At 38.1% G+C, this 57,945-nt stretch overlaps 1 protein-coding gene across 2 annotated transcripts; it reads right to left on the bottom strand.

Moving 5' to 3' along the window:
• Positions 1-4,970: 4,970 nt before the first annotated feature.
• SMC5 (structural maintenance of chromosomes 5) lies at positions 4,971-57,193 on the bottom strand. 2 transcript variants are annotated; one of them, XM_063295142.1, is made up of 24 exons: positions 56,988-57,193; positions 55,121-55,262; positions 53,344-53,396; positions 53,012-53,174; positions 51,931-52,065; positions 49,621-49,761; positions 47,552-47,713; positions 39,880-39,951; positions 38,199-38,454; positions 37,386-37,540; positions 36,390-36,503; positions 33,296-33,390; positions 32,685-32,817; positions 32,251-32,424; positions 28,769-28,938; positions 25,348-25,471; positions 23,182-23,304; positions 20,443-20,568; positions 18,645-18,740; positions 17,837-17,941; positions 15,945-16,064; positions 8,013-8,192; positions 7,831-7,926; positions 4,971-5,856 (listed from the first exon to the last, which is right to left on the bottom strand). In XM_063295142.1, exons 1-24 carry the CDS (start codon positions 57,161-57,163, stop codon positions 5,728-5,730), a joined length of 3,240 nt encoding a protein of 1,079 aa, XP_063151212.1. In that variant the 5' UTR covers positions 57,164-57,193; the 3' UTR covers positions 4,971-5,727. The 2 variants fall into 2 exon arrangements, with proteins under 2 accessions (XP_063151212.1, XP_063151213.1); XM_063295143.1 differs by lacking the exon at positions 47,552-47,713.
• Between the last annotated feature and the right edge of the window lie 752 nt (positions 57,194-57,945).

The raw sequence follows: 57,945 nt of genomic DNA, 5'->3' as shown, positions 1-57,945 counted from the left end.
ATCCAAGAGCCTCAGTTGGTCAAAATACTATACAGGTATAGCAGCATCTGTTACCAAAGTCAAGGTAGGTGTATCTGTTACCTAAGTCAAGGTGGGGACCTTCACACAGCCCCCCACCCCCCAGCCTCCCCTCCCACACAACTCAATCCTTAAGGGAGAGAAACTAGTCCAGAACCAACCCTGGCTTCAGAGTTGCATTTGTAAAATTCAGCATGCATTTTGATTGTGTTAAATGTGAAATGGTGTTGGTTTGTTCCTTCCCATTTTCTCTGATGTGCTCGCTGTTCTGTCTGACACAAAAAAAGGAATGTGGGCCAAGATGAGTCATTTATTTTTTAGTCTTGATTCAGCTCTTATTTTTCAGGGGTTCCTCATGCAAGTTTGCAACAACAGGAGGCTGCTTCAATAGGGCAGAAACTGCCATAGTTGCACTTCAAATTTCAAGGCCAGATTTAAGAACTATCTTCTCCCCCAAATCACAACCTGATCATTAAGAAAAGGTGCAACGTTTGTTTCCTGTGTCATCATCCTGTGCTATTTTATTTCACCCTGTTGTCCACTTTGAGTTTCCTATGGGTACAAAGGGAAGTTATACATTAAAGAAATAACCAAGTTTAGCAATAATTTTATTCCATGTACTGTACGTAAAGAGCTATTGTGACATATTGTGCTTTGATTATATTACTTTCCATCTGCGCGTACCAAGGAAAATTGCAAAGTCAATGCTCCAAATGTAGTGCCTTCCAGCAGTGTTACCCCAACTCCCACAGTTCCCTAGCCAGCAACCGGCATGACCTTTGGGAGACATGAGAAATGGCCATGGTGGGTGGCAGAGGGAAGGGGGGAAGAGCAGGAGATTTTGGGTGATCCTGTGTTGTTAGGCTGGGGACATATTTTTTTTGGCCATTTTGGCATTTATTTGGGATTAGGATTAAGGGAAAGAATAAGTGTATTTTGCCTTAGGCTAGGAGCACCCATTCACTTATTTATACTAAAAATCAGCATTCAAAAATTGGTCCTATGTGGTTATAGATCATGCAAGTGAAATCTAACATATCTGGTAAATGCTAGGTTGAGAAAGATAGCTGCAAAGCAATGAAAAACCTTTATTTGAAGAACTAAGACTGGGCTTTGCTTTACAAGTACAGCTAGAAGATTACAAAATAATGATTCAAACTGGGCATGGTGGGCTCTCCTGTTTAAGCTCTGTTTTACTATACCCTTAGAATTCTCAAAATATTGGGTGAGAATTCTGTATATTTTTAAAGTACATCTATTTATGATCAAAGATCAAACACAAAACAACAAATTCATCCAATCTACCTGGGTACTCCAGCAACAGAGGGCTAATATATATTTCACCCAAGGCCTTTAAAAGGAATAGCGTAATAAAGTGTTATGTCTTTAATGTAACATTTTATTATAGATTCTCCTGGATTCACATGGGCAAGTTCTCTTATCCAGGAATGTTTGGGTGTATTTACCTTTTAGAAATGCAGATGGAAAAACATTCTATCTGGACCTTAAAAACTCTCTTCCTGGCTTTGAAAAGGTGAACATAGTTAAATTGCTGGTTCCCAGGTGAAATATTTAACTCAAACCTTAATATTCTGTGGTACCCAATTCATTCTAGTATTTGGTATCTTTAACTCTTTGCAGGAGAATTTGATTACCTCTCTAGGATATGACCAGGCTAAAGAACTCTGCTTACAGCCTATAAGATAACAACTTCTTATCAACTGCAGCTTTCCACTTCAATAAGTGTGTGTCTACCAGAACAAACAGGACTAAGCCTGAAGGAAAAAACTGGATATTAAGCCAATAGACTTTTAAGTCAATATTATATTACTTAACTTTGTAGAATCTGGTTTCAGTACTAGCAACACCTGAACATTCATCCTTGCTTGCAAGTCAGAGAACAATGAACGGTCCATGAAGATTGCCATAAAAACTTAAAAAATAATCCTAGCCACAAATAAAATAAAGGAGCAAGAATCTTAACAACTGAGCAGCTAGAAAGCCAACAGGACAATATGCAGATGTCAGCACCCCTTTGAGCCTTACAGTAATCCTGTGGATATTTACTCAGAAGTAAGCTTTATTGAATTAAATGAGTCTACTCACATTAACTCTTTATAATATCAAATTTATTTATTTAAAGAATTTCTATGGCCTCCCAACTTGAACACTGCAAATTCAGACAATGTACAAAGGTTCTAGATGATACCAAGTTGCCTACCCCTAAAATCTAGCTTGCTTAATTCATATATATGTTTATTAATATATTAGTATAATTTGAAATGTAAACTTGTGGGTGTTAAGACTGTAACAAGAACTCCTTGATTTTGGGGTACAGGTGCATCCAGCCAGAATATCTTTTTGTTTACAATTGCAAGAAAACAGAGATGCAAAGATTTGCTGGGGGAAACACAGAAAAAGATTGCACAAGAGGATGTCACTCTTTCATAACTTCAGCTCCTCCAAATATTTTAGACTTGTTACCTGAGAATTATTGTTGCATATGAAGTTGGGAACTTAGATAATACATACTAAGTAGACCATCACAGGAAATCATAAGCTTGGGCCATGCAACCTTGGTGTTGCCTGGACGGTGCTGAACTCCAACTCCCTGCAATTCCAGCCAGTATGCTCAATGGTAAAGGATTATGGGAATTATACTTCAACAACACCTGGATGGCAAAATATTGCCCAGCATTGCAAAGGCGAATTAGAGTTATTTTTAGACTATCATATAGATACCTTGAATCCGTTACCTGCAATCCTATCTGCAACTCCTCCCATCCAAATGGCCTAGAACTCCATTCTTTCTCTAAGTTGTAGTCAAGTAGAACATTCATTATTTATCTATTTCAAGCAGAAAGATAACTCTGTCTTCCCAAAAGTTTCAAAGAGTTGATGGAAGCCAGCGTCTCTCTTATCTGCAATTTAGCAATCCCTCATGACATTACTATCTCCACAGGACCAGTGTTTACTTCCTTTTTCTTTTTCTTTCCCGGCTCAGATTTCCAGAACTGGCCACATCAGTGTAACTTTTCTACATTCACCAGAGCTGACAAACTTGCTGTAGAGAAGTGCAGTCCAAAATAGTTTTCACTTGGAACAGAGGCCTTCCTTTCATTCTGAAAGTTGAGGGCATTTATCCCCCCTTCCTTTTAGCTTCCCAGCTCACATGGCAAAAGAGATATACAGCAGTTGGTATTAGAGTGGCCTCTGGTGGTAAACTAGAATCAGTTTGGTATTAAAGAAAACCCACACATTTAGAATTCAAAAATTCTGGGCATAGCAATTTGTTTTGAGTAACAGAACTGAAATGAACCTAATACAAATTCCTCCCCTGCCCCCCAAAAAACTGCTCTTGGTTGCAGTTCTTAGTTTTTGCAATATAATTTTAAATGAACATGGGGTCCCTCATTGCTATTATAAACAACTGGGTCAGTAATCCTTATCAATCTAACTGTCCAGATGATCTAACTATCCAGACTGTACTCTTACAGTTACACTGCCTCCTTTCCACTCTTGTTAGGTGACTTGGCTGGAGTTTCATTCTCATTGTTAACTCCTCCCAACAGATGCGTTATTTAGCTGCATGATGAAAGAACACTGTAGCTAATCCATGTTGCAATGGCACACATTATGCTACACAAAGAAACATTGTGTCTCTGTGTAAAGATGGGAGTAATAAGCTCTCTAGAGTTCCAGGAAAAGGAAGTGATGAAAGCAAACAGAAAGGTTCTCAGCATCAGAGGACAATGGAGAAACGTATGAGCTCTACATCTGCCTGCTCCCAAAGCCCAAAATTAAACTGCTTGGGTTTTATAATGACAATCAACTGACTAGAAAGGGCAATACTTGCTATTTAACTCTTCAGGAGAGAAGGGATAGTTTTCATTTCCTATAAATGAAATATTTATTTTTCATTTCCTATAAATAATTATCTTATTTTTGTCTGTATATCTACTTGTATAATACTTTTATCAGTTGCATAAAGCCAGAGTTAAATCAATGAGGAACATTAACGCTCCCTGTGCCCCTAGCATCTCAGTATGGAATTATTGCACTAAGAGGTATAATAAAAAGCGCTTCTCTTACTATTCACATCATTATTATTTTTTTAATAGAAGAGAGCTGTTTAAGACTTCTCAGCTCATACTTAATGGCCACAGTCAGAACTGAAGCCCTGCATACGATCCCAGCCTACAGGAAAAATAAAAAATAAAAAACCCAACCACAGAAGAGCAGCTAGGGTTCACGTGTAACAAGTTTTGTGGTGTAGTTGCAAACTTCATGGCTTAAAATGTAAGCTTTCAGGGAGCAATCATATGTATCGTGGTGTGCTGGAGCCAGTTCACGACAACTGATGGTTAAATTTTCTGGAATTCTGCAAGTTGATCAGCTGTTCTGCAGCTAGTGGTGCAGCACAGCAGTAGCCATGGAGCAGGCAGAGCCAGTTCTTAAACATTTGCCAACACACCACTACATATATATATAAGTAAGGAAGTCACTTGAGAAATAACTAACTAAACCCAATGAAGTACTGACGCTTGAATACTCCTGTCCTCCGCACTGACTGCATTCTTGCATTAAACATTTATATTACAACAAACATTATATGTACTCAGAATTAAATAATCATGGCATCCAATGGGACTTAGTCTCTCATACTTTTCAAATGCAGTTTAAACAATTATTATGGACAGTACAAATTTCTTCTGTTCCTCCATAATATTCTCTACTGTAGACAAGTTTTGCTCCTTAGGTTCACAAAGACAAATTTCATGTCTCATGTTGACCAAAACAATCCCAAAGTCTTGATGCTGGAAATGTTGTTTCATAAATGATTTGAAGTCTGAGATACTTAGTGGATTTTTTTTTATTGTTGGAAGTATCTGAAAACTGAGTCAGTTTCTATTGCTATAATTAAAAGGAGTTAAAGAACTGAAAATAAAATGTTACTTCCAATATATATTTATTATATAAAAAGAGATTTGGCATTTTTCTCTATGAAAAAGACAAAAATATGGAACAAAATTTAAGTATGTCCCATGCTGTAAGAACGGTATTTTGTATAAAATTACCAGTCAAGCAAGTGGTTGCTTCTAAGATTAAGATAAAAAGACACTGCATATTTTATGTATTTCAGAAATGCCTGAAATTATTTCAGTCTGCCAGAACACAATTAAGATAATCATTTAGCAGCAATTGGAAAGACTACTTTCATAGTCCAGTATCCCACAGTTATGCAGAACAGATATTTAAACAGCTGATAGTCTCTTTTGAGTTCACAACTGGGAACAGTGATAACTGTTGAACTTCCTTGCTGAACAGATTTGGTGAAACCCTTACCAATTTACCAATTTACCAAAGCTATATTATAACATTTGTAAGATATATTAAAACAAACGTAATTATATCAAAAATTCCAAGTTGTGAACAACTGGAAGAACATTTCCTTCTCAAATTCATCTAAAACAACTGATCACTGACAATAAAATATATCCTTTCAAATTATCCCCCAAATTGGTATCTACGGTTCTTCAGAGAAAAACGAGCATAAAAGAAAAAGTTAATATTTTAGTCTTCTAAAACATTGCCTATCAATGGCTTTTACAAAAGAATAATTGTGCTTTTATGAAATAAATTCATTCTTGACTTTCTCTAATTCCTTTTCGTTTCAATTTCAAAAAGGAAAATATATTTATTGCTGAGTCACTGTTGAAATCTCCGCCTCCTTTTACAGAAAGCTTTTAAGTTCCACTTGCTTGATTCTAGCATAGATGATCCATTGTAGACCAATAATACGGTCATTTTTTCCCCATAACTGAGGTTCTGCAACAGCTGTTAAGAGGCAAAGAAAAAGTATCTTATTAAACAATCATATTATTTATTCTTCACCAAGCACACTTGGTTATTAGTTGATATACACTAAATGCTTCCCACAGCAGCTAAATTCCATTTTCCTTTTGTATTGCTATTCTATTTGGTTCAACAATATAGACAATTTTGCTAGCTAGGTAAGACAATATATCCAGAATAAATTGTGAACACATTGTCTACTGTTACTATTAATCTCTTTCAACTCCAGGGCTGGATCAATTACATAAACACTACTATATTAAGGATATTAACAGCTATAGCCAAGAGATGGTTGCTGTTGGCAGAATATATAAATAAAAGGAGAAAGGAAAAAAAAGTATATATGCACCAGCAAAGATTAATAAAGTAAAAGCAAGGCTAGGAAGAAATAGATACTACAGTATTAAGTTTTTAAAAAAGAAATTGGAGTAATACCAGTAAATATGTTTCCTAAAATTCCTGCTAGAAAACAAGGAAGCTTCAAAGTAGTTTGAAATCAATATTACTGTAAGCAAACATTCATAAGATGTTGACAGAGAGTGTGGATTCCTCCACGATAATTTGTTTCTGTTTATATATTATTCAAAACTCCCCCCCGCAATAAACAAATAATTATTGTTTATTAATGTATTTATGGGGCAGAACTGCACAGGTATACAACCACAACCGAGGCCAGCAACACATGACTGCAACCGCAGTTTTACTGCTGGCTCCTCCGTTGACTCTGCTTGTTGGAAGCCAGCTATGAAATGCACAAATGGCAATCACGTGCCCATGGGATGCTGCGACAGTCGTAAACACCCACCACTTGCGAAGTGCCTGAATCTTGATCACATGGTCACAGGGACACTGTGACAGTCATAAGTGAGAGGACCAGTCGTAAAGTTAGTTTCTCAGCACCTCTGTAACTTCAAACGGTTGCTAAACAGGGCAGTTGTTAAGCGAGAACTACCTGTACATAGTTCCCTGGGAGTTAATTTTATTGCATTCAGTGATGGCTACTTCTGATTGCTTACATTTAGTTTGTAAAACACCTGGAGCTTTAACAAACATTTTCAGTGAGCAGCCCATGGGCATCTCTTGGGGTGGTAATGATGTAATATGCATGGTGATATCATCACATAAATGTTGTAACTTGCCCATTTGGGTCAGAAAGCTTTTGCATTTACAGAATGACGTCACTCCTGTGGATGCCACTGAAACTGCCAAGCTACCTTTAGGTTTTAAAAATGTAAATAATTCTGAAAAGAAATGTGGCCCCAAACAGGTAGCATGCAGTAGGAATCATCAAAGAAAAGGAAAGAACTGTTCAGCCTCTGCTTGCCAATTTCTCATTCTCTGACTTCCTTTCTTCTAATTTGCCACCAAGGATAAATTCTGGAAGCCTCATTATCACTTGCCAAAGTAAGAAGGGACTATCAAGTATCCTGCCATTCCAGCAGATAACATTATTCCTTGTGCTATGAAAGCAAATTTCAGACTTTTGCTTGATTTGGAATCTCCCTCCATCACTGCCAACAATTTAAAGCTAAGTTTTATACGTTTTAGGCAAAGTATTAGATTGTTATCAATATTACTTATTTTTGAATAAGGAAATCCAAATTCTGAATAAGGAATAGGGATAACTTTCACTGGTCTGTAGTTTTTAACAAAGTGATCTAATTCATAATTACTAGACTAATACATAGCATTATCAGGTGGGATAAAATCAGCAGCAGCAGCAGTTCCCCAAATTAAAGTGGTTCAGTTCCAGTTTAGAAATTGCATATAAAAATATGTAAAGATTATGTATTAAAAATTAGGTTAAAGGTGAGTATGAATGTTCATACTTTTTAAGCAGCTGCAGATAGAATAAAACAGATGTATAATCTGATACGTGCAAAATTGACAAAGATAAGCTATAGACTGGTTTGTCGGTATAAAATCTACATAAGATGCAGAGTTTTCAGCACACACCTTCGGTGTAATAAAGAAGTATTGTGAGGTGCTCTTTTTGCAGGCAGTTTCTACTACCACATCAAAGACTCTCCTTTCATTAACTGGATCCATTCCCTATAAAAGAAATAAACATCAATATTTCTTCTCCTGCTGCTGAATACAGTGAAGGAAGCTTTTGTTTCCGATGCCAGGATATATACCTGATTTATTTCATCTACTACTCTGAAAGGGCATCTGATGAGTTCTTGCAAAGCCATTAAATACAGAATTGTTGAAACACTTCTCTCCCCTCCACTCTGATGGTATGGAGTCAGTTCATGAAGTTCGGTGCTGCAACGGAATTTGACTCTAATCCGGATCCCATACTTGTCATATTCTTCCTGTCAAAATAGGACAGCTATGTTCAGAGATCTGCAAATTTACATAGTCCCTGACAATAAATTAAAGAGAGAAAATGTCACATAAAACCAAGGTTTGCACTAACCCTAATTTAGAAGCCAGATCAAGCATTGAGCTTCCAAATATACAGCAAGTATGACATGATATGAACCTCAACTTTGCTTGCATTTTAATTCCCGATAATGAATCCGCCACTGCAGGCACAAAAACGTAACTATGGTTCACTATTCAGACCCTGCAGACATGATTTAAATGTCGTGTTACTGCTGGCAAATCATGATTTGTCAGTTCTGATATCACAGTTAAACTATAGTTAAGCTTCCACTAAATTCCAGTTCAGGCATTTAACCTGGGCGGGGTAGTGAAATGTGTAAGCAGCGCTGAGCCACACACAGTCATTGCCTTTTCCTACGCCACCCCCTAGTCTCTATTCTGTGCTAAGTGGCAATCCTGAAGACAGATTGTATTCACGTGAATGTGAAATAAGAATAAGATTAGGGAATCCGGTGGTGAAACTAATGTGCCCTTTACACTCATTATTGAGTAGGGCTTATATCAATGGAATGGAATGGAATGGAATGGAATGGAATGGAGTGGAGTGGAGTGGAATGGAGTGGAACGGCTGGAGATCCATGTTGAAGTTGCTTTAAATGCCTACGGGGGAAAAAGGATATAAATCCAAGTAAGATATAATTGATAATGCAATATTATCAACACATAAAATAAACACATATTTTACATATTCTTCAAATGTTTCATCAAACCAATCTTTAAAATCCTTCTGAACAATAAAAAGATTTATCTAACTATTTTGCGTAATTTTCAGAATACACACTCCCTTTATTTTTCTCTAAGTTGGTGCCTTAAGTTGTTGCTGGGGCAACAGAACGGGGAAGAAGTGCTAGTGTTTTCTTCACCTGCTGGAGAAAAAATCCAGCATGGAAAAATAATTCACCTTGCTTGTTATCAAAGCCAGGTATCTCACTGGGTATTTTCAAGCAACCCTTACGTGAGATGTTTTGTAAATTTCCTAGCACTTCTTTCAGTAAAATAAATGAAAATTATGTCAAAATACGCTATTTTTCTTTAGAAGAACAGATTGCTTATTTCCAATGGTGGTTTTCTGAATTATCATCTGTGCATTCACACATATGGATTATTTGTTTGTGCATAATCCTACAAAGGCATCTTTTATAGCTGAGGTGAAATTTGATTTACTTATTTAATAAATTTTTATCACCGCCCATCACCATCCAAGGGACGGACTCTGGGCAGTTTACAATAAAAACAAAGTTAAAATTTGATACAATTATAAAAACAATAAATATAAATATAAATTAACAATAAAAATATAAAATACGATAAAATCCAGATGGACTGAAAAATTCTGTATCAATCCATGAGTCTAAAGAGCCATTCTAGGGGGCTAGCCATCACCAGGAATAACTATTCCCCTACCCGCTTCAGGCATGCTGGCAGAACCAGGTTTTTAGTTTTTTTCATAAGTCCAGAAGCGAGGGGGCTTGTCTCACCTCTGGGGGAAGGATGTTCCAGAGGGCGGGGGCTACTGTAGAGAAGGCCCATTTCCTGGACCCTGCCAGATGGAATTCTTTTACGGATGAGGTCCGCAGTATGCCCTCTCTGCGTGACCGGGTGGGATGGGGTGATGTGATGGGGATGAGACGGTCCCTCAGGTAACCTGGCCCCAGGCCATGTAGGGCTTTAAAGGTGATAACCAACACCTTGAATTGGACCTGGAAGCAAACTGGAACTCAGTGCAGCTCGCTCAGCAAAGGTTTTACATGTGCTGACCTTGAGGCACCCAAGATGGCCCACGCGGCTGCATTCTGGACCAGTTGTAGCTTCCGGATACTCTTCAAGGGTAGTGCCATGTAGAGCGCATTATAGTAGTCTATATGGGAGATGACCAGCGCATGAGTGACTGTTCAAAGGGCTTCTCGGTCCAGGGAAGGGCATAACTGGCGCACAACAGAGTTGAGCAAAGGCCCTCCTGGTCACAACTGCCACCTGCTCTTTCAGCAGGAGTCGTGATTCCAAGAGGATCCCCAAGTTATGCATCGGGTCTGTCTGGGTCAGTGCGACCCCATCCAGCACTAAAGATGACAATTTCCCAGAACCCGAGGAGCCATTAATCCACAGCCACTCCATCTTACTAGGGTTCAGTAGAAGCCTGTTGTTCCCCATCCAGGCCCCCACAGCCTCCAGACACCTGGAGAGGGTGGTCACGGCATCACTTACTTCACCCGGGATGGAGATATATATAATTGAGTATCATCAGCATATTGATGATACCTCATCCCGTGGTGACGGATGATCTCACCCAGAGGTTTCATGTAGATGTTAAAAAGGAGTGGAGAGAGTACCGGTACCCCAGAGAAGGGGCCGCGGACTGGATCTCTCACTACCTATCAACACAGATTGGGACCAGCCCTGGAGGAAGGAGGTGAACTAGCACAGAACTACGCTGTCCACCCCCAACTCCCTGAGCTGCCCCAAAAGGATACCATGGTCAATGGTATTGAAAGCTGCTGAGAGGTCAAGAGGAGCCAGGATAGATGCACTGCCCCCATCCCACTCCCTCCAGAAATCATCCATAAGTGCGACCAATGCTGTTTCCAGCCTGAAACCTGACTGAAAGGGGTCTAGATAAACTGTTTCATCCAGAATCCTCTGGAGCTGCAATGCCACCACTTTCTCAACCATCTTCCCCAAAAAGGGGAGGTAGGATACTGGGTGAAAATTGTCCAGTACACTAGGGTCCAGCAATGGTTTCTTGAGGAGGGGGCACAGCAGTGCCTCTTTAAAGGCAGCCGGAAACACCCCCTCTCTCAAGGATGTATTTATCAGTGTCTGGACCCAACCACATGTCACCTCCCGTGCCTCCTTCACCAGCCAGGAGGGACATGGATCTAATTGGCAAGTGGTGGCATATACAGTCCAGAGGATCCTGTCCACTTCCTCAGGCCCAACAGGATCAAACGGTTCCCAGATAACTGGGTATGATCCCTGGGCATCTCCACAGATCCTGTCTCATGCTTGGAGCCCAACTTGGTATGGACCCGAGCAATTTTATCCTGCAGATGCCCAGAAAACTCCTCAGCATGGCCCTGTAGGTGGATTTCTGAATCTCCTTTCCCCAAAAGGGATTGGATGATCTTAAACAGGGCCACTGGGTGGCATTCCGCAGATGCAATAAGAGCAGAGAAATACTGACGTTCTGCTGCTCTTACCGCCACAAGGTAGGCCTTAATAGTGGGATCCTACTACATATGTATCGAGTGCTATTCTTGCCTCAGTCCCCTTAAGGCCACTACAAAGGCAACCGTAGGGTAACAGCATACTCCCACAGTACTTGAGAGGGGAAGGAGGATGGTTTAATGAATGTACAAATTACTACTTGAAGAGCAGCCTGTATATTTTCATGGTCTATATGCATCATACGTATGGATGGATAGAAAGTTTATCTAGTGATTAAGGGCAAGTAACACAATTAGTTTAATACTGCTCCTATGACCAATAAGCTTCTCACCCCTTCGCAGTAGGCCAGGTCAAAAAACAGACACAAGAACTACTGAAACTCTATAAAACAACAACAAAAACTGTTTTTCTCTGCTTCTCTTATAACAAAGAGAATCAAGGTAAGGTTATCTTGAGTTTATTTTTCATCCCCTTCTCTTTCTCAGGGCTAAGCAGGTGTTTACTGAATCACTCTTGCATTCCTTCTTCAAGGCCATCTCCACACTCCTCTATATAGCCATAGGAAACACTCCAGTCACATGGACACTAGTACCTAATGAAGTTGGTAGATTGAGACCATGACCAAAAGCTGGTTGTCTCAGAAGCATGTCACAATTTGAACAAGTTCTGACACCTACAGGTGGCAATTCCTTCAACAATTGATAAGCTAGGCAGATGGTTCTGACTATCCAATTGACAAATTACCATGATGAAACGTCTTCCCCTTTATCCATCCTAAGAAGCAGACAAAGAGGTTCTGTAATAGAAAGAATTGGGCCATGGAATGTACACCAGTTACACTGGACACCTAAAGATTGCAAAATTATTTCCAGTAGTATAGTGGGTAACAGGAAGAATGTTACCAAGAAGATTAAGTCAGAAAGAATTCAGCATCATAGGCAAAAGACAGACAGACATCTGGATTATTCAGGTATAGGGATCAGCATGAAAAGTTCACAGTTCCCAACAACAGCAACCTCATGGTGGGTTTCTGATGGTGTGATACTGTGGCATAATTTCACAAAAGTACATGACAGAGTTATAAGAACAAGAGACAAAATTTAGGATGGTACCAATAGAGGTTAAAGTGGGTTGGGATTGGAAAAGGCCTTAAGAAAGCATTCTGTGTTGGATATGAAAACACCAACAAATTCTGCATGGAGAAATGGCTGGAGTAAATGGCCATGAGATAAACTTTCACAGACAACAGGGCCAAGTTTCAGTACTCTTAGGAAAGTAGAAAACAGAAAATTAAGTCAAGCTGACAGAACTTTGGCTGTCTGTCATTGATCATGGCAAAAGAGACTGATTGAAAGACCAGTGTGATGTCTGCTCTAAAAGAACAGAGGAACCACACTGTGAGACAGAGGGAGTGGAAATTGGGTGATAAGAACTTCTTTTTGTTCTGAACCACAAAATCAGGTCTATTGGGTAAATGGGTGAATGTTCTGCAAGACAGACAGAGCAGGATTGATAATCTCAATCATCATAGTGTTATCAGGATATTAGCAGAGCCATCTGGTGGAGATGGTGGCAAGGGGGACTGGTAAAAAAGCATCGAGGGTGGAAAGGCAAGGAGCAATTGTGGAAAATCTTATATCCAGAATGATGTCCTGGTTTTTAGGTCAGAGACAAGGATCTTGTAGAGATAAAGGACTACACCCTGTTCTGAAACAGAATTGGCTCAGTTGTCATCACTGCTAGTTATATGGATCATAAAGGCATAACATCATTTAAGATGCATTAATCCTAAAAGAGAGCAGAAGGTAGAGGAAGGCATGGTATGAGCAGTAGGTGGAGAAGGGGTGGCTGAAGTAATGATGGTCCTGGTATCTTAAGGAACGTGATGCATTATCACTGAATTTGTGATATCTGGGTGAGGAGGGATTGAGAAGGTGGATATAAAAGAGAGATAAAGATTCTTTCTTTCCCTTTTTTAAGGCAGATTTAGACAACCAGCAGGAGTCCCTTAGTCTTGTGTTTCTTTGGTCCTCACAGTGCTTCAGTCAATCAACCCAATGAGTGGAGGTGCAGTGGGACTGTTAGGCCAACACAGTGGATGGTACCAAAGCTACCTGCTATGCAAGTAATGTCTGCTTTAGATCAAGAAGAATGTGCCCAGAGAATCTGAAGAGACAGACAGTACAGCTAAGAAGGCTTTTTTTCCAGAGAAGCACCATGACCACAGAAGGGCGATTGTGCTGTTGCCTGCTTAGTAAATTTTTGCTAGCGATGGCCACAGGATAGCACATGAGGCAAAGAGACTGGCTGTCTACCAGTAGGAGCTGACTTTTGCAAACTGGGCACAAGTGGAACGCAGCCCACAAGGCCACAAGATTTCAGGTAGCCTGAATGAACAATTGAAGCAGCTTGAGAAGATCCAAAATCAGAGTCCAAATTATGATAAATGCCATGAGAAAAAACATGAATGAAGCACCCAGTTTTGTACAAAGTGTATAGAAGAATCCTTCTAATATTACTACTGCAGTGCTCAAAAAGACACTGCAGAGCAGGCAACTTGTCCTAACAGCCAGGAACCATGCTGAGACAAGGAATAGGTCTCTAGTGTTTATTACTGCTACATTAGACAGAAAGTCCTAACGAACTGAAGAAGCGTGGGAAAAACCCAGACAGATAAACCCCAAAGTCAAGGCGGGTCTGATCTGTGTCTCTTTGAATGGCTGCTTAACTCCTCAGTACTACGCATGCATTTTCCCCCCTGGATAGGGGCCCCCTCCAGCTAGCCTTCAGTACTCATGACACAACTTCTAGTGTATGGTTTCTTCCAAGACTTCATCTCAGCTACAGCAGATTAAGATTCTGTGCTGGTGCATATCCCATCTGTGTGATATGATAGAGTATGAACATTTCCAGATTTTTTGGGGTCCCCAGGCTTTGATCAACACCACAATCTGCACTACTTTATTATTTTCAAGTAATTCAGAAAATTTGCTATGACAAATGAACAACTTTATTTTGCTCCCAAAATGAAATGCTTTTTAATATGACAGGGAGAATATAGCAAATGGTAGTAAGCAATCTATCACATGTATACTCATATATTCTTCCATAAGTATACTTATTCCATAAGTATTTCTGTGAGTACTTATGGATTCTCCCAAGAGAAGAGGGCCTCTTATTGCTGTAACTGGGGCTGGGGGGAAGAAATGTTCCTGGTGGAACACAAGTTTTGACTCGGTAGGCACGTCAATGTGCAGCATCTGACTTACCCCTATTTATTCACTATATTTTTATTCTAACATTTCTTTGTCAGTTCAGGGTGGCTTTATTTATTTTTCCATTCTGCCTTTATTATTTTTATAAATAACTCAAGGCAGTGAACATACCTAATACTCCTTACTCCTCCATTTTCCCCACAACAACCACCCTGTGAGGTGGGTTGGGCTGAGAGAGAGTGACTGGCCCAAGGTCACCCAGCCGGCTTCCATGCCTCAGGTGGGACTAGAACCCTCAGTCTCTGGGTTTCTAGCCCATTGCCTTAACCACTAGACCAAACTGGCATCTTGAGTTATTTATAAAAATAATAAAGGTGGGATAGAATTATATGAACAACTCCCTAATTTATTACAACCACAGTAACACAACAACCCTGTGAGAGAGGATGGGTTGACTCAGAGTCACACAGTGAGCATTGCAATCCAGTCCTCTAGTGGCTAAAAGCCTATGTGGCAGCCATTCGTTAATACAGAAGAAGGGAGGTACAATCAGGGAGGATAAACCTGCCCCCTTTGACTCCAATATTTGGGTTGACAGTGAGATTTTTCTCTTAGTTATATTCTAGACATACAAGACTATGTATGCTTCCTCCGAAGTAAGCTTCATTGTGCTTTGGGTACTAGACCCAGATACATATGTACATAGGATTGTGGCTGCATCTATTTATTTTGCTCAACAGAACTCAATCAGAGAAAGTGAGCCAGACTATATTTGGATTATCATACTTCTTTCAGCCTTGTAAGTATGCTCTGTGCACCATTACTTATGGTGAAAGCAGCTCACTTATGCCCCACAGATGTCTCAGAATGCAATTTGCATCAATCCTCCCAATACTGCCAGTGGCAAAGGATTGTGGAAACTTAATAATCCAAAACATCTGTCCCTGACTTAATGTGCTACTAGATAGGGCTCTGTCAGTTTTTAATGTAGAGTGAGTATTTAGTGCTGCAGTTGAAACCACTGCTAAAGTTGCATCATGTAAAACTTATTCACAGAACTTATTTATGGACTGCCAGGATTTAACTATGAATACGATAGCTAATTTATTTTATTCATTTTTTAAAGTTTATATATCCCAAGGAAGAAGGCTATTGCCTTTGATAATTGTTTCTGAATGACAGTACACAAACCTGTAAAATATGCACCATACTGCCCATTGTTTAATTGAAAAGCCATAATTTATGCATTTAGGAGGGATTTTCTCTCTATAAAGGAATACATCATTTTTATAATCATACCTCATTTTCTGTATGAAGATCTATCTCCCCTGCACATTGCATAGATCTAAAAAAGCTGCTGAACTTTTCATTTATTTGGTCAATCATCTGTTTCAAAGGGTTCAGCCACCTTTCCTTAACCTTAAAAAAAAAAAAAGATTTATCATACGAAGAGGGACAATAAAGATTCCACCTCTAGTACTACAGAAAATGTCAGAATGAAGTATTCAATATATTACTAATTAATTGTGGCCTTAATTACCTACCTACCTGCATAGTGGTCAGAAACTACAGATGTATCCAGTCTATGAAATACTTCCAATCTGGGGAAGAACGCAAACTAATCCATGCATTAATAGTGCTCCATAGACATAGGCTGTGTTGTCTTGCACCATGTTGACACTACACCTTCATATCGCAGTTTGGCAATCTTCATGGGCATCAAGTGATACCATCATCAGATTAAATTGGTTATCAGCGGCCACTATGTAGGTGAAACTCTCATTCCATCTTTGCTTAGACTTATTGATGTACACAAGGCCATATTGCTCAAGTTTGCTGTTCAATTGGCTGCCATCATTTTCAATCCTCACACTACCTAGTATGCATGAATGCAAGGGTGCCACATTGTGGCTGGAGTGGGCTGCAGTTCTGCACATACCTAGATCCTGCTTTCTAGTTGATTATCCTAGCCTATGAATGTATATATAGTCCTTGCTATTGCTGCTGAATTGGTTTCTGGACTGTATTTATTTATGAAATTTATACACCACCTCAATCTGGTTAGATTCTAGATGACTTACAAGGATATATAATAAAATATAATAAGATAAAATAATATAATAGAAAAAATACCATATAACAACACAATCAAACTAATTTTGGAGTCAATGGCTTTGCAATCAATCCCTAAAAAGCCCTCCAGAAGAGTCAGGTCTTAACAGATTTCCAAAAGGCATTAAAAGTGGAAGTCATCCTTGCTTCAGGAGGGAAGCTGTTCTAAGAAGGGAGCCCCTACAGAGAATGCTTGCTATCAGGCCCACTCTCACTGCACCTCCTGGTAAGTGAGGACCCTTGTAGGCACTCTTTGGCCAACCAAATCCATAGGCAGCATTTATTTATGAAAGGCAGACACCCAGGCCTCGAGCCATATAGGGCTTTAAAGTTAGTGACCAGTTCCTTCACTTGCACTTAGAGACACACTGGTAACTAATGCACCTTCTGCAGCAGCAACCTAACATGGCAGTATTGAGACTGACCAGCAAGGATGCCAGCTGCTGCATTTTGGCCAGCTGAAGTTTCCAGGTAACTTCAAGGTCAGCCCCAAGTAGAGCAGATTACAGTAATGTAGGTGAGAGATGACAACACATGAGTGACTGTCTGCAGTGCATCCTGTTTCAAATAAGGCCACAACTGGCACCAGTCAAAGCTGGACAAAGGCTTTCCTGGATGCTCCACTAGCAGAAGCCATGAGTCCAGGACCACCCCAGATGCAAGCCTACTGAATCTTGGGGAGCACAAGCTCACAGAGAGACAAAGGTGGTATGGTTCTGGAACCAGTAAGCTTCTGAATTAACACCATTCCATCTTTGGTTGAATCTGAGCCTGTTTTATTTCATCCAGATCCTGACAGCCTCCAGGTATCTGGTCAGGACTTCTACTATATCTCCCATAGAGTCTGGGGTGGAGATGTACAACTGGGATTTTATTCATCTAGCTTCCAACTTGGAGTGAATACTTGGCTAGACAATTGAACTTACACTACTTGGTTCTTTTGGCCCATTTTTCCCTACATATATTTTTTATTTTGCAGCCAATAACCATTTATGCTGCATCTTACAATATAACTCCCTAATGGATATTTATTACAGCACAAAAATACTAGTGAAAGTAATAGCAATAATAATCAGTACCTCTGAAATATTTTGCCTATAGCTGTCCAGTTCCTTTTTCTTTTCCTCCAGTTCTACTGTCATCTGTGCTATTTCTTTTACTCTTTTATTATATTCTTCAACAACCTGGGAGGAAAAAGCTTATCTGGTTAAAGGCATCTTTTGAATGGACAATGCAAAAATGTTACTATCCAAATCTGAAGTAAGAATACAGAAATACTGATTACTTCCTCACACACTAAAATTATAATGAACTTGGTCATTTGTTTGCATATTATTATCTCAAGCAGGAAGAATCCAAGGCTGGGTTTTATGAGAGTCTACAACTATACATAATATTGATACGTATGTTCTAAACAGGATCTGATCTGATCAAATACAAAATGGTTGCAGCAATATATTATTATTGGAATGTATGGTTCAAAAACTAACCTCTGCCCCCACCTCTTTCGTTCTCTACAGTGTATCATAACCAAGTACCGTTTGTTTTCTTCAACAGTGGAAAGGTGTCTGTCACTCAAATATGACTGGGGGAAGATACTGTGAAGAGGCAACTCGCTTTAGAGTAAAACTGGTATCAAATAAACATATTTGCTGCCATCAGGCTAAAGTAAACTAGAGCTCTTTTTTCCCCACTTCCTCTATTTTCTTCTTTATTTTTAAAAGAAAAGCAGCATAGAACATATTGGACCTTGGGAAAATTAGAATTCTAATAGCATTCACAACACATTGCTTCTGCTGCTTAGCTGATGATGATGACAAAGACAATGATTATTGATTTCTACATAATAAACGTAATATACTATAACGTAATACTGGGAGTACATACTGAAGCATTGAGGCCTGTGAAACATGAAGCTCTTGTTTTCTTCTCATTCAGTAGAGCATCAATTTCATCTACTGTATTTGGAAGGTTCAGGAATGCCTAAAAAGATTGCATTACATTTGTGTAAAATAAGGTAATTACTTTGCACAAGCATCTATTGATATTTGTCCAGACACAGTATGTTCCTTTGTACATGCATGGGCTTTTCGTTAGCAAGGTCCTAACTGCTTACTTCAAGTTTGTGTTTCCCAAGCTCCCACCCTTGATACAGATAATCTTTCATAAACATGAGGTGGCAGAAGGGAACAACAAATATGACAGATTTTCACTACTCACTTCAAGCAAGAGAAGGGAGCAAGAGATTGATTTATTGCAGCATTCCATTACCAAAACAGCAACTTCAAACTTCCTCTATTGCTTGAAGTAGAAAGGGGGATCTTTCCCATAATTGTGTGGTGTTTCCATACAATACAACTTTAGCAACATGCCATTATCCAGTTGCAAGCTGGAGAAAAAAGTTGTGATGCTTATCATGCTCTTTAGAGAATAACGGAATATAATAGTGAGCGTGAAAAGTGACATTGTGGATTTCTGATAAGCTATTGAATATACACCTTTTTGCACAAGTTATGCTGACAGCTAAATATTTTTGGACTCCTGCTACATATACAAAAATACAATTACTCAATAGGATCATGATTATTAGAAAAATAAATGGGCACTTGTACAAGATGCAAAGAAAAATACAATTTTAGGACAAAACAGCTCTTTTGTAATAACGCTTACAATATTTCAAGGAAATCTTCAATAGCAGACAAGGAATAAAATGTTTTAGAGCAAAATGAAATTTTGTCCAAAATCTAAAATTATGGTTCCAGTGACAAATTCCATTTAATAAGGACAAGGACAGAGAAAGGTTTATGCATCATAAGTTGGGTTTTTCTCTTCATTCTTAAGAAGGACATGCTAGCTTATTAAAATCTACTCATCCACTGGAGGCTCTGTGGACAACAAGTACAAGAATCTGAGTGCAATTTGAAGAGATACTAATCGACAACATTTTTTAGAAACTTTTGAAATCTGATGGCATCAAGTTCTATTTCTCTTTTGACTTCTCAATCAGATGAGGTCATAAAAGCATTGAATTGATAACTGGAAACATTAATGATTTGAAAAACAGCCTCAAGTAACCTTTGTAACCCAGAAAGCATTACGGCAGCTACAGGTAGTCTACAAACTGTGGCATTCCTTTGGATTATTCATGTTCAATAAGAGAAAGGTCTGTCTGTGAAAACTGTGCAGAAATGACTATTCAAAATACTGTACAGCAACTAGGAGCCAGATATTAACAACACACCTAGTGGGTACTTCTGGAGCTTCATGGGCTTTTAATCTATATCTGAGCACAATCCAAACTGCTAGTCTTAATGTTTAAAATCCTATAGAGCCTGTTCTCTGAACCTGTCTGTGCATGAATATAATCTTTTGAGGTTTCCCCTGATATTCTTGTCATCTGAAGTAACACAGAGTAGGAAAAAAGGCATTCTTGATTAATAAGCCTTCTAGTGCCGACAGAATTTTATTTAATTTTTAGGCCTTTAAATTCAACTGTCTCTAATAGTTCTTGTTTTGATCTGTTTTAATTGGTTTATTCTGGAAGTTTCATTGATTTCAGGGCAATTTTGTATTTTGAGCTTATTTTATTACTTATGTAGGTTTCTCTTCCTCTATGTAGGAAACAAGGTTGAAGAGTATTGTGCATATGTGTTTGCCTACATCATCTCTTCACTGTGATATTTACCCCACAGACATCTTCTGGAAGGTTTTGACCTGGACCAAGATTACAAACTTGTTTAGCAGTTCTCAGTAAACCTTTACACTTCTCCAAAAGAAAACGCTTCTTTTCTTCCAGTTCGAAAACTTGTTGCTGGAATAAACAGAAGAGATGAGAACAAAAGGCTGGACTGTTTTTATGAAAGCTTTACTGGCTTCAAGAAAAGTCAGTCAAACATTTATCAGAGCTAAGCCTTCAGAATGTGCAATACATCTACTGATGGCTATCCAGCAGTCAAATCTGATGGCTATCAAAGTCAGTTTGTTATCTGTCTGAGACTCTAGCAGTCATGGATGACAAGCACTTGACAAGCTACAATACCCATGATACAAGAGAAGCATTTGATAAAATGGCTCATCAACTTATACAGATTTAATTCAGGCTATTCCTTAAGGTTAGCATTTAGAGATGAAGTTGCCTAAGCCAGGGCAGGCTATTTTTATTCATTTAGCCCAACATTTATCTATTGGCAGTGGTTCTCTGGGGTCAGTCTTGTTGCCTCTGCAGATAACAAGCCAGTGGTACTTTTTAAGATGCTCCATTCTCTGCTAGGAAGAGATGGACCACAAAAATATCTGAACACTTGTGTGAAGAATTTTCTTGGCATCTGATAGATAAAATCACTTGATCTGCTAGGAGCTGGACTTTGATTGGGCATGCCTAGTTAACATGAATGAATCACCGTACTGCTCAGTTATTTGGGAAGAGTTAGAACCTGTAACTCCTGAGGAAGTAGAGAGGATCTTTGTGTCTGTTAGCCTGGTCATGTGATTGTTAGATCCATGTCACCTCCCAGGGGGTGACTTGTGATGGTGGCTTCATCTCGGAGGAAAGGGTTGGCTTCATCTGTCTTAAAGGAGATGGTGATAGGCCCCTTCTCAAGAAACCATTTGTAGACCAAACAGTCCTGGACAACTTTTGCCCAGTCTCCAAGCTATGCTCTCACTAGTACACTTCAAATACCAAACAGCTGTCTCACAGATGTGCTTTCTGCCACCACAGAACAAAAGATCTGATTTAAAGGCTTATATTACAAGCAATCAGACTTGGTCAAATATTAGTTCTTAACAGTACAATCAATCTGACAATGAAACTAATACCCTGAAAGGGTTTTGAGCTCTAGTGCTGATGGTCTTCATATGGCTGATATGTTCTAGCTCTGGATTTCATGAATCAAGTAAATTCTGACAGAATTTCATTGTATAGTACAAATAGGAGCCCTCTAGTGGCAAAAGACAATAGTTCAGCTTGTTTGGTTTATCTATTACCAGTAACAGTAATAGATTTGGTTTACCTATTACCAGGCCAATCTATTTGAATCTATTCAAATCTATTATGAAGAGCTGCCAATACTAACAATTAAAAATGCCTCTATAGATGAGGATGCCAAATAATTTATTTCCAGCTTAGTTTAGGTTAGTATAGATGTAACAAAACATTATTTAACACTACATTATTAAATTATAACAAGGTTCTTTTTCTATATGTGAGGAGAAAAACCTTAAGTAGAGGTCTTTGCTCTGCTTTGCTCAAGTCACAGTATGATTTTGGACTGTTCTCTTTTACTAAACTTTAAATATAGTATTCCTGTGTATGGAAGTCATGAAGCATTTTGACTTACTTAAAACTGGAAGCAAAAATTTCCATTTGCCTTCTCATGGATACTGTCCTAACAGTCAGGAACCACGATGAGACAAGGAATAGGTCTCTAGTGTTTTATTACTGCTACATTAGACAGAAAATCCTAACAAACTGAAGAAGCGTGGGAAAAACCCAGACAGATAAACCCCAAAAGTTAAGGCGGGTCTGATCTGTGTCTCTTTGAATGGCTGCTTAACTCCTCAGTACTACGCATGCGTTTTCCCCCCTGGATAGGGGCCCCCTCCTGCTCACCATCAGTACTCATGACAGATACCAAAGATATTGTAGTTGGAAATTGAAGCAAGTAAGCCTTAGATAAATTTGATTTTTACAGCAGAAAATCATGTTTTCCTATGATTTCTGAATAGTAACATAGAGAAATAAAAAATTATCCTAATCTACAAAGGCCCAATTCTCTTATACCAACATTCATGATAGCGCAGTAATATATACATACTCTGTATGTGTATTCAGTGTATAAATGAGATGCATTAATCTGAAAAAAATAATGAGCCTGATTTTTCTATATCTGACACAAGAAAAGATAACATAAAGAACACATGGGAATCCCATAAACTATAGCATTTCTAGATAAACCGAAATATTTTGAAGTGCTATTCGACCCACATTTTACCTTCCAATAATAGTTGTGTTACTCAGACCATAAACCTAATTCTGACATTAACATTTTCCTCCACAGTAAGAATATGGTGCCATTTGCCCTGGGAGAATGGGACTGAAAAGAAAAGAAAAGCTGTGGTTCCCCATGAGAATGGTATGAACAGTGTATGGAGAAGAAAACAGCATTGACATGTTCTTAAAATAAATACTGTGATATCTATTCCAAATAATACTTGGTAGAATTTCTGTCCCAGACATGCATTATATTCCCATTATAGGAATTGTTTTTTACTTTCATATTTTTGTCCATAAAGAGGAAATGAAATGCTAACCTAGCCTTATCTAGGAACTGTAATCTATGTAACCACCTTTCCTTTAAATAACTTTGCATATATTAGGTATATTTTCAAGTTCATTTGTCAAGTAGCAAAATGGAAGCCTTACATCTACAGCTCGTAGTTGTACGGTTGCAGCTTTATATTCAGCATCAAGCCTGTTCTTCTGAAAAGCAGCTGTTGTGTTCTGTAGGACCAAATTTGTTTTGTCTTCATTAAGGGTCATACAAGTCTGCAGAAAATAAGTGTAAATACTGTTTAGAAGAGTTTGCAAATGTTTCAAGCTTTGGAAAATTAGATATTCCAGTTACGTTACTCCACTTCATAAGAAATTTGATCTAATGTAGCTTTATCTGTATTAGATATTCATGGTTGCCTATCAGCTAGAACCTACCATTTTACTGAAACAAACATAACTCTTTTTTTCTTCTCTCTTCTGAAAATGCTTGTCCCACTTAACACTTCTTTAAAAGTATTCTCCCTCTCATGAATGCATCTGAATACTCATCAAGCAAAATGTTTTCCTCCAAAATCAATGACGTGCACATCAAAAAATCTTTTTCATTTCCCGATCCCATCTCACAGTACTTTAGAAATTACACTTCTCAAGTACAAGAATGCAAATAACAGAAAACAAAGAATCAGGTCCAGGAAGAAAAACTTCCAGGAAGAAGAGTATGAGGTGTGGGTTTTGTTTCATTTTGCTTTACTTTTTGTGCCTTCAAGTCAGTCTTGACTCCTGGCAACTGTCTGGACTAATCCCTACAGTTTTCCTGGCAAGGTTTTTTTGGAAGTGGTTTGCCATTGCCTCCTTCCTAGGGCTGAGAGAGAGTGACTGGCCCAAAGTCACTCAGCGGCTTTCATGCCTAAGATGGAACTAGAACTCACAGCCTCCCAGTTTCTAGCCTGATGCCGCTACACCAAACTGGCACTTAGTTTGTATGTAGTATTTATTTATTTATTTATCAAATTTCTATCACCGCCCATCTCTCCCGAAAAGGGGATTCTGGGCGGTTATGTATGAGTTGTATGAGTTACAACAGATGCAATGTGCATTCTCTGGCAAAGCTAGAAAGCTAAGGCTCCTCTTTCTACTGAATTTGGACTAGTGTACCTTTTGGACACATTTCTAAAAGAACAAATTACATTCAGCAGGAAACGGAAGTCTAAGAATTTCCTACAAATTTAGGAATTCTTCCTTCCTCCTTATAAATCATAAGAAGAAACCATTATTTTTATTTATCATGCTAATAGTACACTGACCTTACATTATCTTCACCTGTCATACCTGAGCCCATCTTGTTTTCCTTTTTCCCCTTGTCATTCTCTTTTTAGATATAAATAACTGACTACTCCTATCCATCCAATGAAACATGTTAGGGAAAGGAGAGAGCTGAGGTTACAGTCTGTTGTTCATTAAAAAATCAATAAACTTTTAAAGAGGTTTGAAAAAGAGGCAGGAAGGCTCATTCTCTCTGTATTAATATAAAACATTCTACATTGCAAGTTGTAAGGGAGAGCCATAGCTTAGTAGTAGAGTACTTGCTACGCATGTTGAATTTCCAGCTTCTCCAGACAGGGCTGCAAAAACTATAGCCTGCTATCAGGGAAAATGGCTGTCAGAAAGTAGTGAAAATATTGGGCTAAATGGATTACGTGGCCTGGCTCATTATAAGGCAGCTTCCTATAGTTTTATCACAACGCTTGTGCTGGGCTGAAATCAGTGTTAAGAACAGAACACTGTTTTATTTGTTGAAGATACTCAGTTTATTTGCTGAAGATATTCAGCTATCTGACTTTCGGCCAGGCAAAGTAATTCTCTCTTTCAAATTTGCAAAACCACCCAAACATCACTTTGTGACACAGGTCTCAATGGGCAAATTAGTTAAATTTGGGGAACATCTGTGCTGTTGTAATACAAATACTGGGGTTCAGATCAACAGCAGGACTTAATAATTGAAGTGAATTTACCTAATGCTTATCACATGGCAATTAAAATATGATGAATCACATGTTGAATAACCATCATTAATCAAAAGCATTTATATTATTGAATGTCACTTCATGTAATACTTCTAAACGGAAAGCAGTAAGGGACAAGAAATTAAGAGATGAAATGTTAACTGTTAATATTAACAGTTAAATATTATACATGATCAATGCATGTACCAATCACCACATAAAATAGCAAATTTTGTGGTGGAGGAATGAATGTTTTTATAATACACAATTGCATTAACAGTAGTCTTTTCTTTTAAAAAAAACCAGTGTTTACCTTTATTAGCTGCATAAAATCAGTTACAAGTTTTACTTTCTGGGTGTTAAGTTTTACTATTTTAGCATTTGCTTGCTCAGATTCTTCTTCCAGATTGATGGCATCTTGTTCCATCTGTCTTAGACTGTATAAAAAAGATTTACGAGCAATGCTTTGAAAATAATTATTACATTCTCAGTTCAACATTATACAAGCATGTTTCAGGGATATTTTGGAAAACTAGAAAGCAGGATTGCTACTTTGAAAGTAGAAAATCATCATCATCAGAATATGCTGTACAGGTGAGGTGACCCTAGAAACCCCCAAATATTAGTTTAACACAATCTACAGATTGCACAACACAACTCTAATTCTCAATAATGCCTTTAACAGATCTATCCTATCACTGTTTCATCAACTAGGTGAGACTCGTTTAAAACTAATAGCACAGGTTTTTCCACCTAGACAACATAACAATATAAGACATCCTTGTCTCAATTCCTCAAACTGTACAGTATTCAGTGAACTTTTATACATGTTTAGGCTTGGATTAAGTATCACAGCAAAAACATTTTTAAAAAATAAAAAATAAAATTACATACTATATTAGCTAGAAGGTTAGTTATCCTGTCATAGTTAAAATCGCAAGGACCGTTGCTATAATGTAATGGTTCTTAAACTGTCTGCCCCAATTACCCCTTTTCCCTGTCTCAAATAATGCCATTACCCCACCCCCACCAAAAAAACCAACCCAAAACCCAGATCCTGTTGTTTTACACAAGTGTTTTGGCAGGGACAACTCCCACATTGGATCCTTGATTCACAAACAAGCAATTACAAATTGCTCCGTCACCCCTAGGATATGCCCAAATTATTCCCTTGGGGTAGGCTGACCATACGTCCCGTTCTGAACAGGACAGTCCCGTTTTTTTAACATTTCCAGACCATCCCATCGTTTTAATATAAATGTCCATTTTGTCCCGTTTTCTTAAAAACCTTACTTAAAAATTTGAAAGTTCGGGCGAACCTGTCAGAATGCAGTCTGACTTTGAGTGAAAGGAAGGGGAGCTCAGCAGAAACGGCGGGAAAAAAGCCGCAGAGCTCAACCCAGCAGGAAACCTAAAAAGAAAAAAACACAATCAGCTGATAGGTGGTGATCAAAGGAACAGCCGACTGGCTCCTGCCTTGAAATGGCAGGAAGAAAAGAACGTAAAAGAACAGCTAGAGGAGGAACGGCTTGTTGGGGACAACTGTTCACTAGACTCTCCAGCCCAGCCTTGCCTCTCGCAAATGAAGGAATCCGAAGATTCCCAGCCCAAGAAAACTGGAGAAGTTCCTGCCTGCCAATCCAGCCCGTCACCCAGCCCTGCCCCATTTTGCCATCCCAATGTCCCGTTTTTGTCTCAAGGAAATATGATCAGCCTACCTTGGGGTAATCACTGCCAGTCTAAGAATCACTGTCTTTATATATAAAGACATGCAAGTGGAATACTTTCTCTCCATTTGAGGAGCTCTTTTGGAGAATAAGAGAAATCCAGCTAAGAGCACAAATTATGAAAGGGGCTGTGGAGAGAATTTGATGGAAACTAAGGAAATTTATCTTGTATAAACAGAATTATCTTACTTAAGTGGGAATGACTGAAGCAACTACTTATCTGTAACAACTTTAAAATAACTGAAAAGATGGAAGTACTTAAATTTAGGTGACTTCTGTCCAGGTATTTTTTTCCAACATATTTTAAAGCCAATACACATATAAGATGATAAGCACCAGAGTTGTAGTAAAGCTGTTACAGAGACACAAAATGCTGAAATGGATTTTTATTACAACCATTTTATTGTCATCTACTATCCCTCATGTATTCAGACTTCCCTCCCCTATCAGATTAGCTGCAATATAACAGTAGCTGGGGCGAGAAAGTGGGGGGAGGCTGGATTTTCCCTGGAATAATGCATTTTCCCAAACTATCTCTGTTATGGGCAGCGCTGGGCTTCAGAGTTTAGCGTCCGTGGTCCAGACAACAGATTTCATGATGCTGGCAACTGTGACTGGCATCTTCTAAACCCTGAAGCCCAACACTGCCCAAAAGATACCAGCCGTAAAAGCCTACATCAGTATATCTCTGTTATCACGCAAAGCCTTTTGAGGTGGCTTAACAGGGATTAAGAACTGTAAGACCTGCCATTTACAGACATGAAAGCTGCTGGAAGTGGCTGTACTGTGTTCTTCTCTTTCTCTTTTTCATATGATCTTCCTGACCAATGCAAAAGAACAGCTGGCTCGTATACTCTTTTCTATATACTCCCTTCTCATGCCCTATTGGGCTATCTTGTCATTGTTTCTTTTCTACCATGTAAGAATTTGTATGTTTTATTTGACTGCTGTTTTAGTGTGAGGAATAAAGAAGATACTATGTTTCTGTCTGAGTTTTCTTCAAGAGTTTGTTAAATGTTATATTCACCTATCTAGTCTTGCAGCTTGTGTGCTACTGTCTTAAATTACCTGGAAGTTATTTTAGAAAATCTACAAGTACTCTACAATCCATTATAAACAGTTCAAAGTGAACAATTACTGGCCCAAGGTCATCCAGCAGCTATGCTTCAAGATACGTATCTCAAAGCAAAACTGGCAGTAACCTCTGAAACCAGTAGTACTGCCTACTACAAATTCAGCAATCACTGGCAGTGCCTGCACCATCTTTTTTGCCAGTTGGGACTCTTGTCCAATTGGACCAGACAGACCAGTCACATACTGTATCTGGATCAATGGGCCAGGGATGTGAAGCAATACATTAACCACTCTAGTGATTTTTCCCAATTCTATTCTATCACAGCCAGCTGATGGTAATAAATGGACTGTTATGCTATGTGCCATTGTTCTTTGGGCATGAGATGTATATATGTATATATACTCTTACAAATAAATATTTGTAGTGTATATATTTACTGATTAGATTTATAACCTGCATTTCCTCCTGGATGACAAACAGCCTTCATTTTATCCCCACAATAAGCACCTTGTGGGGAAGGCTGGGCGAAGAGAGAAAGACAGACCCAAAGTTGCCCATGGAGTTCCCATGGAAGGAAGTGCTTTAGCAAAAGCAAAAGCCAAACAGTGAATGGTGCTGAAGGGAAGAAGCAATCAAGGAAAAATAATTGAAGGGAATCAGTAAATCAAAGGGAAAATATGTAACTATAACCTAACTTAGTAATATTTGTATTTCAGTTTTAACAGTCTCCTTGTAAGATTTTGTTTTCCAATAAAGGAAACAGAACCACTGCTCTATCAATTCATCATCATAAAGCTGTGGCAGTCACCTCTTTTCCCAGAAGGCTTTTTTAATGGGGATAAGAACTGGATGATGTTTTGCTTTGGTTTTCCTAAATTCTACTTTTTTACCTAGATTTTTAAATAATTTTATATCATATTTAAAATGCATACCTATCATATTTCACACTAATTTTTGATTCTAATTGCTTCCTTTTGTCTTTCCGTTCCACGAGTTCCTTTTTCTGTTGACGGAGTTGATTGTCTCTGCATTCCAGGCATTTCTGCTTTTCAGAGAGTAATGCCATTTGAGAAACCAATGATTGCAATTGCCTGTTAATTTCCTGAAATAAATAGCATAGAAGAAAAATCCCATTTTACAGTGCAATCTTACTAAGGATGTTTGCACTGACTGCTTTAAATTATACATATTCTACACTCATGTTCAATAAAGTAACAATTTACTGTTTGGATTCAAGTAAACAGCTCTCTTCTTTACAGTAACAAATATATAAAAAATTCCCTTCTCACCCATATAGATGGTATGTGTCTTCCTCAACCTCAGGTCCTCTACCAGAGGCCTGGGAATTTGAGGGTTCTGCGCAGTATCTTGGCTGTTCCTAGCACTGCACTCTTCTGGACAGAGCTCTGATGTTGCTCCTGGGATCTGTTGGAGCCACTCTCCCAGCTTGGGTTTCACAGCCCCAAGTGCCCCTACCACCACTGGGACCACTTTGGCCTTCACTTTCCACATCCTCCCTAGTTCCTCCTTCAGGCCCTGGTACCTCTCCAGCTTCTCATACTCCTTCTTCCTGATGTTGCTGTCACTTGGCACCGCTACATCTATCACCACTGCTGTCTTCTGGTCCTTGTTTATTACCACAATGTTCGGTTGACTGGCCAGTACCTGCCTGTCAGGTACTGGCCAATCAACTGTAGGGATGGATGGATGGATATATAGACAGACAGACAGACAGACAGATATTGGACAGAGGCTTTTCTATTAACAATATAACTATGCAGCTAATCAAAATTAAGTTCCACTCAGTTCAGTACTCTGTAGGTATTACTCCTAAGTAAGATATAAAGAAGTGCAGCCTTAGTTTATTAACTTATTGACCTACTGAATTACCCTCCCGCATTAATCACCTTTTGGATCATATGTGTTACTTAAACTTCAGCTGCCTACCCAAAAATTTTCTCCTACATACTACCTTTCTATCAATAAAATAGATCATTCTTCAATTATTACATATTCTTGGTAATCTAAGAATTTTAGCAATCTGTTTAGTTGTGGAGTCCTTGATGCTGAGTTTGATTGCTTGCTTGCAGACATTTCCTTACTCGACTAGGTAACATCATCAACCCTGAGCTACATATATTCTTTTCTATTGGCAGATATTTAGTTATTTTACTATCAGACTACCCACATACATTGTTTTTAAAAACTAGCACTAGCTTTATAATGGATATACGCCCAGTATCTCCTCTATCTCTAGGCTCCAAGATTCTCAAGTGAAGTTCTACCCTGGCTACCATAAATAAGCTCTCAGAAATGTACTAATTGCTATACAATAAAGAGTTACAGTGAAGAACAACAAAATGGATTTAAAATCTAAAATTCATAACCCAAACAAGATTGGCAGTATATTTTCAAAACAATAGTGACTACTAGAAGCCATTAGGTTGTAATGATTTGATTCATAGTAAGGAGAAGATATTGCTAATAACTGAAAGAAAGAAAGAGTATGACAGCACTTTTCCAAATCTAAGTGTGAAAACAGAGAGAAGGGAAGTAGATCGGCACATTGATTTATTTATGAAGGAGTGATATTTGAACCTGGACAGTTTGTCAGGTCTCATTGCTATTTACAAGACAAAGGTATGACTGAACATGAAAAATAAGCTAGTTTAAAGGTACCCTCTTGTGAAAATATTCTGCCCTATCTTGACAGAATTTATATGTTGCATCTGTTTTCTTGTTCTTCACTGTAACACATGATTATATCATCATTAGTACTACCTATAATAGACTTTTTACATCTCTCCTGTGGCTTGTCATTCTGTGTCATTACATACTAAATATGTGCTTTTTCTTGCTGTGACTATTCTGGATATGCCACGATTTTCAGAAGCAAGGTATATATGACTTTTTCTATAGTGGCACATTTTCTGGAGCTTTGCTCAGAGAAACTATAGACTCAGCTCATGTATGAAAAGATTAAAAAATTTTCCATTCCAGAAGAGAATTAACTAATACTGTGGCTGTGGTTATTTTTGCCTTTTTTATCAGTGATTTTCATATGAACACTGAAATTGTGAGCTGCCTTGAAAGGAATAAAAATAAATGAACTTGTCTTCTGCAAATTATCTGTAGGAACAGTGACTCACTCAACCACATAAGTTCCTTATATATTAATGTAATAATTGGGGGAATTGCATTTGGAAACTTGGATTGGCAAGTTTTACAGCACCAGGAGAGTTTTCTTCAATTCTTAGTGAAAGAAATTTTAAATACAAGTTTAAGGATTTTTTTTTAAATTGGGGGAGGGGGAATAAACAGCAAAAGGGTGATTAAAACTTTAATTTTAGAAAGTTACAAATCAACTAAGGGTCCAGATAAATTTTTAATAATATTTTGGAATTAAGAATTCTTCCTGTGGGAAAATGTTTTTGATTTGAATTCTTTAAAAAAAATGATAGGATGAGACTTCGAAGGTTGGACACTAGAGGGAACTAGAAGGAACTAAAGACTGCAGTTAAAGGAGAAGAACACTTAAATTTGATTTACTAATACACAATGGAGCAAAATATTTTAACATTGGACATTTGAAAGGTATTTCTGTATAATGGACCCAGAAATTGATTTTAAGAATATCTGCCTCTATTGATAGACTGTGTTTAAAAGATATTATAACAAGTTTTACCTGATAAAACAGACTGATCCAACAGTAGATTTAAAAATGACAGGCTACAAGAATGACATAGAAAAAGATGCTAACCTGGATAATTTTCCTATATTGGATTTACAAAAGAGGCTTGTTAAAGCTTTGAAGGATTTTCTGAGAAGGGACAAAGAAGCATTGAAAAGAAATCAAGTTTTAGGACATTATTTGAAGGGACTAAAGATCAAGATTGTTAAAAGTAAAAGGAAAGAATATAAAGTTGATTAATTTGATCAAGGTTAAAATAGATATATTTTTATCTCTGGTAACCCTTAATGGACTGAACAACGAGGCTTTAAGGATTTGTTTATAGATAAGAGATGGGATATGGGAAGAACAGATCCTTTGCTGTATTTCAAGAGAAGGTGTAAAGTTACTAAAATTGTTTATACTCTTGATGAAGGGGGAACTCATTTCTTTATATATTTATTTTCTTTTTCTTTACTATATTCTTATTTTTCCTTTCTTTTCTATTTCTTTTTCTTTTCTGCACCTTTTCTTTTTTTTCTTTTTTTTAGTTTGTATTAGTTTTTTATCATTGTAGTTGTAATTTTTAATAAAATTACTATTTAAAAAAAGGAAATGCTGCATAACATAGATATAAAAAAACAGGAATTGCTAAAGTCAAAGACATTTTAGAATTAAAAACTCCAAAAACTTCAAATAAAACTGGAATCTTGCTTTTCTGAAGCATTTCATAAATTAACTTACGCTTTTTTTATCTTCTAACTGTCTTCTTTTATCGGCATCCACTGTAACAGTAAGAAACTGTGCTGGCCTTAATGATGTGTTAGTGGAAACAGCTTGACCTGTGTAACTGGATATTTTTACTACGTACTTTTCTTCTGCTGTGTAGATGTGTCTAAGTTTTGTTTCCTTTATCACCTGTACATGAAAAAGTGAAAAAGTGAACACTGTATGAAGTAGAAAAGTCATTTGCAGCTCCAGGGGGTCTATCTGCTGCCAGCTGAAGAGGTTCCTGGCAAGATGAAAGAGGTGGATGTTATATCTTTCTTTCTTTGTTACTCTCTTAATATTTAGTCAATAAAAAATTTTTTGGCATTTCACCATGGTTTGAGTTTCTGAATCCTAAAGAACCCGTTGTCTCCCAGCTGGCAACACATGTGTTCAGGAACACGTCTCACCCTTTCAATCATATTCTTAGTCTTCTCTGTTCCTACAGGGACCTCATGAATATGATATTGACGACATAGGTAACTTATCACAGGGTGGGGAGCATCAAATAACTCTCGTAAGTAAGAGAAACATCCATACCGGCTGAAAAAAAGAAAGAAAGAGAAGCAGCTAGATAGCTTTTTTGTCACCGTTAATACACACATTCCCTAAGCAATGAGGCTGAGATGGAAATGTGGACATGAGGTATCTTACATTACTGAAATAAAAAATAAAGTTTATGCAGTACAAAAACAAAGTGGTATAAGTTTATCAGAACTGTAATTATAGCAATTATAATAGTAATTATATGTGTTGATTAAAATCAAATAATGATTTTATTTACAAGTTAGAAGCTATGTTACCAAGTAAAAAAACCATCCTTTAATTACAAAAGAGAACAACAGTAGAAAGAAAGGTACAGTACCATTCTTGGAATATTTATAGACAGTGAATAAGCAAGTAGAAATAAAAAGCCATAAAAGAGAAAACCACCAAGTTAAACACTGTATTATTGTTTTTACAAAGTAACTTGTGTTAATTTATACAATGTATAATTTTTACATAGGGCTGTAATACTTACTACAGTTCTTCAATTGGTTTTGAAGGTCTTTTTTCAGCATGTGATTCACTAGGTGCACATACAGCATTCACTTTTAGTTTGTGATTATCACGCATCTAAATTAGGTTGCACCAATAAAGAAAACATGAATTCATTTATCTTAAACTAATAAACATTTGATTATTACAGTGTATAATACTGCCTTCTGAGTCTTAAGAATAAAGATATTCTTTCTCCATTGCCACTGTATACAGGTAGTCCTCACTTACCGACTGTTTCATTTAGTGACTGTTCGAAGTTACTGTATGATGATGTAAAGGAAAAAAAAAAAGCTTTGCATCCAATCCTCACATTTACAACCATTGCTACGTCCCGCAGCCATGTGATCACCATTCAGGCACTTCGCAGCCGGGGTGCATTTATGACCATTGCAGCACCCTGCAGTCACGTGATCACTATTCATGTGCTTCACAACTGGTTCTGATAAGCAGAGTTAATAGAGAACATGGACGTAAAATCTCAAGTCGCTATCACATGATGTCTTGCTTAATGATCATGGAGATTCATATAACGACCAAATTACAAGTGAGGTCATAAGCACATTGCAATCATGTGATGTTTCGCTTAGTGACCATGGTGCTTGGTGATGGAGTTGCCAGTCCCAATTGTGGTCATTAAGTGAGGACTACCTGTATAAGATAATTAAGTTGCTAAATTCTATGCATCTTTTTCCTTTCTTTTCAACAGGTAGAATTATTAACAAAAAAACTGATTCACAAAGTATTTGAGAATTACTATAAACCCTACATCAGAAATAGCATTTTTTCATCTATTAAGGAGAGAGTTCTATTAAGACTGGAGACCTGCTTTAGAACAGTATTCATAAAATGGTCCATAACTTGAACAAAAACCAATAATGTTTAAATATCCATTTAAAAAGCTACTGCAATCTTAGAATTAGTAAAAACATAGCCTATCAGAATACAGGAAATAGGTTCTACTTTATTCTGTGTTAAATGAGTCATATGTCAAGAAATGCATACAGTTCTGAATGCAAACATTTTAAGAAGAGTATCCACTTGTCTGACAAAGCTGGAAACAAGCAATCTAAAAAGTAGTTGAGAAGAGCTGAAAGTCTGAAATGCAAAAGGTGGAAGAGAGTTATTCTATGCTGTTGCAGAAGGCAAGACCAGAACTGAAGAGCTGGAATTGCAGAAGAAAATTTGAGTAAACATTAGAAGAAACCTCCTGACATTAAGAGTTGTAGAGCAATGAAATAGGTTACCTCTGGAGATGGTGGACTCTGCTACATTGACAGTATTAAAGAAGAGGCTGCGTCTTGCACCAAGCAAGAATCTGTATTAGAACAAAGTTAGTGAATGGCTGCCTTCTATATATTGCTGAACTACAACTCCAAGTATCTCTCTTTACTGGCCACCTGGCTGGAGATTCTGGTAGTGTCTAACTTACAATCTTTGAATTATTTATGGGCCACTCAAAGCAAGGTGATTATTCTAAACATGAAATTGGTGTTAGCTAAATTAACTTCGTATGAGAGTAAGGAAATTGAGAATGAAACCTTATCTTTTGTGTGTGTGTGTGTACGTGTGTCTCTCTCACTTTGGTGAGTATCAAAGCTACTGTCCTGGATGAGACCCAGAGCATCCAGGAGTACATCAGTAAGATGGCACCTAAAGATGAATTGCTGAGAGAATGCCTGAGGCAGCAGCATACATGGGATGAAGATCAAGCAGAGTAAGTGCCATGGCAAGACAAGACTCTGCATGGGATGCACCATCTGAGGTGGCTGATGTTGGGAAATCCTACCAATGGCTGATGTCAGCCCCAATCCAAAAACAACCAAGAATCAGTCCAGCCAAACTTTAGTTCTTTATTTGCTAACACCGTACAGACAGAATCTTGCCAGACTAAAGCAACTCTACCTAACCTCAGGGGAAATAACCTGGGAAAGCTCTAGGGTGGGGTTATTCTGAATCTCTTGGTTTTCCCACAACTGCCCCCTGGACTTTGTTTCCTTTTATTTCTTTCTCCTTCTTGGAATGCGCTCCCTCTTTCCTGAGAACCAGCGGCACTGCCGAAATCCACATCTGGAAAGGTCTGGACTAAAAGCAGCACAAGAACAGGCACTAAGCACCAGATCCATAGAAGTAGGGGTCTACCACACTAGACAGGACGCGAGGTGCAGACTGTTCAGAGAGACCTCAGAGAAAGTCCAACACATAGTGGCAGGGTGTAAGGTGCAGGCAGGAACAGCATACACTGAGCAGCACAACCAAGTAGCTGGCATTGTGTACAGGAACATCTGCACAGTGTATGGGCTAGACCCTCCACAGAAGGTTGTCGAGAATAACAGGGCTAAGATCCTGTGGGACTTCCAGATCCAGACGGACAGGCAGGTACTGGCCAATCAACCAGACATCATGGTGGTAGACAAGGACCAGAAGACAGCGGTGATGATAGATGTAGCGGTGCCAAGTGACAGCAACATCAGGAAGAAGGAGTATGAGAAGCTGAGGAGGTACCAGGGCCTGAAGGAGGAACTAGAGAGGATGTGGAAAGTGAAGGCCAAAGTGGTCCCAGTGGTGGTAGGGGCGCTTGGGGCTGTGAAACCCAAGCTGGGAGAGTGGCTCCATCAGATCCCAGGAGCAACATCAGAGCTCTGTCCAGAAGAGTGCAGTGCTAGGAACAGCTAAGATACTGCGCAGAACCCTCAAATTCCCAGGCCTCTGGTAGAGGATCTGAGGTTGATGAAGACACACACCACCACCCACAAGGGTGAGAAGGGAATTATATCCTTAGAAGCAAGATCCACTGTATTCAGTGGTATAAATAGGAATAAAGCCAGAAGCCTCAAATATTCATCTTTATTGCTAAACAGAATAGATCACCTCCATCCTACTTGCTCAACTAGGTAATTTCTAAAATATATTATTATATCACACATCTCTCTTGGCTGATAGGTGGAAATGCTATTTAATTAAGCATTCTTAGTGCTATTATAATGACAGTAATGACATACAGTGCTGGCTGCTACACAGCCTACTTATTATTAAGTCTACACCAGCAGTTTCTAATCATATGACTAGGTCTTTACCTCTTTTAAAAACATTTCCATATCTTCCTTCATTTCAAAGACAAAGGCCTTCATATCATTAAGAGAAATGTGATTTTCTATATATTTAGCATGTTTATTATCTTTCATACTGATCTGTGTAAGAAGAAATTAGAGTTACAAAAGGAATTGCATTTAAAAAATCCAAAAATCCTGGATTTACAAATATTGTACACCATTCCCTCCACATAAGATGCTCATGCAGAACAATCATTTGTTACTGTAAAGGACTACAACACAACTTTGGCTGTACAGAGCAGAAAGTCAACTTGAAGGGCCCTCACATAACAGTGGAACCACTTCTCCAACAAGTCTTATACTGAATAGTATCCATTAAGGAAAATTGTTATATTTCATATACATCACAACATGAATGCAATAATTCACACCTGAAGCACTCAACAGGTCAGGATATGTAAGCATATTATTATTACCTTGACATAATAAGCATCATACAACCTCAAAATTAAATAATTAAAAAATGTTAATATATCACAATTTTGACATTCTCAAAGAGAAACCACCACTCAAAATAACTGATTTCAGCTCTGATCCAGAATTAGCTGTAGAAACAAAGTTACTAAAGAGGTCACAAATCATGTTTACAGCTATGAAACAGTTTTCATTTCAGCCCAAGATATGTTTCTGGAAGGCTCTTAAACCTCAGTGATGGGTATGAACAAATGAAAAATAATTTTGCAACTGGAGGAGCCCACAAGAGATTTTTTATGCATACCTCTTTATTCACAGGTATATAATAAAGCACCAGAATAAAAATCTTTGGAATAAAATATTCTCTATTTCTTGTACTTAAATTCCACGAGACAAATTATATCCACACAGCTAACTTAAGATGTCAAAATATACATATCCCAGTTCACATTAAAATAATAGATTCTTTAGGAAAGGTTTAAAAATAAGATTACAATAGAAGTAACAATTAAACGGTAGTAATAATACTGAAGTGAGTCAGCTTACTGAAAGCAACACAGGGTCACAGACACTTCTTTTAAATCGGTCTCTGTTCTGTCTTAGCCACATAAGAGCACTGTGTGTGTCTTGGAATCTCCCTTTAAGCTTCTCTTCCTTCATATTCATCAGATTTTCAAACTGAGCAATGCGGTCTGTTATACCTATAATTTTAATAATACCCGAAATATTTACTGTAATTTATTATCACAAATATAGGCATTCATTTTATTAACGGACTAAGAAGATGGATACTTAATTGGATACGTTTCTTCTCTTCCGACAGAGGCTAATGTTTGCAAGAACTTAATGGAGACTTATGAACAATTCCTGTGAGATGTTCCACCAAGAGTTCCTGAATCTCCACCAGAAAACAAGCCAAATGTATAATGACTGCGATTCACAAGATGTCTAAGAAGCTAGCTCTCATAGCAAGAGCCACCCTTCGCCTCTACACCAATCTTTCTGTTAGTAGAGAATTAGACAAAATTCAAAGATGCATTTACATGCTTAGAAGGGCTTTAAAACCCCTTCCCCAAAGCTGTTCTCCAACACCTGGCAAGTCTTAGAATAAGAATGTACCATAAAGAGCTATAATGTGAAAATTAAATGTTGAAGAAATTCTGGGAGAAATGCTTGGTTGATGCCAGAATCCAAAGTTTGCAAAGAAACTGCTAGTATCCTGCCATGGAACAGATACGAAAAGAGGAACATGACATCTTCCATCTGAACAGAGTAGGCAAGTTGTTAGTTATTAGTATCAGTTTATTTTTTTTGGAACTCAGTTGCACAAACAGCAAAAATATACTTTAGCATATTTACCTTTTCTTTCCTTTAGCAAGTTCTCCTTTTCTCTGAGCTGATCATTTAATTCACCATCAATATTTGCCTTCTCTTCCTCCAACTGCCTAAGGTCAGCATTAAGAGCATTTATTAGAGGCTGAATGTCCTCAACATTATCTGTGTTTTTAAGCTCATTGGTCCAGTCTTCTATCATTTTATGAGTGTTATGTATTCTCTTCTGCCGATCCATTTCTGCCTCTCTTTTCATCTTTAAATCTAGATTGATGTCATCAATCTAAGGAAATGCATAGAAACATTCTCCAGATATGCCAATAAAAAAGTAAGATTTCATCATAAAGCAGCAAGGAAAAATGGTAGACTTGTTAATATTTTAATTAATCATGTAACCACAAATGAAGGTTGCTGTACTGTATGTCAAATAAGTCACAAATCCAAAATAACAAATATGGGTGATCCCAAACCTATTATTTTGCAAAATGGAAGTACACTAAATGAAATTGGCTGGCATATAGGATTATGGGAAATGATATAGCCAAGATTCAAAGGAAATACCTGTGTTTTATAATAATTCCAAGGTGCCCACCTCTTGTCTAAAATGTATTTTTTTAAAAAGTCAATATACAATAGATACTGTGTGTATAATTAAAATGACTGTTAAAAATCACTTAAGTTGGAGATTCTCAAATTGTGAGCTGTGATCACCCAAGGGGTCACAAACAACTGGGGGCACAGATGCAAACATTTTTAGACTGATCAGGCTTAAACTGGCAAAGGAGCAGCACTGTCAAAACTCACTCCAACTTTGCTTGGGTATAGCCACGGTAAGCTTGCCCAGACAAAGGGAAATAAAGCCTAGACCAGGTTTGGACAGAATTAGAAAGTGCTTTGCTTGGGTGTTATAAATTCATCTATCATTTTAGGGGGCCATTGTATTACAAAGTTTGAGGACCCCTGAAATAAGTAATTGTCAAAATAAAATTTGCAGGGCCTATTATCACAGTATAATGCAACATTTATATTCCTGAATGTTGTGACAACACCGAATGACTATCACAAAGTTAATACTGCAGGCCACCATTCATATAATGGGACTCCTCTTTTTCCCACTCTACCCCACTGCACATACCCCAAATGTGCTTCAGAGGGTTCCCTAAACCTCAGGTTCAAGTTTGGGTGATAGGTGAGATGGGAGAGGAATAAGAACCTATTTTGTCAGGTCTGTCAGCAGAACTATGCTACTACAGGTAGTCCTCGTTTAATGACCATTTGTTCAGCTACTGTTCAAAGTTACGAGGGGGACTTACGACGGTTCCTCGTAGTTGTGGTCATCACTGTGGTCATGTGATTGTGATTCGGATGCTTGGCAACCAGCTTGCAATTATGACGGCTGCAGCGTCCCATGGTCACGTGTTCACCATTTGCGACCTTCACTGCCAGCTTCTGACAAGCAGAGTCAATGGAGAAGCCGGCAGAAGCTCACAAATGGTGATCGCATGAACACAGGATGCTGTGACCACATGGGATTCACCTAATGATGGCAACTGGAACTGCTGCAACTGCTGTCATAAGCCAGTGTGGTCATGTGATGTTGCACTTTACGACCACATTGCTGGGGGACAGTGTTGCCAGTTCCAATTACTGTTAAGCGAGGACTACCTGTAAATACAAGACAAAATTTGTAAGGGAGAAAAAAACTTACTTGCTTGTCTTTTTTATCCAAAGCATCCTGTTGCTGTTTACATTTCTGAGATGCTTCTTTGATAGCTGCAATCTATATATAATGGAATTTTTAAAGTTAGCAGTCTGTTCTAGTTAGGGAATTTACTAACTAATACAGCATCAGAGAGCATGAGCATGCAACTTTTCTACTGTGAATAGACTGAGCTGCACATAGTTTGTTATGGAGACCAACTGCCACTTGATACAAAAGTATAAACTATGAGTTCATCATCTGCAATTTGAACAGCTGAAGTCTTATGGAATCATTTTAAGGATTCAATATATAGTGAATATATTTATTAAGAATATGGTTTCTATTTTGGTAACAGTTACGGTGACTGGACTGAGACCAAATTTTTGTTTTTTTCGTATTCAATACTGCAGTGAGACACCATAGACTACCACAAGTAGAAAAAGAACGGTGAATATCTTAAAAAGAATAGTTGGCAGAAGTTTACATGTCCCTGCTCAAAGCTCTAGGGTTTTAACCAACACTCTAATACTAATACCACCACCCGTCTGTCAGTTCGTCATACTGTGGTGGCTTGCGTGTTGCTATGATGCTGGAAGCTATGCCACCAATAGGTTCTACTACCAAAAGGGTCACCCATGCTGGACAGGTTTCAGCAGAGCTTCCAGACAAAGAACAGACTAGAGAGCAAAGCCTGGCAATCTGCTCCTGAAAACGTGCCAAAACCCTATGGATTACAACAGAACATTTTGTGATACAGTGCTGGAAGATGAGCCCCTCAGGTCGGAAGGCACTCAATATGCTACTGGGGAAGAGCTGCCTTCTCAAAGTAGAGCCAGCTTTAATGGCGCGGATGGAGTAAAGCCTCTGGGACTTTCATTTGCTGATGTGGCACGACTCAAAATGAGAAGTGACAGCTACAAACATCCATTAATAATTGGGACATGGAATGTACAAAGTATGAATCAAGGAAAATTGGAAGTTGTCAAGAATGAGATGGAATGCCTAAAGATCGACATCTTAGGCATTAGTGAGCTGATGTGGACTGGCATTGGTCACTTTGATTCTGACAGTCATATAGCATACTATGCTGGGAAGGAAAAATTGAAAAGGAACACCGTGGCATTCATCATTAAGAAGAATATTTCAAGATCAATTCTAAAGTACAATGCTGCCAGTGATAGACTAATATCTATGCGCCTACAAGGAAGACCGGTTAATACTACTATTATTCAAATTTATGCACCAACCACAAATGCTGAAGATGAAGAAAGTGAAAACTTTTACGAAATGCTGCAATCTGAAATTGATTGAACATGCAATCAAGATGCTCTGTTAATTATTGGCAGCTGGAACGTAAAAGTTGGAAATAAAGAAGGATCAGTAGTTAGAAAATATGGCCTTGGAGACAGAAACAATGCTGGAGATCACATGATAGAATTCTGTAAGACCAATGATTTATTTATTTGCAACCTTTTTCCAACAACACAGTTGACATCTTCAGCAAAGGATCATTACCTTGTCGTGGTGCTGGAGCTTGAGCACTTCAATGATGCCATGAGCTAAACCATGAAGGGCCATCCAAGACGGGAAGGTCATGACAGAGAGGTCAGACTAAATGCAATCCCTGGGGAAGGTAATGGCAACCCACCCCAGTATTCTTGCCGTGCAAACTAAATGGATCAGTACAACCAGAGATATGTCGGTATACCATTGGAAGATGAGACTCCCAGGTCGGAAGATGGTCAAAATGCTATTGGGGAGGAACAGAGGATGAGTTCAACTAGCCCCAGACATGATGACGCAGCTAGCTCAAAGCCGAAAGGATGGCTAGCGGCCAACGGTGCTGGTGGTGAACGGTGAATCCGATGTTCTAAGGATCAACACACCACTGGAACCTGAAATGTAAGACCTACGAGCCAGGGCAAATTGGATGTGGTTATTGGTGAGATATCAAGATTAAAGATAGACATTTTGGGCGTCAGTGAACTGAAATGGACTGGAATGGGCCACTTCACATCAAATGACCACCAGATCTACTACTGTGGACAAGAGAACCACAGAAGAAATGGAGTAGCCTTCATAATTAATAGTAAAGTGGCTAAAGCAGTGCTTGGATACAATCCAAAAAACGATAGAATGATCTCAATTCGAATTCAGGGCAAGCCATCTAACATGACAGTGATCCAAATATACGACCCAACCACAGATGCTGAAGAAGCTGAAGTAGAGCAGTTCTATGAGGATCTGCAGCACCTACTGGACAACACGCCTAAAAGAGATGTTATTTTCATCACAGGAGACTGGAATGCTACGGTGGGCAGTCAAATGACACCTGGAATTACAGGTAAGCATGGCCTGGGAGAACAAAACGAAGCAGGACATAGGCTGATAGAATTTTGCCAAGACAACTCACTCTGCATAACAAACACTCTCTTCCAACAACCTAAGAGACAGCTTTATACATGGACTTCACCAGATGGACAACACCAAAATCAGATTGACTACATCCTTTGCAGCCAAAGGTGGCGGACATCTATACAGTCGGTAAAAACAAGACCTGGAGCTGACTGTAGTTCAGATCACCAACTTCTTATTGCACAATTTAGGATCAGACTAAAGAGATTAGGGAAGACCCACAGATCAGCTAGATAGGAGCTCACTAATATTCCTAAGGAATATGCAGTGGAGGTGAAGAATAGATTTAAGGGACTGGACTTAGTAGATACGGTCCCGGAAGAACTCTGGACGGACGTTCGCAGCATTGTTCAGGAGCCGGCAACAAAATACATCCCAAAGGAAGAGAAAACCAAGAAGGCAAAATGGCTGTCTGCTGAGACACTAGAAGTAGCCCAAGAAAGAAGGAAAGCAAAAGGCAAGTGATAGGGGGAGATATGCCCAATTAAATGCAAAACTCCAGAGGTTAGTCAGAAGGGAGAAGGAATTATTTTTAAATAAGCAATGCATGGAAGTGGAAGAAGACAAGAGAATAGGAAGGACAAGAGACCTCTTCCAGAAAATTAGAAACATCGGAAGTAAATTCCAGGCAAAAATGGGTATGATAAAGAACAAAGATGGCAAGGACCTAACAGAAGAAGAAGAGATCAAGAAAAGGTGGCAAGAATATACAGAAGACCTGTATAGGAAGGATAACAATATCGGGGATAGCTTTGACGGTGTGGTCAGTCAGCTAGAGCCAGATATCCTGAAGAGTGAGGTTGAATGGGCCTTAAGAAGCATTGCTAATAACAAGGCAGCAGGAGACGACGGCATCCCAGCTGAACTGTTCAAAATCTTGCAAGATGATGCTGTCAAGGTAATGCATGCTATATGCCAGCAAATTTGGAAAACACAAGAACAGCCATCAGACTGGAAAAAATCAACTTATATCCCCATACCAAAAAAGGGAAACACTAAAGAATGTTCAAACTATTGAACAGTGGCACTCATTTCACATGACAATAAGGTAATGCTCAAGATCCTGCAAGGTAGACTTCAGCAGTTCATGGAGCGAGAATTGCCAGATGTACAAGCTGGGTTTAGAAAAGGCAGAGGAACTAGGGACCAAATGGCCAATATCCGCTGGATAATGGAAAAAGCCAGGGAGTTTCAGAAAAACATCTATTTCTGTTTTATTGACTATTCTAAAGCCTTTGACTGTGTGGACATAACAAATCCTGGCAAGTTCTTAGTGGTATGGGGATACCAAGTTATCTTGTATGCCTCCTGAAGTATCTGTATAACGACCAAGTAGCAACAGTAAGAACAGACCACGGAACAACAGACTGGTTTAAGATTGGGAAAGGAGTACGGCAGGGCTGTATACTCTCACCCTACCTATTCAACTTGTACGCAGAACACATCATGTGACATGCTGGGCTTGAGGAATCCAAGGCTGGAGTTAAAATCGCTGGAAGAAACATTAACAATCTCAGATATGCAGATGATACCACTTTGATGGCTGAAAGCAAAGAGGAACTGAGGAGCCTTATGATGAAGGTGAAAGAAGAAAGTTCAAAACACTGGTTTGCAGCTAAACCTCAAAAAAACCAAGATTATGGCAACCAGCTTGATTGATAACTGGCAAATAGAGGGAGAAAACGTAGAGGCAGTGAAAGACTTTGTATTTCTAGGTGTGAAGATTAGTGCAGATGCTGACTGCAGTCAGGAAATCAGAAGACGTTTAATCCTTGGGAGAAGAGCAATGACAAATCTCGATAAAATAGTTAAGAACAGAGACATCACACTGACAACAAAGGTCCGCATAGTTAAAGCAATGGTGTTCCCAGTAGTAACATATGGCTGCGAGAGCTGGACCATAAGGAAGGCTGAGAGAAGGAAGATAGATGCCTTGGAACTGTGGTGTTGGAGGAAAATTCTGAGAGTGCCTTGGACTGCAAGAAGATCAAACCAGTCCATCCTCCAGGAAATAAAGCCAGACTGCTCACTTGAGGGAATGATATTAAAGGCAAAACTGAAATACTTTGGCCACAGAATGAGAAGACAGGACACCCTGGAGGTAAGGTGCTGATGCTAGGGAGAGTGGAAGGCAAAAGGAAGAGGGGCCGACCAAGGGCAAGATGGATGGATGATATTCTAGAGGTGACGGATTCATCCCTGGGGGAGCTGGGGGTGTTGACGACCGACAGGAAGCTCTGGCGTGGGCTGGTCCATGAAGTCACGAAGAGTCGGAAGCAACTAAACGAATAAACACCTTTTTCCAACAATACAGTCGACATCTATATACATGGACCTCACCAGATGGATTACACAGAAATCAAATTGATTACGTTTGTGGAAGGAGAAGATGGAGAAGCTCAATACTATCAGTTAAGACAAAGCCAGGAGCTGACTGCAGGACAGATCATCAATTGCTCATGTGCAAGTTCAAGCTGAAGCCGAAGAAAATTAAAGTAAGTCCTAGAGTTCCAAAGTATGATCTAGAAAACATCCCACCTGAATTTAGAGATCACCTCAAAAATAGATTTGATGCACTAAACATTGATGACCAAAGACCAGAAGAGTTGTGGGAAGACATTAAGAACATAATATGCAAAGAAAGTGAAAGATCATTAAAAAGGCAGGAAAGAAAGAAAAGATCCAAATGGATGTGAGATGAGACTCTGGAACTTGCTTTTAAACACTGAGTAGCTAAAGCTTGTGGAAAAAAGAATGAAGTAAGAGAGCTAAATAGAAAATTTCAAAGGGCAGCTTGAAAAGATAAGGAAAAACATTATGATGAAATATGCAAAGACCTAGAGTTAGAAAATCAAAGAGGAAGAACACAATCAGCATTTCTCAAGCTGAAAGAGCTGAAGGGAAAATCCAAGCCCCAAGTAGCTATCCTTAAAGATTCTATAGGCAATACATTAAATGACGTGGGTAGTATTAAGATGGAAAGAATATACAGAATCAGTATATAAAAAAGAGTTGACGCTCAGCTATTTCAGGAGGTAGAATATGATCAAGAACCACTGGTACTGTAGGAAGACATTCAAGCTGCAGTGAAGGCATTGGCGAAAAACAAGGCTCCAGGAATTGATGGAGTACCATTTGAGATATTTCAACAATCAGATGCAGCAGTGGAAGCATTTACTCTTCTACGTCAAGAAGACAACAACCTGGCCAACTGATTGGAAGAGATCTGTATTCATACCCATTCCAAAGAAAGGAGATCAAACAGAAAGTGGAAATTATTGAACAATTTCATTAATTTCACATGCTAGCAAAATTTTGCTGAAAATAATTCAACAGCGTTTGCAGCTTTACATCGACAGGGAACTACAAGAAATTCAAGCTGGATTTAGAAGAGGATGCGGTACGAGAGATATCACTGCTGATGTCAGATGGATCTTGGCTGAATGTAAAGAATACCAGAAAGATGTTTACCTCTGTTTAATTGATTATGCAAAGGCGTTTGACTGTGTGAACCAAAGCAAGTTATGGTTAATATTATGAAAAATGGGAATTCCAGAGCACTTAACTGTACTCATGCAGAACCTGTACACAGATAAAGACGCAGTTGTTAGAACAGAAAACAGTGATACTGAGTGGTTCAAAATTAGAAAAGGTGTGCAGCAAGGGTGTATACTTTCACCCTACTTATTCAATGTGTATGCTGAACAAATAATTCGAGAAGCAGGAATGTACAAAGAAGAACGAGGTATCAGAATTGGTGGAAGACTCATTAACAACCTGCGATATGCAGATGATACAATTTTGCTTGCTGGAAGCGAAGAAGACTTGAAGTACTTGCTGATGAAGATCACAGATTATAGTCAGCAATACGGACTACACCTGAATGTGAAGACGACGAAGATACTCACAAATGGACCTGAATGTGAAGAAGACGAAAATACTCACAAATGGACCAATAAACAATGTCACAATAAATGGAGAAGAAATTGAAGTTGTCAACAATTTCAGTCTACTCGGATCAACCATCATTGCCAAGGGAAGTAGTAATCAAGAAATCAAACGATGTATCACGCTGGGAAAATATGCCATCGAAGACCTATCTAAAGTTTTCAGAAGTAAAAATGTCAGTTTAAAAACAAAGGTGCTTCTGACTCATGCCATGGTCTTCTCAAATGCTATATATGCTTGTGAAAGTTGGACATTAAAAAAGGAAGGTAGAAGAATAATTGATGCATTCAAATTGTGGTGTTGGCGAAGATTATTGAAAATACCATGGACTGCCAGAACAAACAAATCAGTTTTAGAAGAAATACAAGCAGAATGTTCCCTAGAGGTGAAGATAACTAGGCTTAGATTCTCAAACTTTGGGCACATCATCAGGAAAGACCGATTGCTTGAAAAGGACATCAAGTTTGGTAAAGTTGAGGGCCAGCGGAAAAGAGGAAGACCTTCAGTGCAATGGATTGATACAATTACCGCAACAATGGATGCAAACATTGGAACAGTCAGGCATATGGCGCAAGACCGAACAGCATCTCATTCTGTTATACTTAGGGTCGCCATGAGTTGTAAATGACTTGACGGCAGCTAACAACAACAATGTAGATTCTGGTTGAATAATCTAACAGTTAAATAAGAAGTATATAAAGTAAATACAACTCCTACTACTAACAACTCAATGGCAACAACAACAACAACTAATACTAAAAATTGGAGTTAGTGAACTATCTTAGGTTATATTTCCTTCAGATGCAGAATGGTACAAGGACACTGAAAAGGAACAGGAAGCTTATGTCCTGGGATAAGGCCTTGCCTATTTTTAAAGAGCAGAACTTTCAGTCTGCTGAACTAGAGATTAGCTTTCTACTCAATCACATGACTTCAGAGTCCCAGAGCTGTAGAACACATTTGGCGATTTAAATTCTGATAAAGCTGGTCATGGCTTTATCCTAGCAATTTCCAAGTACTGTAACTAATTAGGAATTGTAAATTGTCATCCAGTGGAGATGCAATTAATCTCTGATCCAGGATCCCTTCCCACAGTGTTTTAGTCTTGAAGTGGAGGCTAGTTAGAAAGCTAAATTGCATGGAACCTTTTATTCTATGATTTTAATCCAATGACTTCTGACAGTTTTAATAAACAGTTTCAATTTTAAATTTCATGACTACAGGTTACATTCCTATAACTTTTATATGTATTGTTTGTATTTTGACTTCTATAAGATTTAATGCAAAAGTGATAAAATGGATCTAAAACACATGCCTTTTCCTTGATTTTGTCTTCCAGGCTTGCACATTGCTTCTCGGCTTCTCTGATCTGATGAGTCAAAGGAGCCTGTGTCTGTTTCAATACTCTTAATTCTTCTTTCCGACTATCTCGGCTTTTTTTTACCTCTTCATACTCCTTACGTGCTTCTTCATATATCTAAAAAGCAATGCATGCGAAGTACTTAGTGACACTGCACTAACCATAGGATGATGCTATCTGATGTTGCCACTTTGCTCGATTTTCAACTCCTTTGGACATGGAAAAAAATTGTATTTACATAATTACTGTACATTAGTTTGAAGCAGAATAGCCTAGCCAGACATTATTTAGCAAAGGACAAACAGCACAACCTACATACTAAGGGGCTACTAGGCTAAGAAATGCTGCTTTACACTGCACTGTTAAATTTATATTTGGCATCATGATCTTTATTCTCAGAATTATATCATAAGTCTATACACTGTGTTAAATTTTAGGTGCCTGAACAATTTTACAGTGAGATTGCTGTTTGGAATACTTGCAGAATGGTTTGCTTTTTACAAATATGAACCACTTGTTGCTCTATATACTCCTCAATAGTTATGGGTTCCATTATCCTGTGAAGTTTCCTTTTTTCCATGATTTAAAAAAATCAGTTTACTTCTGTCAAGATGCATTAAGTATCAAGGAACTTCTCAAACAGGATAAAGAAAACAATGCAGCATTTTGAAAGTATCATATATTTAATTTGGGGTTATCATTTCAAGGGTATTTTTCCTACTGTTTTAAAGAACAGCAGATGCATGCTAGAGAAAGCATATTCAGGGTTACATTTTGTATAGCTAACAAGTTCTGGGCTCTCTCTCAGACTCACACACCCGTGTAATATTCAACAGTGTTTCCTTAAATAAGCACATCTCAGTTTGTGAATCATAGAAGCAGTCAAGTTTCAAACTATCACAGCGAAGTCAAAAATCTGTGTGTTTAAAATCATGTTCAGAATATTTAAAGTGGGATCAGCATAATGTTTTTCTTGAATTCAAAAAACCTTTATCAGAATTCAAGCAGATGGTGGATTAATCTGTTTTGGCTTGACACAATAGAGAATCATCTCACTTTTGCAACATATGACTCTACGGAAGACAACTGAGAATCAGTATTAGCAACATTGCAAAGAACACTGTGAATCTAAATTAACAGATTTCACCAAAAAGAGAACTCTCCCTGTGTTCGGCAAGGAATATAGACTGTTTATCACTACTCTTAGAATTCACTATCATGAAATAGATTGAAAAGAGATCCTTATATGAAGAGAGTAAATGGTTTTCCAAAAACATTAACCCACTATCCTGAATGTGGTCCTGGGTTATTGTTGTTGTTGTTTTCTTTTCATAGCTGTTATTTTTATAGCTCTTAGCTGACCTTGCCTGTATTTGGAAGCAAGGTAGAATACTTGGATGGGAGATCCCCAAAGATTATCAGGGCTATAGGCTAGACTATGGAGTAGAAAAATCATTGGAGAAGGCAGTAGCCAAACACTTCCATAAATTATCATTATGGAATTACATGGTTGGGTCCATGAAGTCATTAGAAGTAGCTTTATCTTTGTATGATTCATTGAACGATTTGAATTTTTTTCCTGTTCTGTCCTAAAATGTTTGAATCAGGTTGCAGGATGAAAACAGGAAAAGTAGAATTTTAAGAGCTGCATACGAGATGCAAATTAGGGGGTGGGAGAAAAAAGTGAGTTTTTCGTAATTTCATTTTGAAAATATTACTTTTTTTATAATTTATTGTGGAATTGATAGTCATGTAGATCAGCCAAAAGGTATGTTTAAAACTCTTACCAAGAGCTAGCAATCTCCCTACCTTCTTACTTTAGGTAGTATTGCCTAAATAAACTGTAGGCAGATATCTAATTTGTTAGACCAAATACAGATTACATCATACTGACATTTGATCAGCTTCTCCACTTCACTCCAACACTTTGTTACATTAGCATTGCTTTTGTGAACATGTATGTCTCTGCATGTATGTGTTTAAAGGTGCATTTTCAAATCCCTTTTTAAAAATTAAGAACTTACCACCCATGGCCTTTTTTTCTCAAGGATTGCAATTGAATCTAGATGGCGCTGACGTTCATGATATCGCTCCACATCTTGCTTATATCTTTCATTCTTTTGCTTCATTTTCTCTAGGTTGCTATTTTTTTCCATGCAGGAATTCTGTCAGCACATATATTTTAAATTATTTACATGATTAAATTAACAAAATTAACTCTCATGTTTGTTGTTCTACCATCTACTTCATTCAATTAATTACATGAGAAAAATAGAATTGATATTAATGCAAACAGAAATTGTATCTCTGAAAATAGATCTTATTCTGCTGCATGCAGGTTAGAAACAGAAAAGGAGATGGGATTGCAGTCACAGAAATTATCACTCAGTTGTAGTCAATTATCTGCTCTCAATTTCATAGAAAGTTCTTTGACCCATCTGATGCTTCCACCTGCTGAATGGGAGAGGCAATTTTTTCCAGTTTTCCCTTCATCTGCAATCTCTGGCATTCTGTTTCCTGCTCCCACTGATGGAAACCTTTGCTGAATGTTCAGCAGAGGGAACCACTTGGTACAGCCCAATATACCATCTAATTTAATACAGAAAAATTTATCATAATTAGAATTGGTTCTTTGCTTTGAATCTGCTCAGATCCTTGTCAATGAGTTAACAGAAGGCAAAAGTTTACTGAATGAAAATGTTCAACAAATAATATTATATATCTTTTCTACTGATTAATGGACATTCACATTTCCTATTTTATATTCCCATTATGGAAGTTAACACAATTCTTAATTCTGTAGCTTAATCATTCATAACTGAACAAACAAGATATCCCTCCCCAAACCAAATCCCCATCTCCTACTTTAAGTGTGATTAAACACTGTATCGACAGTTATGTGAACAAAATTGAGCTTCTACTTGGCCAGGATTGCTAATTAGAACTGTGATTGATTTTTAAAAAAAGTGTATTTCATCTCATTTCAGCTTAATTTTTTCCTTAAGAAATGCGCAAAATGACTAATATTTTTAATCAATCAAATAAACAAACAATGCCTTTTGTAAGCCTCCCAGAATCTGTTGGAGGGGCAGCTATAACAAATGTAAATAAACAAATACAATTTCTATACAATTTAATACATTATCAAAGTAATATCAAAACATTTCAATAAAATAGTTGTAATTAATATAATATCTAATAACCATGATTTCTAACCATATAAAAGAATAAAAGGACACAGAAAATCCAAAATAAACCTAAATATACCATATGCTTATATGCAGAGGTTATGCATCCCCTTCATCACTTCAAGTAGTCATGTCATCAGTAGTAAACCAGCTTCCCAGTCAATCGATGCAAGCCATATAACTGACTGATGACAGTTAAAACAATTTCATACAGCTTTGCTGTACTGCAAGCCATTTTGAAAGCACTATGATTTTAAATATTATAAGACAGTGGGCAGTATTATAAGATGGGTGGTCTATAAATTTAATAAATAAATAAGACAAATAAAAAATTCCATAAATAAACAGTGGTACAATGTTGTATATCTCTGGAAACTTACTCACTACTTACTCCCAGGGACTAAGGTCTAAAGGAAATAAAACATTTAAGTCTTTCTGACAATTTGTCAGGTTTTTTTTCCCCCTCTATTTTATAATAATACAGATTACAAGCTATTTTTTGTAAACTAGCTATTCCTACTCATTAATTATATATCTTTAGATGTCTGGTATTGTGGTTTTTTTGGGGGGGTCCTTTATTTTGGGGGGTTATATTTTATTCTTTGTCCTGTTTAGTTCTTTTTAGTTATTGTCTTTAATATTTCATTTCTTTTATATTTTTATTTTTTTGTAAATTTGTTATAAAATACAGTAAGGGGAAAAAAAGAAAAGCGAACAGTCTTTCTGAGGAAGTTAGGCCTATTTTTCCATTCTAACCATATGCATTTCTGGTTGCAATACAAGGGTTTAATACAGCCAATTCTAAAGATATCTAGAGTTCCTAGTTAGTTATTCCATTTTTCTGAGGAGCAAGGACAGAATCAGAAAGCATTAAAGCAACTTCAGTTGTTCTGATTCCTTTATGAAAGGTAGTTAAAAATGTATTAAAACCAAAAGAAGATCCAAAATAAGCCAAGAATAAATGAAAGCTACAAGAAACAAAGCCAATAAGCCAAGCTAACACCATGCCTGCTCTTCTGAGAAATCTCAGGTTCTCTCTCTAATGAAGGAAATTTCTCTCTTACATCATGCTCTTAGTACTGAAAAAAAACCCTGATATTTATTTTTAAAACCATAAAGCTAACACAATACATATCAGTCTCTTACTTCAAGTTCTCGCTCCCTCTGTCTGAAGTTTTTGAGATCACAGTGGAATTTGTACATCCCTGGTGGACCAATTGATTTTTCTGTAGCTTCAAGCAACTCAATTTTGGACAATTTTGCAAATTCTCCAACTTTATCCTGTAACATAGACAACAAAATGTGTGCAGTACTTTATGCATATAATTGCATTCAATTATTATACTCTATAACAAAAGACATGAGCTTTGAACTAATATAAATATCCAGCAATTTTTAACCCTTCCCAACTAGTAGCCGTCACAGAGCTCAGTTTCAGTAGGCTCTGGTCAACAACCTTTGCATATGTATGTTAACGCACTACAATTCAAGCAAGGCTTTTGAACAACAAGCTGTTCCTCCATCTTACCAGTAGAATGCACTCTATTACCAGCTCCTTCCCATGCAGCTTTGCAATGCTGGAATCAGAGAAAAACCAGCAAAAGCGTGTGGCCAGAATAGTTACAGCTGCTACAGATGGTCCTATGGTTTTCACTGTGAGATAGCAGCATCATTTTTCACATAAAGGCAAGTCACTCAACTGGGAGACTTAAATAGCAGTATGCACTGTGAATAATTTCACACTTCTCACAGAGCACCAGACTGTACCCAAGACATATCTACTGCAGAATTTCATCATGCAAGAAATCTTCCATTTGAGGTAGTATCATTCAGAGAAAATACTCTAATGATGCTAATATAAATGAGATAAGTCTAATAAATCATAGAACCATAAAGCTGGAAGGGGCCATTTAGGCTATTAAGTCCAATCCCCTACTGATGCAGGGATCCAAATTAAAGCAATTCAAAATGATGGCTATCCAATTCTGCCTGAGCATATCCAGTGAAGGGAAGTAACTGGTTTCTCTAACTTGTTTCACTGTCAAATTGCTCTTACGTTAGGATTTTTTTTCCCTAACATTTAGTCAAAATCCACTTTCCTGTAATTTAAATCCATTATTCTGGGTCGTGCACACTGGAATAAGAGAGTTTTATTAGATCCCTTTAGCGTTTCCTTTATTGAAACTGCTAATATTTATATTTTCTTAAAAATGAAAATTATTCATACCTGTGGAAGAAACTGGCACAGATTGCCCACTTGAATATTTAAGGCCAAGACTTGTTCCTCTACCATTTTGAGAGTGCAGGGGTTTTTATCAATAAACCAAGTTGATTGATTGTTTGTTACAGAAATTTCTCGTGTGATAGTAACATTTTTTGGCTTCTTATATCTAATAAACAAAAAATAATTGTTATACTTTACCTTAGGCTATAAGGTATATAGTATTAAAATAAAGAATGTTCATCTCAATATTATACTTTCTCAACATTTTTTTCAATAAAATTATTTTTCATGTACACTTGTAAAAAACAGACATATGAACAAGTCTCATTACTCACACCTCAATTTCAACTGTTCCTTTCTTGCAACCCCGCTTCACATAATGACCAACCTGAACAAAAGGGGAGAAATATATATATATATATATATATATATAATCTTAATTTGTAAGTATTGCATATCACTTATGAAGTGCCTAAACTGTAGATAGGACAGTTGGGACAGGATACCAGTGAAATGAAGAAGGAATGCAGAGGAGAGTAAGCATAATGAAGTACCATTTTTTGATTACCTAAACTCAACATACAACCTAGCAGCACTTAGCTCTCATGACAAAAACCACAACTGCCAGTACCACTTCTAATATGCATTATAATAAGGAGCATAAAGCAAGTGGCATAAAAGTAAAAACAGCACAATGTGACTTTTAGTCACCTTTGAAACATTGCAGTTAAAACAATCCAACAGATATAATACTGGCATAACAAAGGAGAAAGAGAATTAAGGAATAGCACCAACAGAACAAATTATACTGAAGGACAACAAAACATTCCTGAAGTAATTGGGATTTTATGGACTTCATATCTTAATGTAGATTAAGATGTCCAAATCCTCTGGTACAGTCTTCATGGACTACAACCTCAGACTACAATTTAAATTAACTTCTCTCTCTTGGATTACTTTCTTAGGTATACATAATTTGTGATCCAGTTTTTTCCCAATAAATAACCCTTATTTATTCAGTCTTTCAAAAGTTTTTATGCCACTTCAATCAAAAAGTGAATCAAAGCATCTTACAAAAAGCGATATACAATAAATTATACCATCTATATCTATATGTTAGCCGCCTTGAGTTATTTATAAAAATAATAAAGACGGGATAGAAATATATAAATATATATATATAAAAATACAAATATATATATGTATGTATGTTTGTGTGTGTGTATTAATAAACAATAAAATCACAGTAACTATAACATTATTAGCAGTGCCCAGCTACATACATCCTACGGAACATACACCCCGCATATCAAGACATTACAAACAATTCCATGCGCTATTAGCTATTTTTCTAAAATATGCAACATCTTATGTCAATCATGTTGTAAATTACAGCAACTTTTCTAGTTCAGTAGTTATTTCTTTTTAATTGCACAGTGTTAGCTAAACTCAACTGCAGTCTTTTGAAGAAGTCCACTAAAAATCACAAGCAGCTTTTCTTCTTCCATAGAGAACTCCCTATGTCCCCTAAATTTTACACCAGATTTTACACAACATTAACAAGTAATTGTGTACATTTTCCAGGGTGCTTTACTATATAATAGCCACTGATATTAAAGCTTTTGGGTGAAAGTTATTTAGAAAAATAAGTAAATAAACCAGGCTCACTCCTGGTGCTGTAAAACAAGGAATGTCTTCTAGCAGGAACTAGAAAGCAGGTCCTCACTGTCAGGGCAACTGCCCTCTGGGACAGCATCCACCTGGACATTCACATGACTCCCCATTGTACTCATCTTTACAAGAGCATTAAACACATGGCTTTTCCAGCAGACCTTGGGTTAGAGTGACTGGGGATCCTTTTTGTCTATTTTTATTTCTGCTGGTGGCAGAGAGAGTTGGTTGCTTTACACTCCAATGATGCTATCTTTTGGGTTAGAAATTTGATTAATTAATAAATGAAACATAGTGCATTAAATTTATTTTACAAAAGATCAGCACTTATTTGCAATTTCGTATATGGAAATTGTATACAACTGAAACATATGTACCCTAACAGATACAGCATCACTGAAATCTAGTGTCATATGATTCCAAACAGAACCAAACCCTCACCTTGTCAGCTCGTCCTATAAAGGAAGGTTTTCCTGCCAATCCAAGGCATATCGCACATACAATGCTTGATTTACCTGTTCCATTTGCTCCCACTATCATGTTTAGATGAGGGCCTGGACGCACCTCACAGTTATCATAGGTTCTGAAAAGCAATAAAAAAACTGTTTACAAGCAGGTTATTTGTGAAGATAAAAAAGAAGCAGAATTTATGCCATCAATAATTCAGTTTTTTTTGCCATTTTTGCACTACTATTTTGAGTGCTCACCAAAATAGAAAGTCAGGGTATAAAGCAAAGAAAGAAGCTAACAAATAGATAATATAATTAAGACAATCTGACTTTAAATTTTGGCTCAGAAACAGAGAAAAATAAAATCCTATGCCACAAAGTTTATCAAAGAACAAAGAAATTAATGTATCCTAATCAAAAAAAGAATCCCATCTAAAGCTAATCTTTCAATGCCAGATCTGTTAATGATGAAAAGTTTGCAGCAGCTCCCTATGAGGAATAGATCTATCTTCATCTTCACAAATGTAGGGGGATATAATACTTACAGTGTGAAGAAATTGAATGAGAAATTTTTCACTGCCAGTCATAATAGCATTAAAAATCCAGTTCATCTAATAGAACCAAATTCTCAGATGTTCAGACAAAAGCATACAGTTAATTTGTCAATTCACTCTCACATGATAGAACACTGGGCACACACTTGGACAACTTTAAGAAAGGTTGTCAGTCAATCATTATGGCTAATTATCAGCTCCAGTACCAAAGGCAATATGCCTCTCAACGCCAGTTACTGAAAAATAGTAGAAAAATGCTGTTATATTCAGGCTTTGATTACAGACTGCCAGTGCATACTTGGTTGGCTAGCCTTGAATGAAAATGTTTGAGTGGACCTTTGACCTGATCCAGCAGGGCTCTTACCTTTCATGAATATTTGCAAATTGAGGCATCAGTGACCAAGTAATAAACATCAATACAGCAATTGTGCAGCTTTGTTTAATATAGTAACTGTGCAACTGCCCCAGTGTATTCAGTAGGATTTACCACCAAACACTTATGCATTGGATTTCAGCCTTTCAGCTCATTGTGTGCACAAGTATTTAGAGAACCCACCAAAGGTAATAGACCATATGTCTATGTAAATTTGCACTGGACTATCAATCCCATGCTCACTTACATGAAAGCCCATGTTTTTGAACAGTGAAGTCTGCATTCCCCAGTCTCCCCTTTGGAGATAGTGGATTAAAACTTTCACCTCCATCCAACAGAACTCGCCATACTGGCTCCGTGTGAAAGAAATTATAATCAACAATGATCAGATAGACGTTGGATTGGAAAAGACTGTTTTAACTAAAGCTCAGAAAGCTCCCTGTTCCTCCCTTCCTGCAGGAAGTTGACAGTCCCCAACTGTATAGATGGCCAGTGGGGCATTACTGTACAAGGGGAAATCAGAAACAGTGGGCTATACAGGCCTCTATTCGACTTGAAGAAATTACTCCCTTCCCTTTTAGGTGCAAACAGAACGTCTAGAATTCGCTATCTTAGGATCTGAGGCAACGTGTGTGAAGAAGAAAGCCGGGTTTTGTGGTGGAGCAACTAATGCTGGTGAAAAAGGATGACATTATGGTCCTCCTGGATTTAGGGTAAGTAAGCTTGAACGCGCCCGTGCAAAACACTACCCGTAACTATCCCTGAGGAACCTTGCGAACCCACCACCACTGCCAGCAGGAAGAACGTTTCCCGGGGAAACAGGAAACCCCGCCTCTCGGCCTTGCGAGAGGCCACGCCCACTGTGCCTCATTTCCCCCCCCCCAGTTACTGGCTAGCCGTATAGCAGCTATCCATGTGTCTCGCGTACTCACAGGAAGTTCTCCATGGAAACCCTCACGATAGCGCCCTCGACGAACAGTGAATTTGCGTCTCGTCGGTCGCCCGCTTGCGGCTGGATTTCCCTCGAGGTCCTTTTACTGGGGCGATTGTTGCCACAGCTCCTCCCCGCCTCAGCTTCCTCAAATTTACGTTTGGTAGGGGTCGCCATTTTTCCGCGTCCTGCAACGACTAGCGCGAGTTCTAAGATGGGTTAGGGTTCAGTGCGTGCTCGTCTCCCATTGGTTACCCTGGCCTATCGTCAGGCTGCGGGCGTATGTCATTGGTTACAACAATCCTCCGTCTCGTGAGTATTTCCGTTGGAAGAAAAGACACCACTTCCTCTTTTTCTGTCACACATTGGGCCAGGGAGGGAGCTCAGGAGATCTCAATGCCTATTGGCTGTGGAGAAAAAAAGGGCGGGAACGAGCATTTTCACTGGTCAATGGGGCGGGGCGTTTCCTTGTGAAACCCTGAGCTGTTCTGGAAGCGGCTGTATAAATGAATCTTTAATAATTTGCAGTAGACTTTTTAAATACATTATAAATTAGGACTAGTAGAGTTGGGCTGCAGAAAACTGGACGACACTAGACAGGTCTCCTGCTGCCTAGTGGTCGCCCCAATTTATGCAATCGAGAACTTGTGGCCCTCTTAGAGAAGGCCTCTCATTGATGCAACTATGGGTGGTTGCTGGTGGTTAGGGAAGGAAGTAGGCTCTACAGTTAGGAGTAGAAAAATGAGTATCCTGTTCAAAACTGGCCAGGGTTGATTGCTTCCCTACCAAACCATGTCAGAAAACGCTTTCCTGCCTCCTCATGCCCAGTGTCAGCATAGGATGGGATTATGAATCCCGGTTTTCAGTTGATGAGTGTTACAAAAGTGTCTGGCAGAGGATGATACATGCGATCCTTACCTATCTAAGGATTTCATTGCTTTTTTATCCTCCCAGAGGTT

The sequence above is a fragment of the Candoia aspera genome, chromosome 2 (genome assembly GCF_035149785.1).
Source record: "Candoia aspera isolate rCanAsp1 chromosome 2, rCanAsp1.hap2, whole genome shotgun sequence".
Classification (NCBI taxonomy): Eukaryota; Metazoa; Chordata; class Lepidosauria; order Squamata; family Boidae; genus Candoia; species Candoia aspera.
The sequence above is the reverse complement of the archived record's forward strand: the minus strand, read 5'-3'. Positions and strand labels throughout refer to the sequence as shown.

Excerpts from the sequence above, each read along its gene's own strand:
- SMC5 (XM_063295142.1), bottom strand. The coding sequence starts at position 57,163 with ATGGCGACCCCTACCAAACGTAAATTTGAGGAAGCTGAGGCGGGGAGG. Across the intron at positions 53,397-55,120 it reads TTATAGGACGAGCTGACAAG|GTTGGTCATTATGTGAAGCG; the intron begins GTGAGGGTTTGG and ends CCTTTTGTTCAG. Across the intron at positions 32,425-32,684 it reads CTAAGAATATGATTGAAAGG|GTGATAAAGGAAACAAAACT; the intron begins GTGAGACGTGTT and ends TTTCATGTACAG.